The 72,089-nt window shown below is 40.9% G+C and overlaps 2 protein-coding genes across 3 annotated transcripts; one reads left to right on the top strand and one right to left on the bottom strand.

Annotated features, from left to right (window-relative positions):
• Positions 1-14,313: 14,313 nt before the first annotated feature.
• Positions 14,314-33,866, bottom strand: Fastkd2 (FAST kinase domains 2). Of its 2 annotated transcripts, XM_027397081.2 has the most exons (13): positions 33,737-33,849; positions 33,376-33,635; positions 32,169-32,981; positions 30,034-30,137; positions 29,287-29,395; positions 28,889-29,012; positions 28,512-28,651; positions 26,930-27,102; positions 24,894-25,057; positions 17,341-17,556; positions 17,009-17,093; positions 15,383-15,497; positions 14,314-14,514 (listed from the first exon to the last, which is right to left on the bottom strand). In XM_027397081.2, the coding sequence occupies exons 3-13, from the start codon at positions 32,895-32,897 to the stop codon at positions 14,407-14,409; spliced, it is 2,067 nt and encodes a 688-aa protein (XP_027252882.1). In that variant the 5' UTR covers positions 32,898-32,981; positions 33,376-33,635; positions 33,737-33,849; the 3' UTR covers positions 14,314-14,406. The 2 variants fall into 2 exon arrangements, with proteins under 2 accessions (XP_027252882.1, XP_027252881.1); XM_027397080.2 differs by lacking the exon at positions 33,376-33,635 and having other exon boundaries at positions 33,737-33,866.
• Positions 33,867-34,001: 135 nt separating this feature from the next.
• Positions 34,002-71,270, top strand: Mdh1b (malate dehydrogenase 1B). The gene is made up of 11 exons (XM_027397082.2): positions 34,002-34,139; positions 40,616-40,728; positions 44,918-45,052; positions 45,230-45,372; positions 46,604-47,100; positions 48,881-49,022; positions 51,237-51,400; positions 61,207-61,346; positions 61,637-61,688; positions 69,332-69,397; positions 71,085-71,270. The coding sequence occupies exons 1-11, from the start codon at positions 34,118-34,120 to the stop codon at positions 71,120-71,122; spliced, it is 1,512 nt and encodes a 503-aa protein (XP_027252883.1). The 5' UTR covers positions 34,002-34,117; the 3' UTR covers positions 71,123-71,270.
• Positions 71,271-72,089: the final 819 nt, after the last annotated feature.

The raw sequence follows: 72,089 nt of genomic DNA, 5'->3' as shown, positions 1-72,089 counted from the left end.
AGCAGAAAGGGTATGGCATGCTTTGCCTTCTAGACATTAAAAGGAAGAGCATATGGGATGTGAGCCTTGCTGCTAGGGTGACTAGCAAGGAGGGGAAATCTCATGTGGCACTGGGAAGGCTCACACTAGGAAACCAGTTCACTCAATGGGTTGTCTCAGTAGTGGGGCTGGAAATGGCTAGGATTTCTTTTGCCCTCTCTCTATCTTGGTCTGTCAGCTGTTTCCCCAGCCAGCAAAAACATCTCCAGTGTGTGACAAAGTACTCTATTCACATCCAGTGGCTAGAAGAACCTCATTCTCAGGGATCCTAAAAGCTCCATCTCTCACCCAGTTTTAAGTCCTTCTCCTTCCTGTACCGTGGGGAGAGGGGGACTATCAGTCTCCTTTAGTAGTCTGTCCATCTTTCCCTCTCTCTTTGCTTCCTGTTCCATTCACTGTGCTGCCTGTGGCTTCTGGACCAGGATAAAGACAGACAAGGACAAGGTCTTGTATCTTACGAGGTAGTCCTTTGTAGCTAAGATGTCCAGATGCTGACTCTGGCACATCCTTGTACTTTTGGGAGATTCTTAAAGAGATATTTCCTGACCCCCATTTGTTCTATACCTGTAGCTCTTATACTACCCATGGTGTGAAGGAAGCCTGGAGCCTCTCACAGTGTCTGTTGTTGCTCTGCCATCAAACAGACTTGTAGGTTTTGGTAGGCAACAGCCAACCCAACTACCTTCTCCCAATTCCACCAATATTGATCCATATTGAGTTCTGAAATGCAGTTCTGAATGCAGTCTTCTGTGTGACAATATGAATTATGACTTTAGTTCACTGACTTAATAAGTCTAAGGCACCAGACATGATCTCCATGAGTGGGTCATGCCTAATCCCTCCTCTCTCACTGGGTTCCTAGCATTAACAGATATCTCTCCAGAATACAGGTAATTTTCTCTTGAGAGTACTCCAACTTTCTACTTGGTGAAAAATCTTAAGATTAACATCCTTTATCTTATATCTTAGACAAATCAGAGACATAAATGTATGGCTCCATACCCATACATATATGGCTGTTTTAGATTTATTTGGATATATACTTCTCACATATAGAAGCTTATACACATATCGAAGCTTATACACATAAACAGCATTTCCAGAATACTCTAGCCAAAAATTATCTCTTTATCTAGATGCCATGACTCTTCTAATGAATCAAATGTGATCCTTCAAATCCTTCAAATCTGGCACATAGTATTTTTATATTCATAAATTCTTATGAAATGAAGGCATAGTTTCTTAGATGACAGATGGGCAAGCAGATAGACAGAGATGGATTCGTGGTCTAATTCTTCTAAATGCCACATGGTGACCTTGGGAAACGTCATTTAACTTCTCAGTCTCTTAATCGTCAGACACAATAAACAGACAAAACAGTCAAAAGACCTGCTGCAAGAAATGGATGAAATACTCTCGGGAGCAGGGAGGTGTTCAACAGATGGGGCAGGGGTCTGCAGCTCTACTATTGTCTTGAACATACGACACCTATACCATGTGCAGATCAGATACTGGACAATGTCTCCTAGTATCCTGCAAGCAGTAGTCCAAACAGGAACATCAAAATAGCTGTGCAACCTTCAAAATTTCTGTCCCACAGTTCCCTCAACCACTGAAGAAGATAATGATGACTACCCCATAGGGCTGTTGGGAGAATCCAACCTCTTAACGTAGTACTGTGCCTACTACAGAGACGGCAGTACTTGGCACATACAATGTAGTACAGAGACAGCAGCACTCGACATATATAACGATGAGATTCATTAGTGCCCTGTAAGTTCCTGATGTAAAATACCATGGGGTTACCTCCCACTTCGATGCCTAGGTTCAGTCATTTTTGAATAAGCTTAGTTGCTATGGTTACCTCCCAAAGACACACCGTTGGAAAACATGTTGGAAGATGGGGATTGATGGCACAAGGCTTTGGTGGACGACACAAAGCAACTTCAGCAGTGGAGACATTTTAATACATGTGAGCAGTTTCCCCTGGAAACCAAGCTCACATTTTGCCAAAATGGAAATGAACTCCAGAAGTGGAGTCTCAGGAACTCTGCATGCAGCCCCTGAATGAGACCCAAAACCAAGACCTCAAGGATAGTGTCTTTCTAGCCCTGATCCAGCTCCAGAGCATCTCAGCTTCCTTCCCCGGGTTCTGACACAAAGATGTTAGCTGCCAAACAAACAGACTAGTACTTCTAGTGTAGAAGGAAAAATAGGTGAGCCAGAAATTGAGTTTGGAAAGAATGGGTAGAGATAAGAAACAACAGCCATTGTTGTATGTTCTGGGGGTGGGGAGAGGTCCTCACTGCCTCTCTCTCAATCCTATTCACTGAAGGGAGTAACACTAACACCCCAGGCTAAACTCTCCTCTCAGTACTCTCATAAGTGGCTTTTCATCTATTAAAATCAGCAGCTTTCAGCAAGTGAATAAAAGCTAACCTGACCCTGCTTCTGTTTTCCAACACAAGCACACCCAAGGCCCTAAGAGGCCTGGAACAACAGGGTACTGCATTTTAGTCCTACTGAAAAACTCTTCCTGCTTAGTCATTTTCCCCCCAGATATCCCAAGGAGCTGTCCTGTTCTTATTTGAAATTCTAACATGAAGGAAGTCACCCCTGAAAATACCAACTGCCCCAATTCTCTATACATGGTGATTCAGCACCACCTAGGGGACATTGCCATTCATTTCTTCCTTTTTCTATTTCAAATTCCTGGCAAAATTTCTCAGTCCTCCCAACACATTCCCCATGAGAAAGCCATGATTTTAGCCTGGCTTCAGCGGGAAACCCTGGTCAATTAGCTTACTGCACAGTGATCACTGCTGAGGGCCCCGGTTCATATCCACAACTCACCAAAGGGAATTGGCTTTCCCATTATAAGAACCAGCAGTTGTTAAGCATCAACTGTAGGGCACAACATATAAATGTACTTATAATATGCACACTAGTCCTTCGGATTGGCTCTTAGCATCCCCATCCTGCAGATGAAGAAACTTAAGGCTCTAGAAAGTTAAGCGATTTTCCCAGGCCCCCGCACCATGGTAGACTTACTGTCTTCACTATAGAAGGTCTGTAGCCTATTATAGGCTGAGCATTATAGGCTGCTCAGTTAGGTGACTTACTATTCTCCAAAGAGGTCACCCTAAAGTCTGTTGTGCCATTCCAATAGCAAATACTTAAAACACATGTCCAGATTGAGGGCACTGCTGTAGGAGCTATGGCTGTGAGTTGCAAAGCATCAGCTCTCATTACTTCAGAATCAAGTTACAGGTTCATTGAAAATATGATGCAATTCCATGATGCCAAGCAAGAGCATCTTGCAGGACCTATGACTATAATCAGCAGGAATGCCTGGGAAGTACTGGTGTGGTGCTGCTCGGGGGAGGGGGTCAGGAGTTGGCTCTGCTTTTTCCCCTAAACATTCCCCCTTGAGAAAACTACTTAAAGCCCTTATCAATATTCCTAGTCTATAGAATGATTATGTAAATTTATCGTTAACCACCAAACAAGTGCAGTGAGAAAAAAAAATGAGATCATAGTGTAAAATGCAAGTACAGCACCTGGCATATCACAGGCACCTAATAAATGTTCATTGCTGTTATTTAACTTAATCATTCACTCAGCTTATCATTGACCTTTGCTCTACATTGCTTTCTGATATTTCCAAAAGGCAAATTGTTTTAGTTACTTAAAATATACTTCATTAAAAACTAAATAATAAAGTTCCCTGGGAAAGGAGATGGTAAAGGATTTTAAAAATTGGATTAGGAAAATATACTCGGGATGAGAAACCAAACATTGACCAATTTAACATTCAAGAGATCAAATTGCTGGGACAAAAAGAACACACACATGGATATAATATGTAAACATAGTCCAAATATTGATCAACAGATGAGGTTATAGCCCAACCATACTATGCACATACAATAAAATATCAATGTGCTTTAGAAAGGCAAGTCCAACATATCAGAAAGAAAAGGGGAAGGTACTCTGTGAGTCTGTTTTGGAGAGTAGTTAAATTGTGGAGGGGTGGAAGTATGGTTCAGGGGTAGAATACTAGTCTGCATGCATAAGGTTCTAGGCCAGTACCCAGTGCTGAAGAAAAAAAGAAGATAAAAGTAAATGAGCAAGGCAGGTCAAAACCATGATGGGGAAATCTACCGAGACAGCTGAAGCAAGCTTGTGAAAACTCATGAACTCTAGACCTACAATTGTGGAGACTCCAGGGGACCAAACTAGGCTCTCTGTATGTGGGAGACAGTTGTGAAGCTTGGACTAGTTAAGGTGCCCCTGGCAGTAGGACCATAATACAAACCTGATACATGAGCTAGCTTGTTGGAGCTCATTCCCCATGGTGGGATGCAATGCTCAGCCTTAATGCATGGTAGAAGGGCCTGGCCCTGCCTCCACCTATTGTGCCAGACTAAGTTGAGTCCTCATGGGAGCCCTTACTCGTGAGGAGGAGTGGACTAGGGATCGGCTGGGGGGGGGGGTGAGTCAAAGGAGTTGTGGGAAGGAGAACTGTGGCTGGAATGCAAAATGAAATTTTAAAAAATTGAAAAAACAAAAAAATTTTTAAAAAAGTAGATGTGGGCCTGGTCCTCCCTATGCCACCAGCTAGGTCCCATCCTTCGCAGCACATAGTCCCACTAGGCCCCTTTAGGACTTTCCTGCACTGTCAACTTGGCCCATCCTTCCCATCCCATGGGCCTTCCTGGCCCTTCTAGAACTTCTCCACACTGCCAGGGAATCCTGTTCCTTCCTACCCCAGGGGTCAACTGGGTGCCTTCTTTGTGTGGCCAGCTAGATCTGCTCCTGACCCCAAAGGTCCCCCAGCCCCTCTAGGTCATCCCTTCTTTGCAATGCTAGGTAAGCCCACTCCTCCCTCCTCCATAGCTCCCTTTCTTCTTTAGGACCTCCTTCCCTGCCCATCAGCTAGGCTCTGCTCCCCCTAGTACCTGTAGGCAGCCCATCTCCTCTCTGATTTCTGCTTTCTCTGAGCCCTTGGGTACCCTGACTCACCATACAGGCCTCCAAGCTCCTCCCAGATGTCACCTCTATGTGCTGCTGGACTGACCAGCTCTTCTCCAGGATCTACTATCCCCATCCCTCAGACTAGTCCTACTCCTTCCTGCCCTACAAACTGACCATTCCCTTGGAAATCTCACTCTCCAGTGCTCCCAAGTAATCCCTGCCTCACCTTACCCCACAGGCTTCCTTACACACCCAGCTTCCCAAGAAAGTCTGCCCCCAACTGCTAGTTGCTTACTCAAGGTAGAGCTGGTAGAGCCACACCAGAATGTAGCAGAAGACCAGGAGGTGATATGATGGCTTTGGATAGTGTCCATTCCTACAGACAGCAGCAAAATCGATAGATGAAATCTTCAGCCCTCAATACCAATTCCACAAAAGAAAACAACAACCTTCTTACAACTTATTCCTGTCCTGAACATTGTTCATGCCTACACTGAAAAAAAGGAAAGTGATTTGAGCAAATGAAAGAGAGTGGCAATGGACTATGTCGGACACACATGTCCCAGTGCAGAAATAAAAGTGAAAAAAAAAAAAAACAACCATAAGATAACACGTCCCCTCCAAAATTACTAATCTCATAGTAATGAGCCCCAGTGAGAATGATCTGGAAGATAGCCCAGACAAAATTCACATAGTCCCACTAGGCCCCTTTAGGACTTTCCTGCACAGAATTCAAAAGAATGATTATAACTACATTCAAACAATTCAAAGAGGATATGAATATTCTCCAAGAGAGGTACAAAGAACTGAATGAAATCCATTAAAGATATGAAAACAGAATTCAATAAATAGATAGAATTGATGAAGAAAGCCAAACTTAAATAATTCTGGGAATGAAAAAGTCAATCAACTGAACAGATACCTTGGTAGGACATGTCAACCACAGAATGGATCACATCAAAAAGAGTCAAGCAGGGCAGTGGCAGTGCATGCCTTTAATCCCAGCACTAGGGAGGCAGAGGCAGGAGGACCTCTGTCTACAGAGTGAGTTTCAGGATAGGCAGGACTATTTCATAGACAAACCCTGTCTCAAAAAACAAAACAACAACAAAGAATCTAGGGTGGAAAACAAGGTAGAGGAATTGGATCACTGAAGGTCAGTGAGACATTTTTAAAATCACAAACAGAACATGGGAGAACTTTGTGATATCAAACCTTTACATTATGGGCAGAGCAGAAGGAAGAATACCACAGTAAGGCATAGAAAGTATTTTCAATAAAATTGTAGGAGGAAATTTCTCAAACTTAGAGAAAGAGATGCCCATCCAGGTATAAGAAGCCTAAAGAAAAACAAACAGATAGGACCAGAAAAGTAACTGCCCACAAGATATTTAAATTGCCAAAGACACAGACTAGAGATAAGGAATTGAAGGCCAAGAGAAAAGCCAAGTCACTTATAAAGGCAGGTCAATCAGAATAGAAGGTCCTATAAAGGTGTATTCCAAGTTCTAAAAGACCACAACTCTCAGGTTAGACTGTACCCTACCAGAAAGAGTATCTATTAAAGTTAGAGGGAAAATAAACAATAAAGATAGATTAAATAATTTATGACCACTAAGCCAGCTCTACAGTGGATACTGGAAGAAAGACTCCAATTTGATGAGAAGGATACACACATCTAAGAGGTCACAGGTAGTAAGTAAACACTGCCAGGACAGTTAATCAGATGAGGCCTAAGTAAATGCAAAAAAACAAAACAACCCTAAAATGATAGAAACAACCCTAAAATGATAGGAATTAATATACATCTTTCAGTAATAACATTTGATATCAATAGACTCAATCTCTCAATGAAAAGAAACAGACCAGCAAACTGTATTAGAAAATAGCATTCATTTATGTGATGCCTCCAAGAAACTCACCTGTGATCAAAGATAGACACCACCTTTGGTCAAAGAATGAAAAAAAAAAAAAAAAGGTATTCCAAGCAGACAGACCTAAGAAACAAGTTGTTATCTTAATAGCTAACAGAAAAGATTTCAAACCAAAACTCAACTGAATAAATAGGAAAGTCACTTCATATTCATTAAAGGAAAAAGCTACCAAGAGAATATTACATTTCTTTTTAAATTGTTCCTTTTATTGAAAATAGATTCTTTACCCTTCTAAACATATATGCATCAAACACAAACCAACTTCATAAATGATATATTAGATCTAAAACTCGAGGTTAATTCCAACACAGTGGTACTAGATGACTTTAGTATTTTGCATTCTATCTGACCAAGGGAGCAAAGTTAGATATTAATACCAGTAAAAACAACAGCACACAAACTCATGGAGACCAAACAACATACTACTGAATGATAATTAGATCAAGAAGGTAATCAAGGAGGAAATTTAAAACTTCCTAGACTTGAATGAAAATGTAAAAACAATATACAAAAGACTACAGAACACAAAGAAGGCAACTCTAAAAGAAAAGTTTATGATGATGTGTGCATATGTCAAAGTAACTGAGATCTCACCAATTAATAATGTAATGAGGCACTGGACAGCCCGGGTAAACAAGAACAAACATTACCTTGATACAGTAGCTGAGAAGAGATCATCACACATAGGGTTGAAGGGAATGAAATGGAAATGAAAACAATACAAAGAAACAATGAAATGAAGAATTAGCTCTTAGAAAAGATTAAAGATTGGCACGCCTTTAGCCAAACCAACTAAAAGAAAGACAGAGAACAAACAAATTAATACAATTAGATATGAAAAGGGAGACATTGCAATAGACATTGAGGAAATTCAGACTCATAAGGACATAATTTAAAATGGTATGTTTCAGGGACTCAGCAGTTAAGAGTACTTGATGTTCTTACAGGGGCACCAGGTTTGGGTCCCTGCATCCACATGGTTTACAACAATCTACAACTCTAGTTCCAGGGGATTCAGTGCCCCCTACTGGCTTCTTTAGGTACCAGACATGCACATAGTGTATGTACATACATTCAGGCAAAACACTCATACACGTAAATACAAACAGAATCTTAAAAAATTATGTTCTACTTAGGTAGAAAATAGAAAACAATAGAACTTCTAGATTCATATGATCTACCAAAGTTAAACCGATGAAAATTAAATAATTTACACAAATGTGATAGAAGAAAACTAAAAATGTCCTAACTAAAAAAATGCCTAGGGCTATATGGATTCAGCACAGAATTAGACTACACCTTCAGAGGAGGACTAACCACGACACTACTCAAATAATTCTAAAACTACAAAAGGAGAGTGATAGGTGTCTATAGCCTTATAGTAAAGTTTCCCCACAATACAGTAAGCCAGATCAAGCCAAATGAAAAGGTAGAAGGCCAGCTTTATTTAGGCAAAGCACTCCCAGTGACCCTCCAGGTCCAAGAGATGGAGGCAGCAGAAGGGGCAGAAGAAAAAAATCACATTGCCCATTTAAAGGAGGGTACTTATGTACCCTGTAGGCCTGGGCCAATGACATGTCCTCCACAAGCTGGGTTTGTGCCCAATAATAATGCTTTGGTGGGGACTTGGGGGAAGGGGCTGGCAGTGTCAGGGGAGGAGCCACCATGACCACCAGGAATTAGGAACTGGGCTTTTGATGGTCTTCTGAGATGGCCGGGTTTGGAGAGGGAGGAATGGGGCCGAGCTGGAGATTCAGCTAAACAGAAAAAACACTCAAAAATTCCTTTTATGAAGTCAGTAATAACCCAATAACAAAATCAGCTAAAAACCCAACAAAAGTACAATTTTAGGACAATCTCCCCAATGAATGGAGATGCAACAATTCTCAATAAAATACTCACAAATTGTATTTAAGAACACATCAAAAAGATAACCTACCACAACCAAGTTAGCTTCATCCCAGAAATGCTAAGATGGTCCAACTTTAGTAAATCAATAAATGTAATCCACCACATAGACTTAAGGAAAGAAACCCATAATCCTCTCATTAGCAGATGAAAGGGACCTCAGACAAAACCCAACATTTCTTCGTGATAAAAGCCATGGAGAATTTAGAGACACAGGGCATCTGTCACATCATAAATACACACACAACAAAGCCAACAGCATGTTCAGTGGAGGAAAACGGAAACATTTGCACTAGAATTCATAACAAGGCAAGGATACCCACTCTTTGCACTTGAGTTCATAGTGCTTAACACTTTAGCTAGACCAGTAACAGGAGGTTAAACGGAGATGCCAAAAGAAAAGAAGGTCAAAGTTCCCTATTTGCAGATGACAGGATTCTGCACATAGAAGATGTTAATCCCACACTTTCTCCTTCCAGCAATTAACAAAAACAAGGAAAGGCTTTTCTAAGGCTATTGGGTCAAAGCTTGATGACACTGTTTCTTCCTTCTTCAGGATGCCAGGTGGGTTCCAGTGTGAGAACACTGCCTGAGAGGTCAGTGGGAGGGTTGCAATGTGAAAACTGAGTGTAAAAGGAACAGGACAAAAACAAAGGTGAGGTGGTTTCTCTCCTCCCTCCTTCTGGAGAAACCTGCTGAGGGTGAGATCACATGTCAAACCAGCCCCAAGAAGCCTTAAGTGAACCCCCAAGAATGACTCAGAGGCCAAGACAATGCAGTCAGAAAGAGATGCTATTGAAAGGTTCAGGCATTATGCTGGCCTGCCCCTGTTACCTGGTGGAATCCACTCAGGCAATACCCTGGTCAGCCCAAGGTTCCATGGGAAAGAAGTCTGTACGCAGGTGCAGAGGACCCCTTTAAAAGATAGGCCCCTGCCCTCTCTCTCTCTCTCTCCCCCTGTTCCTGCTCTCTGTCCCCTCTCTCTGTTTCCCCGCTCTGTCTCTCTATGGCGACCGGCCATGGCGGTCAGCCATTACCCTGTTCCTCCTCTTAGTCTCCCCATTCTGCCAGTCCTTATAATAAACTTATAGTCAATATGTCTGTCTCAGATATTTCTCTTTTCTTCTTTTTTAAACAAAAGAATAGCAGCTATACCCTGCTGAGAACACAGAAACTGGGAAATTCCATGATGACCTATCCAGTCTTAACACTCTCCAACAGCAAAGGGATGTCCTGTCCTGCTCTGCTGCACCATGGGAACTCCAGCTACTGCACATAAAGCAGATGCTCTTAGCTGTTGGCAGAGAAGCATGATCTCTTGTTCGACTCATTTGATATCTTTTTAAAAACAGATTTTATTTTTATGAGTATGTGTGAAGGGACCAGCTCCCCTTTCGGCAGTCATAACGGCCAGAACACTCATTAAGGCAGAACACGTGCTTATCTGACTTTGTTCTAGACACTAGAAAGTCAGGTGCCTGCCTCGTGACAAGGAACCAATCAGAAGTTAGCTGGTGGTGCTATGCTTTACGACTCTGGGTGTACTTTATGGACAAGCACACAGCAATGACGCAGAGCATAGCAACCACCCTGGGAGGGCCTATGGGCCATAACAACCAGTTGGCCAATCAACACAGGGCAAACCCTCCAAGGCTGGAGGCACACCAATAGTGAGCCTGTGCGTACCCCTAGACACGCCCCTTACGCTGCCCTACAAGATCTGTACCCAGCGGGTTCAAGCTGTCTTTGCTAGCCATCCACCATGGCGGGTGGGTGAAAGACCCGAGCTAACATGGGGTTAGCTCGTTAAATTACAATAAAGCCTCGTGCAGTTTGCAGCAAGCTCTCGAATCCGCCTGGTGATTGGGGTGACCGTAGTCGTGGCCTGGGACCCCAGATACCTGAGTTTTCCCTCGGTCTAACATGTGCATGTAAGCGCAGAGCCCACCAAGGCCAGAAGAAGGCATCAGAGCCCCCAAAAGCTGAAATTAAGGCAGTGGTGAACACTTTGTGCTGGGAACCACATTCAGGTCTTCTGCAAAAGCAGTCTGCACTTTTAGTCGCCAACCGATTTCTCCAGCTCCCAACTTACTTTCAAAGATGGGAGGGAATCTGTAAAATATAGACTGGACTATCTTTCAGGCGCACTAGTGAGAGAGGGCACACACATACACACAAGATGGGCCACAAGTATGCCAAGACCTCATTGAACTCCTCGCTTCCAGGTGGTCAAAAAGCTGAGTGAGCAAAAACTCTTGGTGAGTAACTCTTCACCTACAGCTACAAGAAAGGTGTCAAACTGGAGGTTGATGTTCACCCCTTGGCCCACAAGAATAACAGTATGAGGAGCATGGGGTCCTTGCTGTCACCTTGAGTGTGCCACCTCCTAGGCAGCTCCAGAAGTCACCTGCTGCTAAGTGAGCCATCATGGACACAGGCTTTCCAGCAGCTAGACAATTTCAGTATGATGTGGTGGTCAGTTTGAGAAATGGAGGCTTCTGACAAGTACAGTTCTACCAGATGCTCCCAGTTCCCCCTATGTCACTTGTGCTTGCTTAGGGATCGCAATGAATTTGATCCTCAACACTTGGAAGATTTGATATTAAGAGTCCAAGTGAATTTGAGATTCATCTGTATTACCAAACTCAGTAAATAACAACACTGTACTGATGGTAGGGGAAAGAGAAGAGCTGTTATGCTACATGATTTTCAGTTTTGAATGGTATTAAAAACAGTTATACTTTGTCTCAGGAGTTAATTTTTACAGTTTCTTGTCAATGGTTACTACCAGGAAGCTGAAGAATTTATCAAAGGGTCTAAGAATTACATGCAGGTATTTCAGCCACAGCATGACACGTAACAGCTATACGTAGAAAGTGAGACCAAGCCTCTCCCTAACAGCTCTGTATATAAAATTACTTGGAATTTCACAGAAGTAGTATTTAATAACTTCCCTCATACTTTGGGCTTGACTGATTCGTTATTCTATAGCAAAAAATATTTTTTCTACAAATCTGAGAACAGACACTTCAAATATCTGCAACTAGACCAGTGGAAACACTATCATCCCCTAAGGGATCACGTATCAGATATTTACATTATAATTCATAACAGTAGCAAAATTTCAGTTATGAAGTAGCAACGAAATAGTTTTATGGTTGGGGTCACCACAAAATGAGGAACTGTACTAAAGGATTGCAGCATTAAGAAGGCTGAGAACGATTGCTCTGTGTGGTTTCCAAGAGATGGGGAACAGACAGAGGGCAACCTTACAGGTGTGATGGTCATTTATAAGATCATGGTGATGGTTTCCTAAGTGTGTCTGCATGTGGCAAGTAGCAAACTACGCCTTACATAAACACAGACTTTTCTTTACATATAAAAGAAGTAAATTCCAGAAAGGTTACACTAGTTTGTATTCTGCCAGCAGTCTATGCAAATTTTGCTTCATTACATCTTCAGCAGCAGCACTGTAATTCTTAAAGAAAAATAAAACCCTGCTGATGGCAGAGGCGGAAACAGCTCAGTTATGTGAATGTGCGTGTCTTCACGAGCCACCTGAAATGATTCCATGATGCTCGGCCTGATTCTGCACTGACGATGAAGAACACTAGTGAACGAGGAACAAATGCCCTGCATGTGCACGTCAGTGAGCCGAACTCAGGAAAATTACTTCTCCAAACAGTGAGTTCAGTATCAATGAACTTGTCCAATCCTTGGAATATGCGTTATCATTAGCTACTAGAAAAACCTGATGGACACTTAACATTTAAGGAATGACCCTTGGTTTCCTTAATAACAGTATTTCCATCTCACTCTGAAGCTTATAAAGGTGACATCACTCAGCTAAATACCCAAAGCTAGACAATAGCCAATATGGAATAAGAAAAGCCAGACCTCCAGGGACACAAACTGCAGAGCAGTTGATGAGAGGGTGTGGAAATCAATGGCATGACCAAGACTCAGGAAAGTGAAATTCCTAGCACCTTAACTTCCATCCATAGTATGGGGGTGGGGCAGGGCAGTCCACTTACAGATCTCTAAACTTCCCTTCAGCTTTGACATTTCACCATGCATCTGGGCACACTGATAAAATCTGACAGCTGTTGTCATGCCACTGTGGTTTGTTAATTGGCCAGCTGGGGGAATCCTCAACAATTCTTGTAAGTGTGTGTCAGCTCACATTCAAAGCCTAGCCTATCCTGCTATCCACAGACCTGACAAATAACTTCTTCACATGCTAGAGGACAGAAAAGCCCACAGAGAATCCTATGAGCAGCTACACTTCAAAGGGTTTTTAAGATAATGAAGATAGAATACAAATACTTAGCCATGCTGAACAAATAGGAAGATGTCCAGCAATTGGTCATCTTGGGTGCTTAGGGGTAAATAATACCCCCGTGTGAATGGAACCCAAGCCATACTCACATGAGCAACCATATTCATTCACCCCGGTATCCCAGGGTAGTGGATAAACATATATAATGAACAAAATATTCAAACCCAAATGAAATAAGACAGAATTTAAAAAATAATAGTGATGCCTAATTCAATTTAGCTATATACTTAATTTTAAAAAATCTCATACAATGGTGGAAGAGGCAAGGACAAAGAAAATAATCTCAAAATGGCAAACATTATGTTAACTGACAGCCCATCTGTTTTAACAAACATGGACTGTTACGCATGTTTCTCCTGTTGCAGCCAAGGACATGCCTCCACTTGCAGTGCTCACTACATATATGCAAACCACCCTTATCTGCTTTGTACATGTGTGGATATGACCACGTGTGTAGGCGTGACTGCCTGTGCAGGTACGTGTGGAAAACATGGTGAAGGGCAGGATGTCTTGCACAGTACTTCACCATGCCATCAGATACGGTAGTTGGCCAGTAAGCCCCTAGAGTCTGCCTGTCTCCAACCCATCCCCCCACACAAAGGTTACTGGTCCTCATAACTTCATCTGGCTTTTTACAAGGGTAATAGGGAGCCAGACTCAGTTCTTCAAATTTTGCACATCAAAAACCATAATCATGGAACCATCCCCAAACCCCTCACCCACGTTTAACATGCTACCTCACTAATTCTTACTCGATCTACTACTTGAGAACCCAGTCTAAATGCTATCTAGCCACTGTTCGAAAGATCTGAAGTATAAATCCTGAGTCTTACAACATCTGACAGTAAAAGTATAAATACTCATATTTCAAACAAAGAGTTCGCCACACCAACTTAGATGTGACCTATCACATACAACTAAGGAACCAGCTTTTAACCCATCAGTGCTAATGAAAAAAGGTAAAGAGACAGCTCCCGGATCTACCCACATCTGTGCAGTCAGAGGAGCGAAGGACTCTTCAGAAATGTTTTCAGTGTATTCTAAAACACCAGTGTCAACACATCTTCACTCTTAAGGGCACCTCTAACCTGACTGGAAGTAACATTGATACTGAGCCACTGACAACCGAATTACATCCTTTATTAAAGTCATTTTCACAAATGTGTGTGCTCCAGTGCCAAGAGGTTCATGTTTGCTTTAACCCGTGCTTTACACAGTTGTGTCAGTGGTTGGAAAAGCGCCATCTGAGTAGATCTTCATCTTCACAAACGCCACGGCATCCTCCATCCTTAGTTTCCTCAGCTCCCAGTTATTGATCTTCCCCAAAAAGAAAAGTTTGTGAGAAAATGATAAACATAAAAAAGAAAAGCTACTTTAGAGATCTAAGCACATCAAAGTAGTAGCAAACGAGCTTTCAAAACTTAAATGCCCCCATGCAAATGTTCACATTCTAAACCTAGTAAGTCTGGACTGAGGAAAATTAACAAAACTGAAAAGTATAAAACCTCAAAGTCTCTCTAAACAGAGCAAAATTATTTCCAAACTTTTAAACAGTACATTAGCAAAAAGGTCCATCTCAAAGCTTAGTAAGTCAAACCCAGCCCCCATTTGGATATTAAAATACAATAATGGGGGATTTGAGCATATACACTTCACACTGAGTGTGGAACCACATGAGTAGCAGGTAGATAAGGCCAAGATCATCATAAGGCCCTGTATATTGATAGGGAAGCGTGAAAGGCTGTTCAAAAAAAGCCATGGTGCTGAGGGCCAAAGGGACGCCTACAAGAAGGATGTTCCTCCAGTTCTCCAGGAGACAAGTACACACTATGACAGTCTCACATTGGTCCAGAAAACAAACGCTTTAACATCATTTCCCATTCAAGATAATCTGAAAATTGTAGGTAATAGTAAAGGCATTATTTATCCTCTTCTTCATTAAAAAGAGATTAAGGCTGACAAGGAACCATCTATAACTCCCTACTAGATAACAATACCCAGCTGAGTAGAAGGCAAATCACATACTAGAATGTTCCCTCTGACAGAACCACAGCTAAATATGAATTCCCATCATGCTAACTGCTCCCCTGGAGCCTAGTGGCCACCTTAACCACAGCATCTGGCAGCTGGGAGAATGCACAGCATGAACACTGGAAACAGTCCATTCACATTTTTTTTTTCTTACCAAGATCACATGGAAACCCATTGTATTCAAATGTCGAATTTTCATAGCCAACAATCCTCTGGGGTGGTTTGAATCCAAACAATAAGCAGACTTAGGAACACACAGCACTGCTACTCTGAAAAGAAAAAAAAAAAAAAAAGCTAAGCACAAAGAGTGATGGATGAGCACCTGGAATTTTGCAACATCCTGCTCTTGGCAGCTCATGCTGAACTCTCCATGGACCTTATTCTTACCACTCTCTACTCTGTCCTTTTCTTCTGTTACTTAGTGTCTGCAGACAACACAGTGCACAACTTCTTTGTAAACCCAAACCTGACATAACATTTTACATAATTATGCACCGGCCTTCTTTATGAATGTCTTTACTTTCTAGGGAGGAAAACCCATTGTAAGGGTTTCTGGGGCAGTGCTAAGCTCTGACTCGAATACAATTATTCAGTAAAGCTACTGGTGAAGGTAACAGCAAATGCTACACTATCTTCCAAACTCCAGGAACCCTAAGACAGAGAGAGGATCCTCCAGTGGGGATTCTATAAGCAAAGTGGAAAGCTTTGCTTTGAATCTTATCACACCCTGCTTTCTGGAAGGTCACTGGGAGAACAAAGAAAAGAACAAAAGATACTTCTACGCCCTCTGTCTTCCCCTGGTCAACAGCTTCCAGAAGAGAAATTTTATACTTACAGAGACCACTCAGCTTTTGTACCTCCCAGGATATTAAAAGGAGGGAACAAGATTTAAAAGGGCTGAGAGAAGGCTTTCTGAGTAGCATAATACTTAAAAGATGACCAAGGAACAAGCCAGAAGAATACAGAAAGGGAAAAGACAGAGAACACCGTGTGAATGGATGAGAATAATACTGTGTGAATAGACGGAGACAGGATGGTGTGAATGGATGAAGATAGCAGGTAAGGGTGAGAATCCTTCAGGTTGTTCCTGTTCCTGTCCACTGTATGTATGTGCCTGTCCAGGAAAGTATCAGGCCATAAATTCCCTAGGGCAAGAGAACACATCTGGCTCATTTCTGTGTACCGTGCAAGCCTGGCAGAACCCTCCCACAAAGGCTGACGTAACAGAGAAGTGTGTGGAATCAATCTATGATCTTATGCCTTTACTGAACAGGCAGGATATTCTTTCATGATATGACATTATGTTTCTCCCAGAAGCATACTGTATATAATATGAATCAAGGACAACTTGGATTAGGTTCAATGTGTTCCAATCCACAAATAATATTAAGTATAAAGCTATAAAGAAAGAACGCAGGGGAAGGGTGAAAGCGTTGGGTAGTTCATTTCTGCAGATGCCTCAAGTGTATGGTCACTGTATTATCTTAAATTTATACTGTACTGATAGTTTAAGTTATGTTAACACTGTCTTAATGAACTATTATCTTTATATACTAAATTTTAAAGAATCTTTATATACTAGTATATAAAGTATTTTTATGTACTAATTTTTAAAGAATGTTCAGCAGGCACTCCAACTCCAGTCTGTTGTAGTTAGCTACACATTTGTGAAGGCCCTGGTATACTGCAAGCTACATACATTCATAAGGTCTTTTGATACTACTATTAAATATTAAACTTTTAAATCACAATGCCCAGCAACTGAGTATATATAAACTACCTCTGCATGTTTGTGCCAGAAGTTGCATCTACATCAGAAAATGAAAATACTTGGGTCCTGTTATTATCCATTCTGATTTCAAAATCTGAAAGAAATTTAAAAAATATTGATATTAATTTCTCAAACACTGCTCAAAGTGATTTCTATGTATCAGAAGTCTAATACCAACAGTACCAGAGAGGACAGTAACAATAGTTAAAAATATAAAACTAAGAACTTATAATGTGGCAGATACTAATCTAGGGATTTTAAATGTAGAACTTCCTAATCCTTTGTCAGAACAAACAGAAAGTCAATTTTGAAAATAAGACAAACTAAAGGGAAGCCCATACCAATGTGATAATTGTGTGGCAACTGCACATTTCTTGAGAAGCACCCTTCCCCTTTTAGGAGATGGCTGAGCACCTCTGCGACCCTGTCACTGGGGTATGGCAGGGGCAGAGGCAGCTGTGGCAATGGTATGTGTACAGCTTTGTAATAGGCGCTTTCATCAAGTTTCAGACAAGTATTCAAAACATGAAGCTTAGGAATATTCTTCTCTGTGTCACCTGAAAATACAAAAGCAAACACACTATTAAAACATTACTGCCATATTTTAAAATACTAATGTATCTATATTTCCAATTGCCTCTTAAAATCTTTTTTTTTTACTTAGTGCAAATTAATTCACTATACAAAATAATGGTTTATATTTATATGTACATACATAAAGAACTTTGACCATATTCACCCCCCATTGCCTTCACTTATCCTCCCTTCCTATCTCCACTTTGTTCTATTTTGTTTATTGAAAAACATTTTTTCTTACAATATAGTCTGCTCATGGTTTCCTCTCTTTCAACTCCTCCCAGGTCCACCCCATCCAACCAACACCATACCCTTTCTTTTTTTCTCTCTCTCTCTTTAGAAAATAAACAAGCAAGCAAACAACAACAACAACAAAAACCTACACAAACCAGAACTTTAAAAAAGAAAAAAAAACACATAAACATAAAATTGGAAACCATAATATATAAACACTAGTAAGATTAAAAAAAAAAAGAGTCCAGAAAAAGTAATAAAAGACAAAACATAAAAATGCCATTGAGTTCATTCTGTATGGCCATCTACTGTTGGGCATGAGGCCTGACCTTAAGTAAGGTAACCCACTGAGACTCCATTGGAGAAAACTAACTTTTACTTTGCAAGTGGTGTCAATTGTAGACAGTTTCTTGGTTAGAGATGGGGACTCATGTCCTCTTCTCCCTCTCAGTGCTGGGACCGGTCTGGCATGAACCAGTCTGTGTGTGCTATTGCAGTCTTTGAGAGCCCATGTGTGCAGCAGTCCCATTATGTCTGGAAGACACTGCTTTCACTGGAGTCTTCCTGGCCCCTCTTCTGTGCAGCTCTCTGAGCCTGAGGGAAGGGTTTGATGTCTTTTCTTTGTTCCAAGAACTCTCTCCCTGATTCCTTGGTTCTCAATGTCTAGATCAGTATTTGCCAATGTTCCAAACTTAGCTATCTTTAGAAATGACTTGGTCTAAACTCACTTTATAAGAGAGAAACTGTCTAAGAAGCTGGGACTAGAATCCAGGCCTCCACGTCTATTCTCCAACAATAAACTTTTTTTAAAAAAAAACAGTATATGTGGTTGACTTTTCACAATTCAATTTCAGGATTTTATAGCATTGTTTATAAAATTAATTATAGCTACTTTATTTTAAGACACATTATTAAATTTTGTACACCTACCCAAATATTGTTTTTCTTCATTTAAAGTCAGTAACTGTAGGGCATGGTACCACACACCTTTAATCCTAGCATTTAGGAATTCCACCCTAGAGAGGCAGAGGCAGGTCAATTTCTGTGATTTCCAGGCCACCCTGGGGCTACATAGACTGACCAAAAGAAAAAAAAAAAAAACCCAAAAAACAAAAAACTGATTTATTTATTTGGTTTCAAGAATAAATGAATTCAGTAATTTGGTTCCTATTGGTCACTAGATGTAATAGGCATCTCATTACAGACCAGGAATGACTTTTCTTGATGACTTAGATTGGTATATTTAATGGTATACTTAAGAAAAAGAATGCAAACACCCCCAATCAAGAACACTGCCTGTAAGCAGGTAAGAGACCTGCCTCCAGACTGCACCACCACCCTGCCACCCACTGGACTCTGTCCTTCCAAGACCCATTCCACCACCCGACCCCAAACACCTAAACATCCTTCCTGTGGCCAGCCCTCCCCAGCAGACTACATAGGCACAGGTGCAAACCACACCAGTTGGAACAACAGGCGTAGGCACAACCCCCACCAGATGGAAGAACAGACTACATAGACACAAGCATGACCCACACCAGTTAGAAGAACAGATGAGTAAATACCAATGTAAGAATACATTCAACAACCAAAAGTGCAACATGGCACCACCAGAACCCAGGGATCCTACGAGACCTGAATATTCCAATGCAGTTGAAACACAAGAAAACAACCTTAAAAGTAACTTTATGAAGATAATTAGAGGCCCTTAAAGAGGAAATAAAAATTCCTTTAAAAAGATCGAGGAAAGGGCAAACAAAAGCTTGGAAGAAATCAATAAATCCCTTAAAGAAAGAAAAGAACAAACAAGTGAAGGAAATGGTTCAAGACTTGAAAATTGAAATAGAAACAATAAAAAAAAACACAAACCAGGAGAATTATGGAAATGGAAAATCTAGGAAAGTGAACAAGAACTAAAGATGCAAACATCACCATCAGAATACAAGAGCTGGAAAAGAGAATCTCAGGTGTTGAAGATACGATAGAGGAAATAGATTCATTAGTCAAAGAAAATGTTCAATTGAATAAATTCCTAACACAAAACATTCAGGAAGTCTGGGACACCATGAAAAGACCAAACCTAAGAATAATAGGGACAGAAGGGGGAGAATCCCAGCTCAAAGGACAGGAAACATATTCAGCAAAACCACAGAAGAAAACTTTCCCAACCTAAAAAAGGACATACCTATAAAGGTACAAGAGGCTTACAGAACACCAAATAAGCTGAACCAATAATAATAATAATAATAATAATAATAATAATAATAATAATCCCACATAATAATCAAAGCACTAACCATACAGAATAAAGAAAAAACATACTAAGAGATGCAAAGGAAAAAGGCCAAGTAACATACAAGGCAGACTTATAATAATTATTTTATCTGACTTCTCAAAGGAGACTCTAATGAGAATCTAAAAGCCAGAAACGTCCTGGACAAACATTTTGCAGACACTGAGGGACCACGGATGCCAGCCCAAACTATGATACCCAGCAAAACCTTCAATCACCATAGACAGAGAAAACAAGATATTTCATGACAAAGCCAGACTTAAACAACACCTATCCACAAATCCGGCCATACAGAAAGTAATAGAAGGAAAACTCCAATCCAAGGAAGCTAGCTACATTCACAAAAACATAGGCAACAGATAATCTCACACCAGTAAAACCCAAAGAAGGGAAACACACACACCACCACCACTACCGAAACCAAAACCAGAAAATAACAGGAATTAATAATCATTGGTCATGTACAAACTCAATTTGCCAATAAAAAGACACCAGCTAACAGAATTGATAAAAAAACAGGATCCATCTTTCTGCTGCATGCAAAAAACACATCTTAACTTCAGAGACAGACATTACCTAAGAGTAAAAAAGCGTTGGGAAAAAATTTTCCAATCAAATGGACCTTAGCAGCAAGCCGGTATAGCTATGTTAATGTCTATCAAAACAGACTTCAAACTAAATAAATCAAAAGAGATGAAGAAGGACATTTCATATTCATGTAAGAAAAAAATCTATCATGAAGAACTCTCAATTCTGAACATCTATGTCCCAAATACAACGGTACCCACATTTGTAAAAGAAATACTACTAAAGCTTAAAGCACACATCAAACCCCACATACTAATATTGGGAGACTTCAACACCTCACTCTCACGAATGGACAGGTCTGCCAGACAGAAACTTAAAAGAGAAACAAGGAAACTAGCAGATGTTATGATTCAGATGGACTTAACAGACATCTATAGAACATTTCACTGAAACACAAAAGAATGTATCTTCTCAGCACCTCATGAAACCATCTCTAAAATTGACCACATACTCAGTCATAAAGCAAATTCTAACAGATACAAAAAAAAAAATTTGGAATACCTCTTGTATCAACAATACAAACTACAGAAAGTCTAAAACTCATGGAAACTGAACAACTTTCAACTGAATCATCATTGGGTCAAGGAAGAAATAAAGAAAGAAATTAAAAACTTCTGGAATTCAATGAAAATGAATCTACAACATACCCAAACTTATGGGCCACTTTAAAAGTAGTGCTAAGAGGAAAATTCATGGCACTAAGTGCCTACATAAAGAATTTGGAGAGATCTCACACTAGTGACTTAACAGCACACCTAGGAGCTCTAGAACAAAAAGAAGCAAACTCAACAAGAAGGAGTAGAAGGCAGGAAATAATCAGACTCTGGCCTGAAATCAATAAATTAGTAACAAAGAGAATAATACAAAGAATCAATGAAACAAAGAGTTGGTTCTTTGGAAAAAAAAAAAAAAAACAGGACAGGTAAAGCCTTATCCAAACTAACCAAATCGCAGAGAGAGAATATCCAAATTAACAAAAAGGGGTATTAGAAATGAAAAGGGGGATGTAACAATAGACACTGAGGAAATCCAGAGAATCATTAGGTCATATTTCAAAAACTCATACTCCACCAAGTTGGAAAATCTAAAAGAAAGGACAATTTCCTTGATAGGTGCCACATACCAAAATTAATCAAGACCAGATAAGCAATGTAAACAGATCTATAACCCCTTAAGTCATTAAGTCTTCCAACCAAAAAAAGCCCAGGGCCAGATGGTTTCAGTGCAGAATTATACCAGAAGTTCAAAGAAGAGCTAATACTAATACTCCTCAAATTGTTCCAAACAATAGAAACAGAAGGAACATTGCCAAACTCTTTTTATGAGGCCACAGTTACCCTGATACCCAAACTACACAAACATGAAACAAAGAAACAAAGAATTACAGACCAATCTCCCTTATGAACATTGATGAAAAAATACTCAATAAAATACTGGCAAACCAAATCCAAGAATACATCAGAAAAATCATCCTCCATGATCAAGTAGGCCTCATACCAGAGATGGTTCAACATAACAAAAATTTGTCAAAGTCAAGCCAACATCAAATTAAATAGGGAGAAACTCAAAGCAATACCACTAAAATTAGGAATAAAACAAGGCTGTCCACTCTCTCCATTTCTATTCAATATAGTACTTGAAGCTCTAGCTACAGCAACAAGGCAACAAAAGATATCAAGGGGATACAATTTGGAAAGGAAGAAGTGAAACTTTTGCTATTTACAGATGATATAATAGTATATATAAATGGCACCAAAAATTCTACCAGGGAATTCCTACAGCTGATAAACACCTTCAGTAATGTGGCAGGATACAAGATTATCTCAAAAAGAAATCAGTAGCCCTCCTATACACAAATGATAAATGGACTGAGAAAGAGATCAGAGAAACAATACCTTTTACAATAGCCACAAATAATATAAAATATCTTGGGGTAACTCTTGCCAAACAAGTGAAAGACCTTATGACAAGAACTTTAAGTCTTTGAAAAAAGAAACTGAAGAATTTATCAGAAAATGTAGAGATCTCCCATACCCATGGATTGGTAGGATTAACATAATAAAAATTGGCAATCTTACCAAAAGCAATTTACAGATTCAGTGCAACACTCACCAAAATTCCAACACAATTCTTCACAGACCTGGAAAGGACAATACTCAGCTTCATATGGAAAAACAAAAAACCCAGGACAGCCAAAAACAACCATGTACAATAAAGGAACTTCTGGAGGCATCACCATCCCTGACTTAAAGCTCTATTATAGAGCTATAATGATAAAAACAGCATGGTATTGGCACAAAAATAGACAGGTGGATCAATGGAATCAAATCGAAGACCTTGGCATAAATCCACATATTTATGAACAGCTGATTTTTGACAAAGAAGCCAAAATTATACAATGGAATATAGACAGCATCTTCAACAAATGGTGCCAGCATAAATGGATGGTGGCATATAGAAGAATGCAAAGAGATCCTTATCTGTCACCCTGCACAAAACTCAAGTCCAAGGGGATCAAAGACCTCAATATAAATCCAGTTATACTGAACCTGATAGAAGAGAAAGTAGGAAGTAGCCTTGAATGTATTGGCACAGAAGACAACTTCCTAAATATAACACCAGTAGCAGAGACACCGAGATCAACAGTTAATAATTGGGACCTCCTGAAACTGAAAAGCTTCTGTAAGGCAAAGGACACAGTCAAGAAGACAAAATGTCAGTGTACAGAATGGGAAAAGATATTCACCAACCCTCCATGTAACAGATATATAAAGAACTCAAGAAACTAGACATCAAAATACCAAATAATCCAATTTTAAAAATGGGGTACAGATTTAAACAGATCTGTTAATAGCCAGAACCTGGAAACAACCTACATACTCCTCAACCAAAAAATAGATAAAGAAAATGTGGTACATTTACACAATGGAGTATTATTCAATGGTAAACAAACAACAATACCACCATGAAATTTGTAGGCAAAGGTAACCCAGACCCAGAAAGACAAACACGGAATTAACTCACTCATAAGTGGATATTAAATGTAAAGCAAACAATAACCAGACTGCAATCCACAGCTCCAGAGAAGCTAGGTAACAAAGAAAACCCTAAGAGGGACTCATGGATTTCCCTGGGAAGGAGAAACAGATGAGAACTCATGGGTAAACTGGAGGCAGGTGAGGGGACGGTAACATGAAGGATCAGGGTGTTCAAGTTGGGGGCTAGAAGGAGGGGGAGATAATGAAAGAGATATCCTGATAGAGGGGGCCATTTTGGTGTTGGGGAGAAACCTGGTGCCAGGCAAAACTCCTGGGAATCCATATGGATGACCCCAGCTAAGACTCCTAGAAACAGCGGAGAGGGTACCAGACCTAGCCTTCTCCTGTAATCAGATTGGTGACAACCTAATTGTCATCACAGAGCCTCCATCCAGTACACGATGGAAGCAGATAAAGAGATCCACAGCCAAGCACTGGGCTGAGCTCTGGGAGTTCAGTTGATGAGATGAAGGAGGGATTCATGACGGCAAAACCCACAGACACAGCTGACCTGAGCTTGTGTGAGTTCAGACTCTGGACAGACAGTTAGGGAGCTGGCATGGGACCGACTTAGGCCCTCTGAATGTGGATGACAGTTGTGTAGCTCGGAATGATTGTGGGGCCCCTAGCAGTGAGATCAGTAGTCCCTGGTGCATGAGCTGGCTTTTTGGAACCTATTCCCCATGTAGATGCCTCGCCGAACCTTAATGCAGGGGAGGAGCTTGGTCCTGCCTTAATGTGATATGACATGCTTTGTTGACTCCTCTGAGAGGCCTGCCCCTTTCTGAAAGGAGGAGAAGTAGATGGGGGGATAGACAGGAGGTGGGGAGAGGGAACAGGAAGACAGGAAGGAGGTTAAACTGTGGTTGGTATAGAAAAGAAATGAAAAACTTTAAGAATAAAAAGAGAACACTGGGATTTGAGTACGTGCAGACAGTGAACAAACACTGTGCATGCAGTGCAGGCTAAAGAATAACAACTGTGCAGACATTAGCTCTTCCTCCCACAGTGGGTATGGCACTAACAGTGGCTGGTGGTTTTGCAGTTTGAAACTGCAAAAGATATTTGACTGCCTTTATCAATTGTACTCAGCAACATTTGCTCTGCATATCTGAACTAATGATGCTCTAAAAATCCCACTCTGAATGACAAGGTGACATACTACCTGAAGTCAGCAGTTCGTTGATGATGTTCTTTTTGATAAGCTGGTTAATGAGATTCTGGGGAAAATAATTCATCAGGCAAAATGAATACACAGCACTCAATAGGTTTTCGGAAGAGATGTGGTGAAGATAAACAGTCAGAGCACTTGCCATTGCTTCTAGGAACCTTTTGGGGAACAAAGGAAAGTCAGATTTCAAATTAACTTACAAGACAAGGGCACAGAAGAGCTGACTCCATGCTATAAGACCAAGGTCTTTAAGGAATGCAAAGAAATGAGATGAAACAATCAGACTTGTAAATAAGCATCCATATATAGTGTAGGACATCCCACGGTAAGTGTACATATCCAATAAATGACTACTGTGGCAGTACTGCATACAATTGTTTTTATAGGCTTTCAATCATTTCACTCCTATTAAAACTCCATGGTGTAGCAATATTATTCTCATAAATAAAGATGAACAAGCAGGCTCAGAAGTTGAGTAATTCATCCATGAACTAATTACAGTGGATGGGCAGCCTATGCAGAGACTGTATTAGAACCAAAATGGTCTGGCACCAAAGTCTTTTACTCTACAGTTTCCACAAGGCTTGACTATCACTGTAGTTTCATAAACAATTAAAAATTCTTAGCTATCAAATTTGTGGTAATGAATTACAAGCCTATGCCTACCAAAAACAGGCTGGAAGATGGCTCAGCACTCCAAGCACTGGCTGTTCTTGCAGAGGACCTGAATTCCATTCTTAGCACCCACATGGTGGCTCACAGCTGTAACTCCAGTTCCAGGATCCAAGTTCTTTTCCTGGCCTCCAGAGGCACCAGTCACACATGTATTATACACATATGCACAGACAAAATACCCATACACATAAAATGAAAGTAAATAATCTTTAAAAGAACTAGAAAAAGAACAAACCAAACCCAGAGTTAGTAGAGGAAGAAAGCAATGACGATTTAAACAGAAACAAACAGGAATAAGAGGGGACGGTCAAGCAAAGTAGCAAACACATAACCAAACGAGTGTGGAAAAGATATTAATCTGAAAAGCAGAAATGAGAGAGGAGATAACACCACAGAGGTAACAAAGGGGGCTGGAGATGTCACTTGGGACAATGCTAAACATGCCTGAAAACACAGGTTCAATCCCCAGTACCACAGACTAGGCATGGTGGGGCACACCTATCAACCCTGACATTTGGGAGGCTGAGGCAGGAGGATCAAAACTTCAAGGCCAGCAAGGGCTACATAGTGAGCTCAAGTTAAAAAAAAAAAAAAAAAAAAAAATGTAACCTTTGCATATCATCCTGTATTTACTAAATCATCTTTCAATTATTTATAATATCTAATGCAATGCAAATTCTACATAATTAGCTGTGATACTCTTTCACAGAAAAATGACAATAAAGTTTGCACATGCTCAGCCTCTCTACCTTGACACACTCGTTTAGTTATGTGTAATAAAAGAAGCCTAATAAAGAAGCCAGATGAACTTGGTGGACACTGTTTAAGTGAATAAGCTTGTCTAGAAGGACACATGGCACATACTCCAAATTCAGAAACAGTAGAATGAAGGTGAGAAGGAAGGAGCGAGGGGACAGAAGGGTCTGTTCAGCAGAGATGGTTCAAACATGGAGGAGGATGCAGTTCCAGACAGCTGTGCTATGCCTGGAGTCAGCAGCACTGCACTGTCCACTTGAGAGTGGCCAGGAGAGCACCTCTCTTGTTAAAACCCTTTACCACAACAATGAATTCTGATGAGACACTTCTCAACTTTTTAACAAAGTTAAAAAGGACAATTAATTTAGCAGTTAATAGGAAAAAGTGGACTAGCTCAAAATGAAAACTCCTATAATGAATGAAAACCAAGACAAAGAACCAAGAAGATAAGACTCTATTCAACTCTACAAATGCATGCTGCTGTACTTCTAGACATGGTGGCTGTGAACACAGTCAAGTTTACTAATGTGGTAAGCCTGAGGTCTGTAATCATTTCTGTAAGCACACCACGTGACGATGCAAAGGAAAACAGTACGTACTCTCTGTTCTGGTCCTTGTGGGCATGATTGAGAGAAGAATACACGTGAAGGATAGAAACAATGTTCTTTTTGTTTAGAGAGTCAGGATCCTCCATTACTTTCTCCATCAGCTTGTCCATCAAAGCAGAAGGTCGAAAACCAAGGTTTTCAAATCCCAAGAGGAAAAAGATAACCTTAAAAATAGAAGGGAGAGGAAGTTACTCATCAGCCTCAACATGCTACTATGTAAGTTTTTAAACCTCAAAGAACTCAAATAACAAAATACTACCCCCAAAGGAATAATTATATTATCTTTTTGTTATTTAATCATGTTATATAACACTCAATCTCTTTCTAAGCTGAGAACCCAGACATAGAATGATCTCCACACCTCACTTATAATCCTTCTTAGCTGGGTGGTGATGCCGCACGCCTTTAACCCCAGCAATTGGGTCTCTGACTTTGAGGCCAGCCTAGTCTACAGAGTGAGTTCCAGAACAAGGAGAAACCCTTTCTCAAAAACCCAACAACAAAAGCATCCTTTCTTACCCACCTTTCATAGGACAGATCTGAAAGTCACTTTAAATTGTGCCTTTTCTGAAGTCTTTGAGATGACCAACTCTACCTTGAACTGTTCTGCTTCTAAACACTGCCTAGATTTTCACATATATAGGATAACTTAAACATTTTTTCTTTTTTTTACCCATAGGCTGGCTTAAGTTTGCAATCTTCCAGCCTCAGCCTCTTGAGAAGCTGGGTGGGATCACAGGTTTGTGCCACCATGCCCAGCTGGATTATTTGAACCTTAACCTTAATATGGTGCAAATATTTTTCCTATCTTTCCTTGTCTTTTTCAATTTTGTTTTAAAAATTAGTACACACATTATTTCATTTCATTATAAATAAAATAATAAAATAAATAAAATCTATTTTTGTAATACAAATATGCCTGTATTTTATATTAAATTATGGAAGTGAAATATCATGATTAAAATAAATTTCACTTCCAATTTCCTGATCAGTGATATTTACCACAAGAATTACTGTCTTTGAACTTAATTTCATAATAAATTCAAAATGCATCTTACTCTCTTAACCAAGTGAACCCGCTGATCTACCTCAGCCTCCACCTACTTCACCAAAAGCAAGATTCACACACATACTGCTTCATTTACACATCGGGATTGTTAAACACAGTTCCTAAGGCTGTGACTCCAAAGAAAACAACAGACAAGATCATAAAGTAGCAACATTTCACTGTTCAAAATCCATAAGCCTATCATATATTATTAGTTAGACCCATGCAAAGCTAACAAGAAAATAGGACCCACAAGGCTAAACTGTTAGCCCACCTACCATATATATAACCCTTTGATAACCAAACAGAAGAACTTTGGACAATGTAGCTTTTCTTTCAGATAGAAAACTGGCCACTGATGGACTATTCTGTCAATCTGTAGCCTATATAAGGAGAGGAGCTGAGCTAATTTAGTACTGGAATAGTCTGACATCATGACCTCTCTAAGCAGAGAGAAACATTTAAAACAAATGAATGAACAAGCTTCTTCAAAATTTCTTTGGAACATCCCCAACTGAGACTCACTTGATTCAACTTCCAAATTTCAAAAGTTGTAGCCACATAGTCTGCTATCCTCTTGAAGAGATCTTTATTTTGGTATCGGAGGGCTTTACAGGACTGCAGTATGCTGATCAGTACTTTAGAAGGACAACCATGGATATTATCTTTAAGAATGAGTTAAATACACAAGCATTAGCAGATGGTTTTGAACATAAGATTCAAGACACTCAATACCTTTTTTGAGAGAAAAATAATACTGTATTTTGAAGGAAAACAAAAATAAATACAGCCAAAAATAAAATGTATATTTAACCAGTCATCAGTTCTGCATCATACGAACCAAGATTTCAAAACAAGTAATAGGTCAGATGTGGCAGATCATATAGGAAAAGCCCCCTTACCTATGACCTTCTTACTGCATTCATTCAGAAGGACAACAGAGCGGTAATCCATGGCAGCTAGTACTTCAAACATGTGCTGGCTATTCAAGGCAGAAAATCTGTCTAACTCCTTCAAGGTTTTCATCTACAGAAAATCAAACTTGCATTTAATTATCATCTATAGGAAAGTTAATGCTGCAGAAACAGGCATGAGGCTGAAGAAAGGTGACAGACCAATACAGAAGAAAATATATATTCACAGATAGTTTGCACACACAGATAGATGTCTTAATTCATTTCAGCAAAGCTAAGCCCCAAAGCACAGCCATGTCCTCCTTCAAAACTAACTTTAGGAAGTGACTAGTCAAAGAACAATTTTTCTTCAAATTTCACCCACTGGAGAAAAGCCAGGTGTTTACCTCCAATTTCTTCTTAAGAGCAAGTGGTGTGTCTTTCCCGATAAATTTCATCACTGTTTGTAATGTGAAGATATGTTCTATCTTCCAAACTTGCTGATCAACTAGGATTCTGTCATTAGACACAAGAAATAGGATAATCCTAGAGTCCAAATCAGAAATCTGAAAATCTCATTTGGTTCAATCCCTACTTGGAATAAGCCAGGAAAATGAAATCCACAGATGTGGTCTACCTGCCCAAGAGGGTGTAAGCACTTAGAGAAGGATCTAAATCATTCTATAATATTTTCTCTTTCAACACTGCACTGTCTTTAATAATGAACAAATTGCATCAGATTAAAGGTATCCCCACAACCTTCTCTAATCTGTGATAGCAGGTCTGTTGTATCAATTTTATATCTTTTTAAGATAAATCAGTATAATGTAATCGCTACAGTGCCCAAGTAACTATTCTGAATTGAGTAGACATGTCAGTCCCCCCCCACACACACACATACGTTACATCAGTACCAGAGTCTAAGAAAAACTAATATCAATATTACCCACATCTTTTTATAAAGGGATCCTTTAAAAATATTATCTTCAGCTTTATATCACTCAAAATTAGAATTTAAAGTTTAATAAAGTATTAACTACCACCAATGCTTACCTTACCAGTGCCTTCCAAAAATTCAATTTTCATCAGACTTTTTAATTCCCCATATAAGGGCCACAGAGAAAACCTTTTGGAGAAACCTAGGAGGCTCTTACCGAAACCCTGCTCGAAGCGCATTCACATTCATGCTTGGTTCCAATGTATCTAAAACAGTTGACAGAATTGAAAGACATCTCTCATCACACTCATTGATGCGTTCCTATTAAAATATAATTGCAAATACACCAAAGGTGAGGAGATGTATACTAGCTTTGCTAAGCAAAATCTCTGAACCCATACTTTCAAAGGACTAAGTACCAGACCAGGTATTCACAAAATCCACCACATACACATATTCAGGAAATAGGATATGACAATGCAGTGTCTTTTCCAAATAACTGTGATACGTAAGCTTTTAAACACCAACACATTTTTATGCATCATTGGAAATCCATTTGATACTGAGTATATTCCTTTGCTTGTGAAATAACTTGCATTAAACATCATTTTTGCCCCTTCATGGGTTTCGGGCCCATGGTGGAATAACAGAAGAGCTACTAAAGTATATAGGTCAATTGTTCCCCTAAATGAACCCTAGAAGACTGTGTTCTTACAATTTCCACATAGCCTTTCTTGAGCACCATGCTGCAACTACCCTGTGGATCTTTTTACTGGCATGGTCCACAGCATTTTTTCACCACTATCTGGGTCTCAATTAGGGTGTGGCAGGGTGATCTGGAAAGAGAACAGTGATGATGCAGCTTCTCTAGCGCTCTACAATTCAACCTCAACACATCTAAGAGTGGGACCTTATTTGAGGAAGCCTTTTGCTCCTTGCTAAAGTGGTACAACTAATCATTACTTCTAAGGCTCTGACTCAGAACTGGTGGACAGTTTAAAGTGGATAAACTTGGAAGTGGGGAGAGGATGGTTTTATTCCCATGAGAGTTTCCTTAATAAAGTATATACCCCATAATATCTGCTGTGAAAGGTCAGATTACTTGACTCAAATGCACTGTCCTTTCACCTTTGGCTAAATGTCTTTATGACACCCACACACATTACAGAGGCATAATCACATGCAGATTTTTTTGTCTCCAACTATGTTATCAGTGAGGATGCCACACAGCTGTGAATGCCTGTCCAAGGTCTAGGACATAACTGCATCACTGTCAGTGAAAAGTGAATCGTAGCAATCATTTTAAAAGACTATGTAAGAAATGAATACAGTGCCCACAAAACAGAACCACAAAATAATTCTTGAAGAAATATGAATCCAGTTTACATAAAAAATTAAAAATTTGTCGGGCGTTGGTGGTGCACACCTTTAATCCCAGCTGCACTCGGGAGGCAGAGGCAGGCGGATCTCTGTGAGTTCAAGGCCAGCCTGGTCTACAGAGCGAGTGCCAGGATAGGCTCCAAAGCTACACAGAGAAACCCTGTCTCAAAAAAAAAAAAAAATTAAAACTCACATACCTATAAACTCAATTCATGTATTCCAGTGAAGCAGAGCAGGTGATACATTATCTCTAAGGAATTAACGTATTTTAAGATACTTAATTATTGAGTTTAGGAGTCTGACAAAGACAAAGCCATTCTTAAAAAAGTAAATAATTACTTCTTCACATCTGGTACCATATAAGTGACATCAAGCAAGACACTGACACCCTTGTTTGAAATTTGAAAGTCCAAACTTGAGGATGTCAATCCCTTGCTTATAATGCCCCCAATGGACTACTGTGCCTACTGGGCAAATACAAACTCCACTGGGCATAAAACTGTGGTACCTTGTACATGGCTGACACCCAATATATGTTCACTGTGTGAATCAAGAAATCCACTAGCTGCTAACCAAGCAGCTTGATATCACTGAGTCTGTTTCCTAGCCTTCAGAGCTGGCGAGAGGGTTAAGATTATGTACGGAAAATGCTGGTTCGCCTCCTTTCCTATCCCTTTTCCTTCAATTACCCAACCTTTCTTTTCCCTCTTGTATCTCTCTTCATTTTAGCTTCTTCATTCCCACTTAACCCTAGAGAAGGTAAGTGGGGCAGGCTTTCACAAATTTCCAAAGCAAAAGAAACGATCTAACTTAAGGTCTCCTAGACATATACTATATAACACAGAAATGCACCTAAAAACATGTATTGCACTGATAGTCTCTTTTAAGGAAGCTGTACACATCTCCTTCCCCTGACTCCTTCAAAATATGTAAAACACAGTAAAGTCACGTTTAAGTCTCCTTTTGACTTACCTGAATCACCCTCAGCAGAGTCTGTACCATCAGAGTATTCTGAGGGACTCCAAGCTTTATTACAGCATTCAGACTGAACAGAAGGTGGTTATAATGCATAATCATGGATTCTCTCATCATTTGCTCACACAGCTGGCTAAAGGCGGAGTGATTGAACATCAGTTGTATTTCAAAGCGCCTCTTGTCTTCAGATATCCTTTTGGCAATTGTCCACATTGCTGAAAAATAGCTACTACTAGGAAACTTAGGTGCTTTTGAAAATGTATCAAGCACATCACTCAGAGAGTTACACTCCTGGACCAGCTTATCATGATTCACAGGGGTTGGTCTCATTTTCTTGCTGAGCACATCTTCACTGGAAGCATGATGGGAGTTTATTTTCATTAAATCGTGATCAGATGCCCCATCAGAGACAAGAAAATGTTCTGAGTCAGAGGACAGTCTTCTGGGACACAGCACTCTGTCAAGTTTAAAGACAGCTGCACAGCCTGTGCCTTTAGTTTGAGTACAACAATCTACTGATTTCAAAACACCCTGAAAGAGGTATCTAACAGATGGCTGGAGTCCCTCACCAAAACCATTTAACAGACAGTTTCTTGGGTTCCATTTTGAAGGAATAACTTCTGGTCTGCAAAAACCTGGAGGATATATCCTCAAAAATCTGCTTCTTGGAACTAAAGTACTCAATTGTCTGGTGTTCCATAACAAGGAATACGCCTTGTTACTCATTTTGCTATCCAATGGCAAACTTTCAAAGACTCAAGATGCAACAAAACTTAACTTCTTCCCTGAGAGCACATGCTGTGGGCTATCCTGCAGGAAACAGGTGAATAAAAGAAATAACAGTTAAAACTTGTTGCTTAAATAAGGGAAATGCATCCAGCAGGAGCTTGCATAGTACCTATGAGCCACTAGAACTTCATATTAAAATGGTAAAACTATATCCCCAGTATGTTTCTTCCACTTTTATTCCAATGTGTACATCAGTGTACAGCACCTAGGTCAGTCACTTGAGTAGCTGTGGTATAAAGTAGCTTCTTGATAAATAATAACAATAATAACGATTTTCTGTGTTCGATAATTCGTCTCTGCTAAGGGCAATTTTGTTAACACTCTTTGCAAGCCTCCATTGAAAATAGTATCACTGATGGACACTTTCAATCAAATGATCTAGCAATGCCAAAACTAAACCGTTAAGAAAACGTACTTGGACAGGACAGTTTTGCTTAGGGAAGGAAGAAAAAAATGAAAACGGTTGGGCGGTGGTGGCTTGTGAGGCAGCGAGTTCCAGGACAGCCTGGATTCTACACAGAGAAACCCTGTCTCGAAAAAAGCCCAAAGCAAAATAACAAAATATAAACGATGTTGTCTGTGCTTAAGAAGCCACAATCAGCCAGCCTCATTAAGATCCGGAAACTGGAGCCAGCGTCCTTCCTCAACTAGGCGACCCAACAGCAACACACCACCCTAAAGTTAAGACAGAAGACATTTCTCAAACTTTTCTCCACCCGATAAAAAGACTACTACGATACCGCCCACGATTCCGCTTATGCTCGCCATCCACTCACCTAAGGACAGAACCCCGTGGTTACACACAGGCGCGGCCATGACAGTTCTGCCCAAACGGCGCGTCTGGTGACGTTCTATGGATTGCTGTATAGGTCAAAAAGCATAAGCTCGCGGCGGCCTCAGAAGGCTAAATGAGAAGAGAGAAAAACATAGAAAGAATGGTTTCCTTTCTCTGATGAAGAGATAAAGTCGAGGACCATAGGAAACCACGGAGCTTATAAAGATCATGGTTGTTTCCGTGAACTCAACACATTCAAGAAGTAACTTGGAACGCGCCTCTAGTAGTGCGGCAGCTTCTGAGAGCGCCTGCGCCGCTCTTAGTGCTCCGCACGGTTGCCAGGAAACCGCGACGCCTTGGTCTCTAGGTCTTGCTAGAGATCATGGCCAAATTCGTGATCGCGGGTGAGTTCTTCTCCAGCGAGTCCCCAGATCGTTTCCCGTGGCCGTTAGTCAGGCTTGTTAACTGGCTTCTAGTCTGCAGCCCCCTTCTCTGACGGATCCCCTCTGGCTTTCTAGGCATTCATTCCAAGATGCCTGTTAGACAGTGGTGGTGTGCCAAACTGATGAGCACTGGGGACATGGTGGGAAAAGTTTTCATCCCTGCCCTTGGCGAGTTTTAATTCCCACGGGGGTACATAACATAAAAAGAATTACTTTGATCTGCCGTGATTAATGCAATGAGGGAGAGGTGCACAGGCCTCTGGGTGAATATACTCCTAGCATGGCGGTGTGGGGTAGAGAAGGGATGGACACAAGGAACAAAGTAGAGAAAATGGTTAGAGTAAGGCAAAGGGTAAAAGAGATGTAGTCTAATGGAGGAACTGGATTGGGAGTATGGCAAGACCTGGGGCTAGACTTACAAAATGAAACTAGACTCTTTTATCTGACAAACACCTATTAAAAATTGTTTGAACTAAATCTTTTACACAACGAAGAATCATTGAAAGGATTTAGGTAAAATAATGTCAATGGGTTTTCATTTTTAAAAGATCATCTTGGCAGCTACTAGCAACACCACTTATTGTGACAGACGGCTTACTGTCTGTCTGCTTCCTCGATTCTCACCAAGTTTCTTAAAAGAGCTCACTGCTGTTCTATCTCTAGCCCTTCTTTCTACCCGATCTGGATTCTACTGTTGCCTTCATATGGAAACCGTTTTTTTACTACAATCACCTATGAAGATAAGATCTTCAGTCTTTGTCTTAGTTTGCTGTGGGGCATTCACCAGGGAAGACTGCCCATACATGGGTTTAAGCCAATAGGAAGTCCTTATTAGTCAGCTGGCAACTACACTGAGAGTTCTGGATCCCAGTGAAGCTCTGAACCCTTCTTAGGGTGAGTTTTAAGTAAAAAACAAACAAACAAAAACCATGCTCTGGGTTGACATACTTCAGTACACAAGAACAGTTAGCCGGAAGCAGACCTATAGAAGTTAAAAAGCAAGGTTATTGCATTTTGAGACTTTCCTAGAACTATATGAACTTTGATGGATTAGGCCTTTGTTTTGGTTTTGGCAGATGGTGCTGTCTACCTGCTGAGCTTTACAGCCTGCATGGTAATTCCATCATGGAGACCTTTGTGCTAAGGTCTGGGGCCCTGTTCAAATTTTATTTCTTTGTTACACCGAATACAATTAACATTTACCATCTCTTTGAAAGTACTTCTCTAGCTTCACTGTGCATTCAAATAAATATTTTTAACACTAGAAAACTGGATGGTGGGAATACAGTAGGAAAGTTTCAGGGCATTTTGTATATAATAGTAATAGGACAGTATTCTAGAGGGAAAGGCGTTGGAGGATCTTACTAGGCAAGGGCTTCCAGAGGGAAAGGTGGTTAAGCAGATGCCTGGACAATAGAGTTACCAAGCAGAGATGCAGAAGATGCAGGAAGAAACAGAACAATTCGGGTGTGGATAACAGGAAATAGAGCTGGAGTGTGCGGAACTTACAAAGATGATGTACAGTTGTGCATGAAAACCCGATGTATTCAGGTAGTAACTTTGAACCCATGGCTCTTCTGAATATAACAAGTCTTTTTCTGTCCTACCAGTTCCCCCCAAACAACACAGAGACTTATTATCAATTATGAAAGCTCAGCCTTAGGTTAGGCTTGTTTCTAACTAGTTCTTATAACTTAAATTAACTCATATTTTTTAGTCTATGTTCTTCCACACTCTCATTACCTCATCTCCATTTAGCCCATCCTGCTTCTACTGCATCTGGCTCGAAACTCTGCCTTTCTTCTTCCCAGAGCTCTCCTCTGTGCAAAAGTGCCTGCTATACCTCCTTCCTAGTTATTGGCTATTTAGCCTTTTATTAAACCAATCACAATGACATAATATTCACACAACGTAAAGGGATATTCCACAACATCTGAGAGCACTTGGTGATGCAGGTGCCAGGGACCCATGAAGCCATGGTCCCAGTCTCTAGGTCTTGCTGGAAATCACAGTCAAATTTGGTGATAATTGAGAGTATTTGGTAAGCATACAATTGAAATAAATGAGTTTGGTAGGACTGGAAGAAAGGGTACAAGGAATAGTGTCCTAAGCTGAAGACAGAGGGAGACAATGAAGATTCTTCTGAGCCATGTTCAATAGTTTAGACTTTGGCCAAGGCACCGGGAAAGTATTTTATAAGGAGATGAGTGTTGTGGCTGCAATAAGAGACCGGTTAGGAGACTGGAGCTAGTGAAGGAAGCAACTGTTTTAACACTGTGGTCAATATGAATGAAGAAAAGCAATGGACTGGGAAATTATCTGAGAGATGAAAAATGTGGAACAAGATGTCTAATTCACTAAATGAGTAAGGAAAATGAATGGAAAGTTATACCCTTACGCAGTGGATAACCAGATAGATTGGGGTGGTCATTTGAAAAACTTTCATTAAAAGAATAAGTTTAATAATCTGGATATACATAGTATTTTCTCTCTTTTTTGAGACAAAGTCTCATTGTGTAGCCCTGGATGATTACCTGACTATGTAGACCAGGCTGGGCTCAAATTCACAGAGATCTGCCTGTATCTTCCTCCATAGTGCTAGAATTATAGCTCTGCACCACCACACCTGACTACCCTTATATTCTTAAATAAGGAGATGGACATAACTTCTATAGGAGATGTAGGAGTCTCGTACTTTTTTGGAATTGAAGTAATCCACATGAGATAATATTGACAACTGCATTGATTAATCCAGTTAAAGTTTTTAGTTCTTTTAATAATGGCTAGAACAAGAGTGGTCTGGTGCATCTGAAAAGTCTCTTGGTACCCAAGCTCAGGGGTACGTCATTTTTAAAGGCAAACCCCATAAAGACCATGATTTACATCAAAGTTAGGTAAAGGTCAGAGTATTCTTAAAAAGTTCATTCCTGGAAAAGCTTAGTAATTATTTCATACATAGCATGACAATTATTTCTAAAGTGTGTCTTCTTTGGTTATTTTAGCTAACTTTAATTATTTTCCAGAATAACTACTACATCCAAAAGATGGCCAAGGCCATGCAAATCTCAAATGTGTTGCCAAGGCAGACACAACTATTGAAGGTGGCATGGAGTGGTGGAGGACTAAGAACTGTTTAAGCAAACCCAAAATGAAGTTGGAACGAGATGGTGTTATCTTGGTCATTTCAGAACAGAGGCCAAGCTTTATACTGCCGAGTGCCTGTGATACATCCAGAAAGAAATGGTAGAACATGGGAGAGTGTAGGCATCTGGATAAGACACTATGCTTGAGCTAGGAATACAGATTGCTACTTAAAAACAAGGAGCTTGGCCAGAAAGATATACACAAATTATATGCCTTGCTGAATGGTACCTTTTACGGATTAACAAGGAAACAGGAGCTTACAAAGTATGGGTAGATTGACCAAAAATTTAGAAGGAAAACCTGTAGAGTATCCCACCATAGTGATGCACTCCAGAATTTACCTACTCCACAGGAAGCAGAAACAGGCAAGAGTGACAAAAGCTATCAGGGTCAAGGACAAGGAATCAAAAATTACTAATTGCATTAAGGACCTCAAGGTCTTTAATTTTTTATATTTAATATGGAAGTTTCTGTCCCATCCAATCCTGCTGATATTTAGTCCCAAATAAACATACAGAAGCTTATATAAATTATAAACTGTTAGGCCTATGGCTCAGGCTTCTTATTGGATAGCTCTCTTTTATTATTAACCCATTTCTATTAATCTGTGTATCTCCACATAGTCTTGGCTTACTGGCGATGCCTGAGCCTCTTACTTTCTCAGCAGCTACATGGCATCTCTCTGGCAACTCATTCTTGAGTTCCTCTTCCCTGTCTTCTTCTAGTCTGGTAGTCCTGCCTATAATTCCTGTCTAGCTACATCCTGCCTTTCCATTGGCTGAAATAGCTTTATTCAACAACTAGTAAGCGAAACATATATTCACAACTTACAGACGGACATCAGTTCCTCTTTTCTGTCTAAATAAAGGGAAGGTTTTAACTTTAACGTGTAAAATTATATATAACAAAATAGTTATCAGGCAAGAAATATAGTTAACAATATTTAGTCCTTTAACATTTGGCAAAATTTAAGGAAAATATTCTATCATCTATCCTATCTTTGTGAGTCCAAAATTTTATATGTAACTTATCTTTTATCATAACTAAAAAAGCCATAACTATCTGTCTTCAACTCCATCAAAGACCTCAGAACAATAATATATAAACTCTAGAATTGACAGAAACATCTCGCTGCCTGGAAGTCACCCAAAGTTCCTCTGTAACGTTGGGGCATCTCTCTTCAGCCTATTGGCCTAGAATGTCTGGCAGACTTTTTGATGAAACGGGACCCTTGAAGGACCACCCTGTCCCTAGGCAACCTCAGCAGTCACTTTTCTTTATAACCTGCTTGTCCAGTTTGGACAGTGTCCTGTCAAGCAGTCCAGGCAAGAGAAGTTACTTGTCCAAATGGCTATCCTTGCCACATTGAAGGCAAATTCCATAATGAATTTCTTCAATGTCCATTATCTTCTCCGATGTAATTGGTGTTGCCAGGAGCAGTTTCATCTCATTGTCTTGAAAAACTCCAATAAATCATTTTAAGTGCCATTTTCTGTAGGTCTTTGAAAGGTTTTGAAGAATGCCTATTCATTTGAAATATATCTCTGTATATCTAGAAAACCTAGCTAATGTAACTATAAGTTTTGACTCTACAATCTGTATTTGATTTTACATTTTTAAAAGAGCTGTATAAACACAATACCTAAACAAGAGTAGAAATACACATAGAGCAAAATTGACCTTAAATTTGTATCAATAAACTAAAATCCATATCAATGCAAGTATTCATTTCTACCTCATTAGTATAATTAATATAAAGTGTGTATTTTATATTACATGTGATATTGCATATACTACCAAATATAATTAATACAAAAATACATAATTTGTATTTAATACAATTTCCTTCTGGGGAATTGTGAGAGATGCTAGATTATAGTGGATTAACAAATGAATAAAAATATAAGTTCCAAGGAAGGCAAGGACAGATTTTTAAAAGAAGCTTTAATAGGAAGGGCACATAGAAAGAAATGCCTGGAGAGAGGAGACATGGGCTTTTGTTGTATACGAAGAAGAAACTGAAGTTTAAGTTGAATGCATTTAAATATACTTGAAAGAAGATACTAGAAATATAAATAAAAGTCTAATAGGGTGGGAATAATTTGTTGAGCAATGCTTCCAAGAAGACAAAGGGGGGTTGGTCAGAGTGTAAGTGGACTCCTTTCCTTTGGAAACTTCTCCATTCTTTATGTCCATCTCTCCATTATCTTCTCAGTGATGTCTGGGCAGAAGGAATCTGGATTCAGAAAAGGCAGGTAATTGAGGTCATCTTGGGTGCAGGGCTTTTACAGGCTAATTTCCCAGGAAATGGACAGGATAATTAAACGTGGGCCATAAAGTGGGTTTGAAGTAATTAACAATGGTTGAACTAGACAGAGAGGCTTACGCATACAGAGGTGATAAGGGGGTTGTGGGTTGGGGAAGAATGTTCCACAGGAGGTACTGCACTTAGCCTGTCCTCCTTTGCTGAAACCCATCCCACTGGGGGGGGGGGGTGGCGTTAACTTCCTGTGTGCTCCTCACTGCAAAATGTGCATCTGAAGCTTTCCCTTGGCACCTGTGCCACAGACTGGACATCAGACGCCGTGCCAGTCATATATGCCCATGTGCACTGCATGTTCCCCCTACTGCCCTTGTCTGAATGTCTCACCCATGATTTCTTTCCAATAAGGCCAGCGGGAAAATAACAAGTTAGCTCCTGATTCTTCCTTCTCCCTCAGCTTCCCCACCATTCTGGATCATACATCAAATCTAAAAGGAACTATATTTCCACTCCTTTCCTCACACTTTGAGTGTTGCTATTGTTTTCTTAAGCATTAATTTATTTGTTTTACATGTGTGGGGCCATGAGGGGTACATGCAGAGGTTAAAGGAGAACTTATAGGAGTTGGTTCTCTCTTCCTTCAATGTGTGTCCTGGAGATCAAACGCATATCTTCAGGCTTAATGGCAAGTGCCTTAATCAGTTGAGGCATCTCACTGGACACTTGGGTGGATTCTAACAGGTAGTTCACTGCTACTATGTCATACTTAAATAGTATGTGGAGAGTAAATATTTAAAACATTCTCTTTTCCACAAATTTTATTATGTAAGACTCTGATCTACGAAATGTTCCTTATTTTTAATAATACAACAAAAGCTAGATGTTTGTGTTCTAGAAGGTTACTTTGTAACTCTGTTATAAAATTATATTATAGCCATGGTACATTCTCTTAAGTGTCTAGCAAATCCTCATAGCAGCATGACACTTGGTGTGTGTTAAAAGAAAGATTTGCTAATTTGAACTCTTCCAGGTAAAGCAAATTGCCCATATTATGCTAAGGCAGAACTCCTGGCAGACTATTTACAGAAGAATCTTCCAGACTTTCAGATTTTTAAAATCACACAGCATCCGGATGTGTGGGAGGTAAGAACCGTTTCGGTTATTAAATGCGCCTAAGCAAGAAAGTGTTCCACTTTGGTGAAAACACTGGCTAGTGTATTGTTTTGGCTTCTAATGATGACTGTTCATGTATTAATCACATTTGGATACTAGTAAAAATGAGTTCCCATTTACCAGTCTCAAGACATATGTTTTTTGTTTCTTTGTTTTTTGCTGATACCTAATAGCACAAAGGAGACTCCACTAAGTGGAATAACTGTGTTGATTCTACCCCCAACGCCACCAAGAAAACAGGTGGTTTGTACTCCACTACTTAAAGTTTTCTTTCTCCTTCACATGGAGTCCTAATGGTATGAGGACTTACTTATTTGAGATATCCATATCTGTGGCTGTGTAGCCCCATAAACAGACTTCAAGATGGAGATTTTGAAGATGAAGTCTTACAAGAAGGTGCTCTTAGAACATCCTGAGAGGAGATGAGGATGAAGGCAGCAGCATTAGGCAAAGGGGCATGCTACAACACGGCTGCAATAGAGGAGTCAGGAGAACCTATGGGGAAAGTGTGATGGCGATCCCTTGAAAGGCACCCTGTGTTCAAGAAATGTAGCTGGGCTTCTGGATTCCTGCATCAGCCAGTCACCGGATGTGGGCTGCCCCAAGGAAGCAGGTTTAATGTTACTCAAGGGAAATCCCTTCAGGAGGTCAGTCCTGAGGGACACTCAGCAGCTAAGCCATTGGCCTCTAAAAACTCTAGTGACTGAGGCACAAGTGTCTCTGCTGTAAGAGGTAAGGAACATGGACTATTGATGACTCTCTGCTACAGTCCACCCACTGTGCCTCTGGATCCATGTGCTCCATGAAGTAAATTCACACCATCTGGTAACAGCTCTACTGGGGCTCAGATGAAGATCTTTCCCTGGGAAGACTTTAGTAAAGGAAGTCTTGTTAATGAACTGTGTTCCCCATTGCATATAGTTTCAGAGCCAAACTGGCACTCATCTCTCTTCCCTGCCATCCATTAGAGGTCCCCCTCTACTGATTTAAGCCACTTGTTAGGTGTGATGACCTAGTTCTGTGTACTTATGGGATGTGAGCTCTGGTCCCTTTGAAAAACACGACTATTACACTCTCCCTTGTATGGTCAAAATTGAGCAAAGCATCACCAAAGATGCCCAAACGATAACCTAGAGGTTACATATGTTTTACTCTGGGTAGTAGCTGCTGTACATTCTCCTGATTAGCGGGCCCAGTTACCCATTCCACAGCAATAATGTACTCCTTTGCCTGCTGGTCTCTCTTCTCACTGTGACCGATGTCAGCTGTAGCTTCAAGGTGGGGTTCTTCTTATGTCCTCTGCTAGAAATGCTCCTCTTTGGAAATTAAAAAAAACCTCTCAACTCACGCAGGCTAGAGGAAAAAAGTGTGTGGAAGCATAAGAGAGCCCCCCCCCCACCAGGAATGATGGTGAACAATTCTGCCCTTGATTCCTGAATTTGAAGTAGTCTATCTAATAGAGGAAAACACTCCACTGATAAATAATACATTTTACGACTTGAAGGGGAGGGACCATTCTTTCCATATGCCAGTCTTCTAGCTTGTGTCTACAGCTTTGCTCGCCTGGCCTACCCCTCTATCAAGCTTAGTGATGTATGATAGAGACACTCTACTCCCTAGTGATTCTCAGTAATGTACATCTTTTCTTATACAGTGACCCCTTTGGTTTAAAGATGTCTGTAAGACCTGGAGTTGTCAGGTTAAACATTTTTTTAAGTGCTTAGGCAGGGTTTCTGGTGAAAGCACTACAAGCAGGAAAGGTCATTCCCAATCCAGAACATATGTTTATTTCAATCTAGACAAATCATTTTCCTTTAAATTGTAGAGAGAACCCAGTGTCATCTGTTTTCCACAGAGAAAGGATGGTACTATTGTCAAATGCTAGCACTGGTCTTTGTTGCTGGAACACTGACCATTTAAGCCATGGTAAGAACTATCTAGGCTTTTAAGACTCCAGGCCCCTCTCTTGAACTTCTGCCTAACTTCTTGTGAGGCTATTTGTCTATGACTGTCCAAGGTGTCACATCTGTGGGGCTGGCTAGTATTTCTCTAAAAAAGATGCTCTCTGGTGGGCATTTCCCTCACCCTTTGTACTTCCATACTTTGTCATTCCAGTTGGTTGCTACACAAGGTTCCTTCTCATTTCAGTGCAATTTCTTGTGACTCTGGTGAATGAAGTCTTCTTGTCTGCTCGGACCCCACACCCCCCACCCCTGCCCAGAAATGTGGTGGAGTAGCAGTTCATCCAGATTCCCACGTGCTGCGCCCACTAGCCATTTTAAATCAATTACTTTAGGTATTTATCTATTTTGTGGTGAGGCCTGCATGTGCTAAGAGAAGGTAAGGGACTATTTTGCTGAGTCAGTTCTATCCTTCAACTATTCGGGTCCCAGAAATGGAACTTAGGCTTGCTGGCGATCACTTTAACCCACAGAGTCACCTGGTGATCACTTCAATCCACAGAGTCATCTCACCAGCCTTCCATTACCCTTTTAACCCCTTCTTCCACTATCTTCCTTGGCAGAATTAGCATTTTTACATTACTTGAGTTACCGTTTTCTCCAAACTCCTGCCTGCCAGTCGAGTAATCCATTACCTCTGGATTCTGGGGACCTTCCACAACTGCAGAAGAGTGATTCACACAGAAGTCTCCCTGCCCCCTTTATGTGCCACTCCCGATTCAGGGCTCTGAGAATTCAGTACTGCACATTCTTCCAGCTGCTGAAAGAGCATTAGCATATTCTCCTTAGCATAGTCCTTTAAGGTAGATCACCTTCTTCCTCTGGTCCCGTGTGTCACCAGCCAAGCTATGAAGCGGTTAGAGGGACTGTGATGGAAATCTCTGTCTTCTTGGTTTTGGGTGGAATGAGAGCATGGATCTCAGCAGTAGCAAGAAATAGAGTTTGTTTGTTTGTTAGGTGGCCTCGGTATATGTACCTCCAATGGTGGGACCTTGGGACTACTCAGCTGTGCCTTACTGATAAGAATGTTGTCCCTCATGGCTTCTCAGATTTTATTATTGGAATTCTTGGTCTACCCATACCAGATAATGGAAACTTAAACTTCTTTCTGAGAAGTATGAAGAGAAGTCCCCCAGATAACTTTCAGCTCATTAATTCAGTCTAAACCATAGAAACCATGATATAGATTTTAAAAGCAGTATCAAAATTTATTAGTTGGCATTGTACAAAAATTAACAGCCATATTGATCTAAAAAATTTATGTGGTCATAAAACTAGAAATAACTCACATATAATAAATAACCAGTGTTTTTTTAAAAAAAAAAAAACAACCAACTTAGAATACCTGGCCTCTCTTTAAAATCGAATGTTTCTCTCCAGCCTGCCAACCTGCCTGCCAATTCCCAAATACCTGGCTGCCACTTCCCAAATAGTTGACTCAGAGGCTTAATATTATGCTTGGTCAATAGCTCAGGCTTGTTACTAGCTAACTCTTACACTTAAAATAACCCATATTCCTATTTATGCTTTGCCACATGGCTTGGTACCTTTTTTTCAGTATAGAGTGCCCATTGTGTTCTCTCTGCCTCTTCTGGTGACTCTCTGACTTGGTCCCCCTGATTTTGCCCTTCTTCCCCCCAGAATTCTCTCTGTGTCAGGCTGTCTCACCCAATCTCTTCCTGCCCAGATATAGGCCAATCAGCTTTTCATTAACTATTAGAGCAGTGCACATTTACAGTGTACAAAAATTTTTTCCACAGCATCTCTTTAAGTTAAACACATTGGCTTCAGCAAAGGAGCAAGCTTCTACACTTTATTTGGCCACTGCATTTGGAAGATATTCCTATTATTTATCTCATCACTATTTTCTTTAGTTCATCCATTCATTCTTTGGTTGGTTGGTTGTTCATTTATTTCTTTTCTTGAGATGGAGTCTCACTGTGTAGCCCTTGCTAGCTTGGAAGAACTCACAGGGATCCACCTGCCTCTGCCTCCTAGTGTTACAATTAAAGGCATGAGCAACCAGGCTCACCACTATTTCCCATGTTTATATTTTACTATTTGAAGATATATAAATGTATTATGCACACATTGTAGCATTAAAAACAAACTGATACTTTGTGGTTTAAATCCAGCAGTAAGAACTGAGTTCTTAGGCAGGTTTAATATATGACTTTTATTGGAGTCTTTTCCCACAGGAGTGGCTGGAGGATGTTTGTGAAAAGAACAAGTGGGATCACAGCACCTCCCCCATTATCTGGAGAGAGCTGCTAGATCGTGGAGGCAAGGGCTTGCTTTTGGGAGGATACAATGAGTTCCTGGAGCATGCCCAGGTATGGGAATTGTATCACTTATCTGTTCAAGCATCCTTCTCTTGACATTATTTTGTATTTCAAATGCCTTGTTTCCTAAGCTATTGTATCCTCTTTCTCCTAGTCCGTTTTCCATTCTAGTCTTTGTCTGATAATGTTCTATTCTCTGAGGTTGAGTTTTTCTTTTCTGATATTTAGCTTTACTATGATGTCACTTCCAGCATGACAACAGACATGATGATGGTCATCGCTCAAGAGAACCTGCAGACACATATAGAAAAAGAGCTGGAGAAAGAATCCCTGAAAGATATCATCAGCCCTCTGCAGGTCTGGATTTCGAGGTGAGGTAGTCAAGCCCCAGGTTTTATGAGCCTGAGCTTTTATTTTTAGAAAGGAAATGGGATGAGATTGACTCAATGATGGAAGAATACTGGAACAGGTTCGAGATGCATGTGTGTGTGTATGTATACACGGGCATGGGTTGGTACATGTATATAGTGCTTCCATGTCTCTACCCTTCAGCAGCCATGCCCATGTGATCTAGGGTTTACATGCATACATGTCCTCACACACTCTAAAGCAACTTTCCTGGCACGCCTCCTCTCTGATCTTTGCTCTCTCTCTTCCTCATCTGCTGGTTTTCCTTGGTTCTTCTTCATGCACTGTCTGCAACCCTGATCCCCAAAGTCTCTTCCTTTTCTCCTTCTCAAGTGTGCTCCTCGTTGTCCCCACTTGTCACTTTCTCTTTTTTCATCTCTGCCCTCTCTCTTTGTTGTCCTTTCTCTCTGTGCTCCCATCATCTCCATCCAACTCACACTGTCCTTCTCACTACATGTGGTACCCTAGTATATACCTGCTTTAAGGAAGTATGTATAATTATGGAATACTACAAACACTGAAAAGATTCAGAAGTTGTACAATACATATCTGTGACCCTCTCCTCAATAAAGAACTGAAATGGGTATCACCACTGTACCCGCCCTAAGCCCACCAAGAGCAATATACATTCTCAAATGTAATTTCCAACTCCCCCCAGGTGGTCATCACTGAAATAGAAGATTCAGGTACAGTTGGTTTCAGAGAGAGAGTCCACAGCCTGTGCTTATCCTAGCCATCCCTGTAAGGGCTTTTCTTTGTGAGACCGTGGGAAAGATAGTCTGTTCAAAAATAAAGGTATTCATTTGTAGATAAAGGTATAAAAGGCAATGGCTAACTGAAGCATACATCTTTCTCTTTTCACAAAGAAGAATACGTACATATACACAACAATCTGGAAGGACTTTTTGTATTCATTTTTGCTTTTTTCTGCATGTGGGAGAGCTTTTATTCTCGAAACATCCAATACATCAGTGAATTCTTGTTTTGCAGTATCACCAGATGCAAAGATGTTGTGAGTAGTCAGACTTTCCCATTACACTCTGGATCCCTAGGCCCAGCTGTGCAGGTGTGACCGTTTTCATGTAAAATAGTGAGTCGTACTGTGGAGCACATACACAAATATCTGTTAACAGTAAAATGCATAGGTGAGCAAAGGACCTGACCGTTTTCCATCCGACTTTTGCATTTAATCAGTGCAAGCACCACTGCGTGCTACCACCTCATCCCCCTCTTGATAAACGGAGAAGTGTTTGGGATGCACACGGAGATCAGCCTGAACCTATTTGACCGGCAGCAGAGGGAAAACTGCCTGAGAAGCTTAGTGCTAGAAATTGAGGACTTGGCATCACCCAACCTCCGCAGTGTATCTGTCTGCACTAATGCAGAGAACGCCTTCCTTCAGGCCCAAGTCATCATCATCCTAGATGACAGCACAGACGAGGAGGTGTACACCCTGGAGAGCTGCCTGAGAAGCAGGGTGCCACTGTGCCGCCTCTATGGTTACCTAATGGAGAAAAATGCCGATAAGTCTGTCAAGGTCATTGTGGGAGGGAAAACCTTTGTGAATCTTAAAACAGCCTTGCTAATGCAATACGCCCCTAACATCGCACCCAACATCATTGCAGTGGCACTGGGGGTGGAAGGCCAAGCAAAAGCAACACTGGCCCGAAAGATGAAAACAACCTCCTCCAGTGAGTAAACAACTATTGTTGTCTTGTTTGTGTTTCGATACATGGTTTCAAATATCAGGGAATGAAGGCTGCCTTCTACAGGACCATCCGAGGGGTGTGACACAGAAGTAGAAATGGATGTAAGGAGTATCTTTGGAGTGATGTATGGAACCAATGTGGCCCACCATTATTCAGGGGATGTCACTGTGGTCCTTCCTCATTCGGAGGATGCCACCCAGACTACTCCATCCTTTTTCTTGTACACATGTACTGTGGTCCAGTTTAATTCGTAAACTCAGAGCCACAAGAGATTAACACTAATAAATAGCAATAACCCAATAAACCAATAATAGCAACATACAGCAATTAAAGTGATCTAAAAGTTGCCCACTGCTTATTTTTGGAATTTTCCATATAATTTTTCTATAACTGAGGTTGCATGAGAGCCCAGACAATCTCTAATCCTGCTACATCCTCCGTAAAAAGAAAAAAAGGTGTGGCTAACTGAGGCAACCCTGGAATGTGATGGACTACAATGTGGGAATGTAAGTCTAATAAACCCTTTTCTACCCCAATTGCTTTGGTCATGATTTCATCACAGCAATGATAACCATAACGAAAACAAAATAGGTGAGCGAGTAAATAAATAAAATTCTTTTTCAAATTGCACAAAGCCTTTCTAGAAAATCAACAATTGCAGAATCATATATACTAAATTCCAGTCCTTGTTTTCTCCAACTCATATTCTTTTATTGTTTCCATAGATCTCTAAGTACCACGTGACTCTGTGGTGCTGCTTTCTCATTCATCCCCTGCATCCTCAAATGTCATCAGACTTAGGACTGGTTTGTTTGCTCCTAAACCTTGTTTGCTTGTTTGTTTTTTGAGACACGGTTTCTCTGGGTAGCTTTAGCTGTCCTTAAACTTGCTCTGTAGACCAGGTTGGCCTAGAACTCACTGAGATCTGCTTGTCTGCGCCTCCCCAGTACTGGGTTTAAAGGTGTACACCATCGCTGCCCAGCCCAAAAACTGCCCATGAAGAATATAATCGCCATTATTTTACAAGTGATAAAACCTGCCCAGAGGGTTGTCATTTGCACACACGTCTGCCTGAATCTAGAATGAAAAGTGCCTTGTAAAACTTTAAACTGTTGAAAAGTTTCCCTTGGGTCATGAGAAACATTTCAGTCAGTAAAATGCCGGGTGTGACCACCTGCATCTGTAACCCTAGCACACTGGAGGTGGAGGTGGGGATCCCCAGGGCTCACTGGCCAGCCAGACTCATCCTGTCTTAAAGACAGTGGAGAGTGGCTGAGGAAGATTTCCAATGCAACTTCTAGCTTACATGTGCTCATTCATCCATACATGGTCACCCATTATACATCCCTGTGTGTGTGTGTGTGTGTGTGTGTGTGTGTGTGTGTATGTGTGTGAGAGAGAGAGAGAGTGAGAGAGAGAGAGAGAGAGAGAGGGAGAGAGAGAGAGAGAGAATGTGTGAAATTGAACAGCACAAATGGTAAAATTTTCATTAGCAATTTCTTTCATGGCAGGTTCTCAGTATTCCTTGAATTACCCATCTAGCATACCATTCACTACTACCAAGCCCTGATTATTAGGGAGGTGAACCCCAGTCTCTGCACAGGTTAGAGTGTTTGGACTTCATTGGACCAACCCTAAAACCAATATAATATACACAAAGCATTGCATTTGAGTAAATTTTACATTGATGAAATTTATTAATTAGTATTTCTTTTTTATTTTTATTTTTTATTATGAGTATTTCTGATTCTGTTTTTCATAGACATCAAAGATGTGATAATTTGGGGTAACATCAGTGGAAATAACTACGTTGATCTCAGGAAAACAAAAATTTACAACTATGAGAGTGCTATTTGGGGACCTCCTGGATATTATCACTCTGTGTTAAAATTAATTTTTGACAGGTACAGTATATTTGTAAGTGAAGTTATGTTAACATTAGATTAATCAAATGATGTGCAACGGTTGAAAGCACTATTAAAACATCCCATAAATTTTGCACAAAGTAACTTGTATTGTTTATACTTACTTTTCTGTGTTTTCTATTGAAGAATCAGAAAAATCCACAGAATAGTAACTTATTGGTTCCCATCCCTATTTGACTTATTTTAAAATAACGAATTTTGCTATTTCAGCTTATCCTGAATGTAGTTCATATATTCTGTCAAAGCTGTTGCTAAAGCAGGTATACACAAAGCAAATGTCAATGTAAAGACAAGCGTATATCCAAGTACAAAGTAGTTGAAGCATTTGTAAGAAGAGGAGTTAAGATGATGAGCAGGTAGGCAACAAGGAGAGCTCTAAAAGAGAGTCCCCTGAGAAGGGGAAGGGACAAGATCTCCTGAGCAAATTGGGAACATGGGGTGAAGAGAGAGGGAGCTAGGAGGATGAGAAGGGGAGAAGAGGAGGGTCAAGGAGGACATAAGGGAGCAGAAAGGTTGTGTAGGGGAAGAATAGAGGAGAACAAAATAAGAGATACCATCCAAGAGGGAGCTAGTATAGGTTTAAAGCGATATCAGGCACTAGGGAAATGTCCAGAGATCTACAAGGATGATACCAACTAACCATCTAAGCAACAGAGGAGAGACTGCCTTAAATGCTCTCCCCTGATAACAAGATTGACGACTAACTTATATACCATCCCAGAGCCTTCATCCAGCAGCTGACGGAAGTAGAAGCAGACACCCACAGCTAAAAACTGAACTGAACTGGAATCTAGTTGCAGAGAAGGAGAAGTGATGAGCAAAGGGGTCAAGACCACGCTAGTAAAACCCACAGAAACAGCTGACTTGAGCAAGAGGGAGCTCTTGGCCCCCAGACTGATCACAGGGAAACCAGCATGGAACTGATCCAGACCCCATAAATGTGGGTGACAATGAGGAGGCCTCAGAAATATATGGGGCCTCTTTTAGTAGATCAGTACTTATACCTAGCGTAGGAATGGACTTTGGGATCCCATTTCACATAGAGGGATACTCCCTCAGCCTAGACACATGGGGAAGGGCCTCGGCCCTATCCCAAAGGATACGACAGACTCTGAAGACACCCCCCTCCCCCATGGAAGGCCTTACTCTCCCTGGGAAGCAGAAATCGTATGGGATAGGTAGGATGTTAGTGGAGGGGCAGGGGAGCAGGGGAGGGAGAGGGAACTGGGATTGGCATGTAAAACAATCTTGTTTCTAATTTAAATAAAAAAATATGATGAGCAGGCTATGTCACGTTGACCAAGAGAGGCAGAGCTGAAAAGTGGTGTGTTCCAGGAGCAGGAAACCGCCTGGATTGGATTTCTGTCCCCATCATTTATTAGTTGTGTGTCTTTAGAGAAGTTACATCAAATTTGTGCCTCAGCTTCTCCACTGGTAGAATGGAAATGGCAGCATGGCTTGTCCCGTATAGAATAAATGGGAAAACTAATGAATTCATCCGGGGAGACACTCGAGTCATGATGACAAAGGAGAAGCAGCCAGAGCCTATTGAAGCACTTTTCTCATCTCTGCCCCAGTTCCCCATGGCAGCATTTCCTTTTGCTTTGTCCTTTATTTCCTCCCCCTCTTCAGACCAGGGAATGTTATCCATGCTCAGAACTGTGTGCTCTGGGCTCCCTCTCCTGGAGCATGGCTCCCTTGCAGGTGCTGCTTGCACAGGGACAATGTTCCAGGAGTCTGGGGGCATTCACTAACTCATTAATAGAGCAAACTTTGCTGTCATCCAGCTAGGCTCTTTCCTGAGTTTATACTTCAAGACAATAAAACATATCACCCCAAATCTCAATGTGAATAATTTACTGTTTAATGAACATATTTGATTTTAAATGAAGGATATGGCTGGTCCCAAGAAAGCTGCTACGTATGATTAATTACTTGTAATGAAAGAAATCGTCCCTATAGCCTTTGACCTCTTTTCAGTGTTCCATATTTTATTACTACACTTCACACTGGAATTTGACAGTTCCTTTCTGCCTGATTGTGTTGCTGATGAGGACACCTGAAGAAAGGGCATGTGTGTCACATTACTGTCTAGATGGTACAAATAGCTCCCTGTGCTGAGTTCCAGGGCTCAGAGAACATCCTTTGCATCCCTCTTTCTGCTGTGAAATTAAATTGCTTTTTTTTTTGCAGTGAATGGGTAAACAAAGAATTTGTGATGAGGCTTCAAAACTTGAGCACCACTGGAAAGGAGTTTGGAGGCATTTTGTCTGCACACAGCATAGCCACCACACTGAAGTACTGGTATTATGGCTCACCACCTGGAGAGATTGTTTCCTTGGGGATAATGAGTGAAGGTACTAATTCCTGTCTTAATGCCCCTAAAGCATGGTAGTTGTGTAGATTTTAACAGTACCATAATGCATTCATTCATTCATTCATTCAACTGTTCATTCAAAAATTCAACAATATTGATTATGAATGTACTAAAGAGGCAGACAAGGAATTAAACCTGGCTTTTGCCTTCAGTAAGTGTGTAACGGCTCAAGGAGAGAGCATGGTCTCTAGAAGCAGTCTCATGATGTTTTCCTCTCTGTATCCAGCTGGGAAATAGAAAGCCAAATCTATTCTAGGCAGGGAGCAGAGAGTCAGATCAGGTTTCATTAAGAGAAGCCTGACGTCTTTGATGCTGAGCTGGAAGGCCAGTGTGAGAGAGCATTGAACACCAACAGCAAAGACGAATAGCCAGAATACAATCGTGCAAGGAGGCCCAGCATTCAGGCAATTAGGTAGCACTAGCAATAGAGTAAGGCTGCTGTAGTCCAACCTTTCCAACGGGACCAGTGGCTCCCCAGTAATGACATGGGGACTTATTACTAATTATGAACACTCAGCTGACAGCTTAGACTTGTTTCTAACTACCTTATATAACTTAAATTGACCCATACCTATTAATTTACTTTCTGCCTCATGGCTTTATTACCTCTTCTCCATCGTGCCCAATCCTGCTTGCTTTGCATCCCTGGTGTCTCCACACTCCCTCTGCCCAGTGTCCTCTGTGCCTGGAAATCATGCCTGGCTATTGGCTATTACATTTACAATGCCCAGTTCATTTGCATTTTAAAAAATTTAGAGGAAATATTCCATTACCTATCCCATCTTAGACAAAGTTTTATACCTAAACCATTTTTGTCATAACTGTATTTACATCCTAAAAATATCTTTTTTAGACCTTAAAACATCTTTTAGAAAAACAACTTAAGCTTTTTATGTTTCTCAACTTTATAAACTTTATATCTATTGGGTAAATTTGTTTTCTGAATTTGGTAAGAAAGAAAAATGTATAACTATCTAGTCTTCAGTCCCCATCAGAGACCCAAGGAGTATATGATATTATCTGAGTCAATAGGAAGTGCACAGCAAGCAACTTCCAAAACTATAGAAATGACAGAAACATCTGGTTGCCTGGACAACAGTCACCCGACGTTCTTCTACAACATTGGGGCATCCATCTTTGACCTACAGACTTAGACTATCTGACAGACTTTTCTGTAAAGCAGGAATTTTTGGAGGACTGTCCTACACTAGGCAAAGTTCAGAAGTCACTTTCTTTTGTGTCCTGCTTGTCCAATTTGGACAGCATACTGTCAGAAGTTGAGGCAGTTTCTTGCCCAAATGACTAGCTTTTGTCACAAAGAAACTCCGTATGGAGGTTCTTCAGTGCCCATCATCCTTTTATGAAGTAGGTTGGTGCTGTCAGGAGCAGACTTGTCTCACTGCCCTAAAAATCCATGTATTATTAAAACATTAAAATGCCATATTCTGTAAGTCTCTGACGTGTTTGAAGACCATCTGTCTATTTTAAAATATGTCTCAGATTGACCTTGAAAATATGCCTAACATGTCTATAAAATTTGATTGTTATAGATGACTAACTACTAGCCTGTATTTCTTTATTATCCTAAATAGCTTTCAAGGGCTAAAACTTTACATTTTAAAATGAGCTGCATAAGTACAATATCTTAAACAAGAATAAAAACATAAATACATTATAACAATCTTAGGGCTGGAGAAATGGCTCAGAGGATAAGACTGCTCTTCCAGAGGTCCTGAGTTCAGTTCCCAGCAACCACATAGTGGCTCACAGCCATCTGTGATGACATCTAGTGCCCTCTTCTGGTGCACAGGCATACAGGGAAACAGAATGTTGTATACATAATAAATTAAAAAATCTTTTAAAAAAGGAGAAAAGAATAAGACATTATCTTATATTTGTATCAATATACAAAAGTCCATACCAATGTAAAATATGTGAGACTAGTGGTTTCAAAAGTAGACTGAACAGTCCACCCTTTTATCTTATTTTTCTATACTATATCATCCATTTTCGCCTTTAGAAAAATATCCTTGAATCTGATCCCCTTTGTTTAGCTTTCTTCCTGATCATGACCAATAACAACTTGTAACCAGCCCTCCTAAACAATGACCAACATCCATAACCCACCAAATGACCAAAGATCACCCATCTCACCTCTTGGGAATGTGGGTGTTGTGTTCTCTAGAGTGCTTCCTGTTTTCTTGGGGAGCTGGCATCTATAGGGACCCTGAGAAAATTAAGATATTGGTCAAGTCCTGGCTAGAATACTCTGTAAGTCTGGACCATCTCAGCTAGCAACCTTGAACCTGTTCTGGATGCAGAACTCTGAGAAAACTGCAACAGAGGCACTCTGAGAGACTGAGTCACCTGGGCCATCCATTTCGTTGGTGTCTCATACCCTTGCTCTAAAAACACATCAACTTTCAAAGATAACATACTTATCTGCATTAGCACAAATATACACATTGTACACAAGTTAGACAAATATGATTTTTTTGCTTTATATTTGAGCAAGTAAAATATACTTTACCGGCCTTGTAGTTTTTCTAGGTTTTTTTTTTTTTTTTTTTTTTTTTTTTTTTTTTTTTTTTTTTTTTTTTATGTCTGTAGCCAGGATTTTCAGGGGGTATCCCCTGATTAAATCTGATCTCTATTAACATGGAATGAATCCTCAGCTTTTCATTTTCTGTGGAAACAAAAGCATAACCTCTTCCCTAAAATGACATATATTTGACTTCCATTTCAAAGGTAAGACATTTTAAAAACATATAGATTGGTTTAATTTAGTAGCTTTTAAAAATAATCCAGTGTCTCTTGGTGGTTATAGTTTGCTGATCATCAATCAAAAAATTTAAAGTCAGTACAATACCACACAGGATCCAGACTCCCTGTGTATTTCCCATCTCTATGTGGCTTATTATTTTGTATTTATAAATGATTTGCTTTTTGCTATGACTTCTATACCCATTTTTTTCTTTTTTTCCTTAAGCCTATGCACAATTTTGAACAAACTGTAAGCCGTTTAGAGATTTTTTTCCTTCTGGATCTGTCTTTACTAAGCATTTGCAACATTCTCTGATCTCATGCGACAAATCTTAAACTACTATGTCAGCCACTGGCATGGTTCAGTTTAGGGTGCATGGTACTGACAGATGGCTCCACCCACAGGCAGTATCCAGTAGCTGCCCCTCTGTGTGATGCCAAGCGCCATCCCAGCTGAGAGACTGCAGGACTAGGAAGCTCCATCTGGCTTCTTGTCCAGAACCCCGCTCCCCCCACTTTCTCAGGCCCTATGTTTGGATATTTGAGCTACTACACGTTGGATTCCATTTGCAGTCGGACTTTATGTTGGACTGTTGGCTCCCCGGTAATGACACAGAGACTTATTATTAATTAGGAAGGCTCAGCCATAGTTTAGGCTTTTTTCTTTTTTACTGTTTTCATTTTCTTTTTTTCTTTGTGTGTGTGTGTGTGTGTGTGTGTGTGTGTGTGTGTGTGTGTGTGCGTGTGCGTGTGCGTGTGTGTGTGTGTGTGTGTGTGTGTGTGTGTGTGTGTGTTTTGAAACAGAGTTTTTCTATATAGCTTTGGAGCCTGTCCGATAGAGAACTTACTCTATAGACCAGGCTGGAACTCACAGACATCCGCCTGCCTCTGCCTCCTGAGTGCTGGGGTTATAGCCACTACCCAACTAGTTTAGGCTTATTTCTAACTAGCTCATATAACTTGAATTGGTCCATTTCTATCAAGTTACTTTCTTCCTCATGGCTTTATTACCTTATCTTTATAGTGTCCATCGTGCCTCTACACCACTGGTGTCTCTACGCTCCTCTTCCCGGCATCCTCTGTGCCTAGAAATCTTGCCTATCTATTGGCCATTCAGCTTTTTATTAAACCAACCAGAGTGACACATCTGCGTACAAAAAGATTATTCCACAACAGGCTGCTGCTCATCAGTAAACATTGCAGAGTCATGCTGTAAACTAATGAGAATGCATGCCTGCCATCATCCTAACAAACTAGAAAAGACAGTAGCTGCTGGTGTGTCCTCTATAGGGTCAATCTGAATCATTTCTTCCCTTTTGCTTTTGTCAATCTTGTTTACTCCCTGATCTTCAGGCCTGGGCCTCTCTGCTAAGTTCTCGCCTCTGTTGGTTGGAAAAATGGCCATATGGATTCCATGTTATCAACCCAATGTACAACAACCTGAACCTGCTGGCTTCCTTCCCAATCAGATCCGCCTCTGGCATCCCTTGAGTTACTAATAAAGCCACCATCTCTTCCTCATTCCAATTTCATTGCAGCTCAGAGACATTTGAGACATCAATGCCTGTCTCTCCCCATGCTCACACAGCATGCTGTTCCTCTCTCAGACAGAATATTCTAGTGTGCCTTTATAGATGCATATCTTCTTCATTAGACTATCCGCACTGAAGGTAGAGCTTCATCTGTGCCACCTTCTACATCTCCATGGGAGAAGTATCTCTTGTGATACTCAGTCAGTAGTACACAGTTGAAGTAGCAATGCCTGAACATGGCCACATCAGGGCTTCAAGTCATTTGGTATGTTACCTTTGTAGAGAAACAAGCATTGAAATGTCCCCTGTAATGGGGACATGGCACTAACTCAACAGATACTTGCTTGGCCTGAGTTCTGTTTGCCTTCTGGGATTCATATGGAAGAAGCAGTGGACCTTCAAACATGTGCATGGCACACACACACACACACACACACACACACACACACACACACACACACACACGAGGGGGGATAAGAGAGAGAAAAATCCCTTTATTTGCAAAGTTTTATTAATCTCTGTAGGAATTCCACTCAAAATGAAAAATTATTTGTTTCTTATTCTAGTCTCATGAGAGCTTATTTTATAAGATCTCATATACTCCATCCCCATAAGGCACAGTCTCTGCAGATGGGTTGCAGGCAGCATGAACTGATCTGGGAAGCCAGCTGACGGGCAGTCCATCAGCTGTTTCTCAACCATGCTTGGGTTTTCTTGTCGATGAGACAGTCTAGATAGACACAGGGCCAAATGACCAGCTTTATGGTGGTTAGACAATGAGATTACAGAGCTATTATAGTAAAGCCACCCTAGACTGCTGGGATCAAGACCACTAACTTTCTTCTCCTTCATTATAAGGGTGTTTCCATATCATTAGTCTTGCAAAATTGTCTGTTCACACTATGCATGCGATACCAGGGCTTACCTGTAAAACTACATTAAAAGCTAGAAAGGGAGAGTAAACACAATTCCAAGACCCATTCCTATGATTTTTCACATTTCCCTCTACCTTAGCCCATGAATACCATCCCCCCCTTCAAAATTTGTCCATAAAATGACTATCCAAGAGAACCAGCATGATTCTCTTATGAAGCCTACACTCACCCCTCAGTGTGTAAGAAGCCGTTTACTTTGCTTTAGAAATCCCCAAACTAGCTTTATACAGACTTGTCCTGAAATTGTTTTCAGCAAGGTAATTCAATATCTTCATCTCTTCTCTGGTGGGGGGATGGGAATGTCTTTTGTACAAATGTTTTTCTTATTGGTTGATGAATAAAGCTCTGTGCCCAATGAGGCAGGATGATAGGTGGGACTAGCAGACAAGGAGGATTCTGGGAAGTGTAGGCAGAGGGGAGTTGGCATGTGATCCCGGGAGGAGAGGATTCGAGTCAGGTAAGACAAGACCATGTAGAAATACATAGATTAGTAGTTATGGGTTAATTATTAAGACAGAGCTAGCCAATAAGAACCCCAAGGCAATGGCCAACAGTATTATAACTAATATAGTGTTCCTCTCCTCTCTTTTCCTTTTGTTCCTTTCCTTTTTCAGTCCAGCATACCTTGCCAACACGGCTGCTATAATGTGTTCACTATTTTTATGTCAACTTGACACTTGCTAGAGTAACTGGAGAGGAGGGAGCCTCAATTGAGAAAATACCTCCATAAGATCAGGTTATAGACAAGCCTATAAGGCATTTTCTTAGTTAGTTCTTGATGCAGGAGGCCCTGCCTATTGTTGGTGGGGCCGTCCCTGGGCTGGTGGTCCTGGGTTCTATAAGAAAGCAGGGTAAGGTCTATGGAGCAAGCCAGTAAGCATCATTCCCCCATGGCTTCTGCATCAGATCTTGACTCCAGGCTCCTGCCCTATTTGAATTCCTGTCCTGAACCCCTTCAATGATCAACAATGGTGATTGTTAGATCCAAAGGAAACTCCAGTTCCCAATATTCCAAAGGGCTCTTCAAATACCCAGAAATGGACTCAATCTGGACTACAGGAGAAGTTCTGGTGGTTAGATAAAAGCTAGAATCCTCAGGAATTTGTAAAGCTGGTTCCCTTCAAAAGAATTCATTTCCTTACCTCTGGCAGAACAGGCAAATGGCTACTATTAGCATGTCAAAGTGCATGCTGGCATACTGGTGTTGGGCCCCAAAGCGGGACCAACTTTGGGAGATGCACCTGACAGAGTCACTCACAGGATGCAAGTTCGATGCAAAAGCAAAAGGATTTTATTCCAACGCGTTGGGGTCTCTCTCTGAGAAGAGAATGACCCTGAGTTTCCAAAGCAGTTTTTATATCTTTTTGGTCACTAGGCAGGAGTGTGACAACATATTGATTAGCTGTAACATACATGAGTCATTTACTGATTGGTTGGGAACTGAACTTACAATTTTGCCCACGAGGGGTTTGGAATGTTATTTTGGTTTTTACACCTGCAAGGCCATGGGATAGCTAGTGGTTTTTCTGGGGACAGAGTGACTTATACTTATTTTCAAAACTCGGGTGCTCTGGAGCAGGGTAACCCATAACAATTTTTAGAAACTATACAGTTGTTGAAGGTAATAACATTCCTTGGAAACTAGTAAGAATAACAATTTCCAGAGACTGATCATCATGACCGACCATTTCATGTGTTGTTTTTCCCAGAGCTGTGTGTGTGTGGCCAGAGTGGTTTTCAAATACATGCTGGTGGGTATCAGGCTGGGTTTGAGTTGGGGCCTTTCACTGGCATGCTGGCAAGCTGGCTGGCCTCCAGGCTTCTTCAGTATCAGAAGTACCTGATACACGTTTCAAATTCCATGCTAACCTCCTAGCCCTTCTCAGCCTCCTCCCCTACTCCTTTCAGCTAACAGGCTTCCTTCCCCCCAGATACTCTCCTTACTGTAAGGGTTACAGCTCTGGTGGGAAAGGTATCCTGATCATCAGAAGTCAGGTAACACCTACAACTCTCTTCCGGTGGGGGACAGTTTCCCCTCAGAAATGTAGCAGTTATGCTCCTCTCCCAGAGAGCTGTTACTGCTCTGCTCTGCTCTCTGCTCTCTGCTCTCTGCCCTCTGCCCTCTGCCCTCTGCCCTCTGCCCTCTGCCCTCTGCCCTCTGCCCTCTGCCCTCTGTCCTCTGCCCTCTGTCCTCTGCCCTGCTCTTTTCCCTGCAGAAATGTTGCAATTCTGCTCCTGCACTGTTCCACTCAGGGGAAAGAAGGTCATCACCCAAACGTCATTCAAGAGATTTACTGGGTGGGAGGAATCCAGGAGAGTGGCTGCCTCTGCCAGAGTGGGAAAAGGCCGCCCCAAATTGAACAGATACAGTGCTTAGGGGCAGAGTTTTTCCAGGGTCAAGATTTTCAGGATAGGAATTGGCTGGATTTCAATCCCTGAACTTGAACAAGCTCAGAGATTGGCTGGATTTTGTGCCCAGGGATTGGTTGGTTTTCGTGATGAATTAGTCAGGGGCAGAGTGTTTCTTGGGCTCTGGTTTCAGGGCCAGTGTGTATTTCTTTCACTCTCCCTTTTTCACCTTTTGGCTTTCATTTCAGGGCCAGTGAACTATCTCAGAGTCAGGATGTGTCCTTTGGCTGACCCTTTTGCTCTATACATATAACCCTGCTATTTTTTGCTATCTATCTATCTATCTATCTATCTATCTATCTATCTATCTACTCTATGTCCCCCTCTCTCTTTGTTTCTCCCCTTTGCTCTCTCTCTGTCTTTCTGCTCTCCTCCGGCTTTTCTCATGGCCAGGTTCAGTCTGCTGGCCATGTTCAGACTGCTTCTCTCTCTCTCTCTCTCTCTCTCTCTCTCTCTCTCTCTCTCTGCTCTAGATGCTTCCATATGTCTCTGGGTATTCTTTCTCTCCCATATCTATAATAAAAATCTTCCCCTTAATCATACCATGGAGTGGTCATGTCATCAGTTTATACAATGATGAAATATAAGCCAAATAAACCCTTTCGTCCCAAAGTTTTTTTGGTCATGGTGTCTCATCACACTAACTAGGACATGCAGTAAGCTAGAGTGGAAGGCAGATTAGACAAATAGTTCAGGCTCATGGGTTACCTGTAGAGTCATGGAACAACTATGGGAAACAGGCACAAATTATATACAAGGCTTGAAAAAGAAAGACCTCATTAATCCCTGGATATGAGCGAGAAGGCAGAGTGGTCAGAACTAGGACAGGTGTCCATTAAAGACTGAATGGGCAATCCGGTGCTAGTCAGATATGAATCCCAGAAACTTAGCACCACCATTGTCCTTTAAAATCACATACTGAGGAGGAGTCTAAGAGAGACACACATGGTCCCCGGAGAAGGGAAAGGGACAAGATCTCCTGAGCAAATTGGGAGCATTGGGGGAGGGGAGAGGGAGCTAGGAGAATGAGAAGGGGAGAAGAGGAGGGGTGGGGAGGACAGGAGGGGGCAGGAAGGTTTAGTTTAGGGAAGAATAGAGGAGAGCAAGATAAGAGATACCATAATAGAGGGAGACATTTTAGGTTTAAAGAGAAATCAGGCACTGGGAAATGTCTGGTGATCTACAAGGAAGACCCCTACTAACAATCTAAACAACAGAGGAGAGGCTGTTTTAAATGCCCTCCCTGATAATGAGATTGATGACTGAGTTATATGCCATCCTAGAGCCTTCATCCAGCAGCTGGTGGAAGTAGAAGCAGACACCCACAGCTAAACACTGTTGCAGAGAAGGAGGAATGATGAGCAAAGGGGCCCAGACCAGGCTTGAGAAACCCACAGAAACAGCTGGCCTGAACAAGGAAGAGCTCATGGACCCCAGACTGATAGCTGGGAAACCAGCATGGGACTGATCCAGACCCCACCAACGTGGGTGTCAGTGAGGAGACCTCAGAAATCTATTGGCCCCCTTATAGTAGATCAGTTCTTATCCCTAGCATAGGAATGGACTTTGGGAGCCCATCCCACATAGAGGGATACTCCGTGAGCCTAGACACAAGGAGGTTGGCCTAGGCACTATCCCAAAGAACAAGATAGACTTTGAAGCCCCCCCCCCCATAGAAGGCCTCACCCTCCCTTGGGAGCAGAAAGGGTATGGGATAGGTAGGGTGTTATGGGGGGGGGTGAGCAGGGGAGGAGGGGAGGGAGAGGGAACTGGAATTGACATGTAAAACAATCTTGTTTCTAATTCAAATAAATTTTTTTTAAAAAATCACAAACTGGTTCAAGGGTTAAGAGTACTTCCTGCTTTTGTAGAGGACCAGAATTTGAGTCCCAGTATCCATATCACACAGTTCACACCACCTGTAACCCCTGATCCAGGGCATTTAACACTCTGTGCCGGCCTTCTTGTGTGTGTGTGTGTGTGTGTGTGTGTGTGTGTGTGTGTGTGTGTGTGTGTGTGTGTGTGTTTGCGTGCACTCACTCGTGCACATGTGCGCGCACTCTCTTAAAATCATGTACTATGAGTGTCATTTTCAGTCCTTTTTTCAGTTAATTTACTATGATTCACCTTGTTTGTGCTCCCTACAGGTCAGTTTGATATTCCCGAAGGGGTCGTCTTTTCTATGCCTGTGAAATTTGAGAATGGAACTTGGGAGGTTCTTACAGACCTCGAAGGCATTTCGCTGAGTGAACAGATAATAAAGAGGCTCACAGATGATCTGATTCAGGTAACAGCAGAGGGCCTGCCAAGGAGCTGGCTTTGATAATGATCCTAAAATGGTTTTGTAAGCTACGGAGTGCATGGTTTTCGGGGCTCAATTTACATCATATTCCTGAGAACCATAAAGCAACAAAGGTTTGGAGAATATAACAAATGCATGTTATGCACCTAGTTTTATAGTTTTCAGTATGCTAAAAATACTTATTTGTTTTAAACCGATAATCAAAGAATTTGTCCGATAAAGAATGATTTAGCCGTTGCTGTCATTTAATTCTCTGATTATAAATTTTTCAACAGGAGAAACTTGTTGCACTTGGAGACTTATTAACTTTCCAGCCAGTTAAAGAAGGTAATCTCAGAAATTGGTTGTCTCATTGAGCTGATGCCAAAAAAAGGTACTACAGGGTTCTGTAGAGATGGCGCTTTGGTTAAGAGTACTGGCTGCTCTTACAGAGGCCCTAGACTTGATTTTCAACAACCACTTGCTGACACACAAGCATCCACAACTCCAGTTTCAGGGTATCCAGTGCCCTTTTCTGGCCTCCTTTGTCACCAGACATGCATAAGCTATGCATATATATGCACAGGTAAATGCTCATACACATAAAATAAAAATAAATCTGTTTTTTAAAATGTACTACCTGGCTGGAGAGGTGGCCTGTAGATAAGAGCACTTGCTGTGCAAACATAAGTTTGAACTGCTGGCGCTAACACAGAAAAGGGAGTGTGGCCACACACATGTGCCTAAAACCCCAACGTTTGGGCAGGGAAGAGAGGGAAGGTCTCTGAGGCTTGCTAGCTTTCAGCCAAGCTTCATTTCAGTGAGATACCCTGTTTTTTAAAAAAAAAAAAACAAAACAAAAACAAAAAACAAAGTGGAGAATGATAAGGTGTGGCCTCCTCCTCTCACCTCGGTGCACACATGGCCAGGCCCATGCATCTGCATTCACACGCACATATGCATGTAATGCTTACACACACACACACACACACACACACAGAGAGAGAAAGAGAGGGGGGGTATGAAATGCTTGTTATAATTGAATTACTACTAATATACTATTAGATAATTAGAATCCATATTTTATTTTTAAACTTAATTGTTAGCAAAGTAAACTGCTAAGTTCAGCACGTCATTAGAAACAATGCATAAAATGCTAAAGAAATCACATTTTTGGAATACTGTGGCATTTCAAATTTTTATAACTTCCACATTTACCAGTTTTCTAGAACTAATATAACAAATTACAATAAACTAGTCACAAAGACATTAGTCATTGCATTTAGGACCTGTCTTAATCCAACATGACTCCATTTAAATTTGCAATATGGCTCAATTTAAATTTGTATTTTTATTATAGGTATATGTGTATACATGCATGAATTCATGTGTACCATGTATGTGCAAGAGCCTGCAGAGAACACAAGAGAGTGTTGGGTTCCCTGGAACTGGGAGTTGTGAGCTTCCATGTGGGTGCTGGGAATCCAACTCTGGTCCTCTGCAAGAGCAGCAGGTGCTCTTAACTGCTGAGCTATCTCTTTAGTCCCCATAAGACTGAATTTTAAATTGATTATCTTGCTAAGTCTGTGTTTACAAACAGGGTTACAAGTACAGACAGATAGAACTGCAATGTGTCTTTGGGAAGCACAATTTAACATGTTATAATATATTTACTTCGATTAACTTTGTTTAAAATCCAGTAAATATCAACATTTCTCATCTACATTTTCTCTAACCACAAATTTATGAGGAAGTGCTGCCATCTATCCTTTTTTCTTCTCTTCACCATTAAAAAAAAAAAAATTCTCAGCCAGGCCAGGCATGATAGTACATGCCTTTAATCCCAGTACTCAGGAGGCAGAGGCAGGCAGACCTCTGTGAGTTTGAGGCCTGCCTGGTCTACATAGTAAGTTCCAGGACATCCTGGGCTCTAAAAAGAGACTCTGCCTTGAAAAGCAAAACAAAGCAGACAAAAAAAAAAAAAAAACAGCAACAACAAATAAAGCAGTGGCCATAGCAGTAGAGAGGTACAGCTAAATTTGAAAGACTTGCATTTGACAGGGTAGTCTGAGACAGAGGACAAGAAAAGACCAAGGGAGACTAGAATATGCTAAGGGTTGGGGCTGAGAAAATGGTTCAATAGCTAAAGTGCTTGCCAGCTAAGTGTGAGGATGGAGAGGGTAGTGGGGGCACAGACAGGAGGATCTTTGGTGTTTTCTAGACAAGCGAGAGAAATAGTGAATTCTAGATTCAGTGAAACCATTCCTCAAATAATAAGGTAAAGAGAAATTGAGGAAGACATCTGATATCAGCCTCTGGCCTTCACACATACACATGTATGGGCACTCTCTCTCTCTCTCTCTCTCTCTCTCTCTCTCTCTCTCTCTCTCTCACTCACACACACACACACACACACACACACACACACACACAGTGCCTACAGGTTTTGGCATTAGGACATATCATTTAGGACTATAATTCCCTGGAAGAGAAGCCCCAAGTGTGTTAGAAATTTGGAGTCATTGATCTCAGTCCTAAGAACAGCTTGGGTAAGTTGGAGTCCCTAAACTGGTTGCCTCTGCTGCCTTGGCATTTGCTATGTGTGCTGTCATAAAAATGACTGGCCAATCATATTAAGGTAAAGCATAGAGATGAAGGAGCAGGTTTTCAGGAATCCTGTAAGTGAACATGTCTACTGAAAAATGGACACATGTCTCTAAGCATAAGAGAGGTATAGGTGGGATAGGTTGATATGGAGGGATCAACAACCATTACTGGTTAATATGGGGACCTCTAGGAAGAGGTCACAAGTGACTAGAGAAGGAAGCTTCTTCACCCATGGTCTCTTATTCTTTTGGACTAGGTTTTGTGGACATCACATATCAAAAAAAAAATGGAAAAGCATTTCCAAAGATAGAAAGAAGTGGGTGGCTCTGTAGATAGGTGGGTGCTAATATTTAACCACCATTAGGAAGAGGATGAAGCTAGAGGACAGTGAGGAGATGAGTCCTCAAGACAGAACACAGGGTCAGTTCTAAACCAGGAGCACGTCCAGCGTTAAGTCTGGAGGAGGGCATGGTTGTTGCAGATGGAGGTATCTGTGTGGGCAAGGATAGCACAGAACAAGGCAGGAGGCAGGTCCAGATCCCTAGAGTCATAGACCATCATGAAGAAGGGCAGCATTGGATTAACTAATTTTAAAATTGAGATAAATCATACAGAAATGGTACAGGGAGTTCAACGGAAGTCAGAGACCAAAACATAAATGTCCAACGTGTGGTTGTAGGATTCCCTAAAAAGATGCCCAGCTGCCTGGTTGCAGAAGTGAAGCATACCCCCAAATACTAATGTGTATTTCCATCCCATTTTTTGAGAAATGTGAAACTTGATGCCATGTCCCGAAATTATTCTGAGGTTTTTCATACTGACTTTATTTGGAAGAATTAATTATCAACCAAAAGTTTTTTTTCCGTTTTCTCGTATTCTTCCCCTTTTATTACTTGGACTTTAAATAGTTGCTGAGGTGATTCGGGCCATCAGCCCTGAAAATGGGAATGGAAGAGCCCAATCTTGTTGCTTTGCTTAGCCTTTGAAGAGGAAGAAAGTAAGGCAATGAGGCTGAAATAACTGTACTAATGATAGACAATATTTGGTGGGTCTATATTACACACAGAAGGAAAAGCTACTAGCACTCAAGTTCTCCAAATTCAACCAGAGGTGATATTCAACATATCTAAGAATCAATTAGTACACATTTGAACCATCTCAGATGGTTACTTTCTTTCAGAACGAAGTAGTAAAAAGAAACTTGCAGAAGGCCATTGGTTTGGACCAAGGAAGATTTAGTGGACTGTGGTCAGAGAGTGAGGCTGGGGAATTCAGAGCTTAGCTGATGATCAAGTCCCCAGAACAGAGCCAAAACAAACATTGCTCAGAGGCAGAGTAAAGGTGGGGGCTTCCAGTTGTAGATGTCCAAGGGGCAGCTGGTTTTTAACTTGAATTCTTTTATTCTTAAAATTTACAGGTCCTTTGGGTTGCTGCCCTGGGTTTGGCAGGCTAGGACTGTAATTTTCATTCTCTAGAAAGGGCTACAAAACTGTCATCCTATATTTAATTCGTTGACTGGTAACTGGTCCTAAATTTCCTGACTATACATGATTATAGAGAGTCTTGTGAAAGAATATGACATATATACACTGAATATTTATTTATTAACAAAGGTCTATATTGCTTTTTACTTTGTTACCTTTGGATCTTGTATCCACTCCAAAAATTGAAACCCACTGTCCCAGATATTTCAAAAAGCACAAGAGCATTGCACCTCTCGGTTTGGAGATCTCTGTTTATAAATTCACCAATGAGAAGATCATGTAGGAGGCATATGTGATCTCTTCAATTACTTTAATCCTTAATTTTCTGGCCTTTAGACTATAAACTAAATTTTTAAAAAGTCAAAGGGCCTCTGATTTCTCTACAAATGATAACAAGGATGAGTGCAAGACCACGAATGGTAAGTAGACTCGGGAGGAAAAAGAAAAAGTTCCTTTCAATGTAAGAATTTGCACTGACTTTCAAAGAAAGGAATCTAATCATCTGTTAGCCATAAAACAGTTAAGAACTTCAAAATCCTCATCGGATATTAAAAAATAAGATCATATTTTATACTTGATCCTAGCCCAAAGGCCAAGAGGCTGTATGAGATTCTATTTTAAAGGTACTAATAAATCTTTGTAGCAAACTACAGGGTACTCCTTGACCTCCATGGATTCACTGGTTTCTGTGAAAGACAATGGAAATACAATAAGGAGGTTGTCATAGTTAAGAGTTCCTATTGTTGTAATAAAACTCTGCCTGGGAAAGAATGGTTTATTGCAGCTTGCACTTATACTTGTGAGTCTATCATCAAAGGAAGTCAGGGCAGGAACTTGGAGCAGGAACTGATACAGGGGCCAGGGAGAAATGCTGCTTACTGACTTGCTCGGCCTGCTTTCTTATAGCACCCAGAGCCACCAGCCCAGAGCAGTACTATCCACTGTGAGTTGGGACCTCCCACATCACTTATCAATTTAAAAAAAATGCCCTACAGGCCAATTCTATGGAGGCATTTCCTCACCTGAAGTTCCCTCTTCCAAATGACTGAGATTGCATCAAGTTGACATAAAACTAGCCAGCACAAAGGTTCTCACCACACAAACTTCATAGGGAAAGGACTTAAGAACCTGTGACATGCCACAATTCACAATTAGTTAAACAGCTTAACAAAACAGGGTTTTGTAGATCAAAATGTAGGAAACATGATTGGCAATCCAAAGACTCGGAAGGAGAGGAAAGATACATTAACATGAAGGAGAAAGCCTAAACATGTGTTGAAAATTACTTGGGAACTAAGATGACTGGAGAGAGATAAATGGGTGTTTGTTCAGGAACAGCACTGTATTGGTCATGCACTGTAAGGGTTCTAGAGATCTGCCATACAGCAGTGTACATGTTAACAATGTCGGGTTGTGCTTCTATATCTTTCATGTTATATGTGTGTTACATCACAGATGGATGAAGGGGGAAGGAGGGAGGAGCTATTCTAGGTGGTAAGTGGTTTAAAAACGCATCAAATGGATGCATGCTTTCAAAAGTAGATTACTTTTTAGCATGTGAAATAACAGAGCAAAGAGGAAAAAGTCACTTATGAGAGATGTCTTTGCTTATTCTGGCCATTATTCTACAAAACAACTGGAAATTACTTTGTGGGAATATATTGTTTATGGTTTATTAAGACCACTGGAGATCAAAATAGCAAAGCAGCCATACTAGTTAGCCATAGAAGCCAGGCAGTGGTAGCACACCCCTTTAATACCAAGACTCAGAGGACAAAGGCAGATGGATCTTCTCTGAGTTCAAGGCCACCCAGGGTTACATGAGTGTGGATCAGTCTAAAAGAGGAACAGAGCTCACACCTTTAATCCCAGTGCTAGAGAGGTATTAAAGACAGAAGCAGGGTCTTCAGTGGTTACTATCAGACCTTCATTCATCAGCCACAATGAGGTGAGGCAGCAGTCAGAGGCTTGGTGAGAGCTCGTGGAGACAGGATCAGTCCTTTCAGCCTGAGGTAGAGGTAAGAACTAGTGACCAGCTGCTTTCTGATCTTCAGCTTGAAGCCTGAACCCCAATATCTGTCTCTGGTTACATTTCGTGTTACATTACTTCTCATAGTTCAAGAGGCATGTTGAGATGAAAGCACTAGCAGATTCAGTGTGTGGTCGTGGCCAGTTTTATTAATTTCTCTGTCTCTACATGAAGGACAAGCACAAATGAATTCCCATGGGCCTGTTTTGGAAGACTGTAATTCTGAATTCACAAGGGCTCTATCCTCCTCTAGTCACCTCCCAGAGCCCAACCTCTCAATATAATCATGGGAATGTTCAGATGTCAACATATGAGCTGCTAAGGGTGCAGAACACAGGCATTCCCATCCTAAGGTGAGGCTATGACAGAGGCCCAGGGTAGAATGGATGCAATTGAGGGTACCCTGTGGTCTGAGAGTGTCAGGAAAGACTTCCCAGAACAGATGACATAGGAGGTGGGCTGTAGGGTGATGGATCCTTCCTTCTTGTGATTTAGAACAAAAGTGTGTAACTGAAGGGGATCGGAGAGAGGGGATTGCCAAAAGCATCTACCAGAAGGAAAAGAACATGGCAAATAGGCTGTTTAGGCAATGGAGACAAGGTCAGAAGCACATAGCTCCCCAAAACAGTAAGGTATCTGGGTTAGGTCAGGGGATGCAAGATGGACTAACAGACCTGGGGAAGTGTGTAGGAGTCATGTGATGTTTGGCTATAAGGTTATCACTTTGGCTGGTGGATGGCTGGACAAAGCATGGAATAGTTGGAGGTCAGGCCTTCTGAACTAACCTGGTTATTTCAGCAGCCCTATGGAGGTCTTTAACAGCCCACATCACTTTCCAGAGAACTGAGTCCCAGCCTCAGCAGAGCTTAAGAAGCCTGGATTGAATCTGTAGAGCATTACTCTTCTAGGAAGGCCAACCAGCATCAAGCAATAATTAAGGAGAAATTGGAGTGTACTGAGGCCCTGAGAGAACTGAGAAAACCAGCAAAATCTGTCATGAAGAAGGCAACTGTCTGCTTTCTGGGATGAGAAGAGAAGAACATATTCTCTAGAGTAATTCCAATTTAAGTCGCTAGTTAAAACTTGAGGGACTCAGCCGTTCTGCCAAGTGAGATTCTTACAAAAACTAGAGAACTCCAATCACCAGAACTTCCCCATTGAAATATTACAAAATTGATAGCAGAGAGGTTAAGAAGAGATTTTTTTTTCAGTGAACTTGGAAAGGATAGAGCAGGACAGTACAGGATAGAACAGGACAGCCCAGGACAAGATAGAACAGGATAGAACTGGACAGCACAGGATAGGACAGGATAAAAGAGGATGGAAGGAAGGAAGAGTGGAAGAAAGGAAAGAAAAAACAAAAGATAAGTAAATCTTACACACATTAAAAACAGCATATACAACATATTAACCTAATCTGTGTATCAATAGCATATATTAGCCATATATGCTAATTAATATAACACACACACATATGAAACCAGGCCTGATACTGCCTGTGATCCTAGAATTTAAGTAGTTAACTAGCCCTACTCAGATTCAGAAACCAGCGTGAGCTACAAAATGAAATCCCGTCTCAAAAAATATTTTTTGAAACAAATGGTCAATAAAAGGAGATTTAGAAAAGAGTATTGTGGAAAGTAATATTGGTTAATCTGGAGTATTGTGGTAATTTTTCATTAATCTGTATGTGCACAAACATACTGAGCTGTGATATCACACACACACACACACACACACACACACACACACACACACATACACACCGTTTTTACTGTCAATCATGGCACAAAGTTCGAAAAACACTAACTCAGAATATCTCACAGCTGCTTACTATATTTGAACCCTGACTTTTTAAATTTTCATTTCAGAACATAGAGATAGCGTACATTCCAATGTAGGCCTGAATGAAGAAAAAGAGCAAGTCGAGTTGTACGGTGAGTCAGTGGAACTGTGACTATTTCTGCGACGCTCATCGTCAGGGCTCCCATGTAGCTGTAGAGCCTGAGGTGGTGCTACGAAGGGTTCAGTAACAACTCAGTTTCCCCCTTAGGCCCTGGAAACACTTGGAGAGAGGGGATGAAAGCAGCAATAATTGCTTTCTCACTGAAACTGCTTTCACGTCAGACCTCAAACACCCAAGACATCTTAGCTTGGTCCTGGCCCATGTACTACCCTTTACACTTTTCTCTACTTAAGTCTCCTTTACAAAGCCCAAAATAGACAACAGGGAATTCTCTTCAGAAAGTCCTGAGATGGGGAGCCTGAGAGACCCAAATAAGAAATCTCTTTGACACTGAGAACTTTGAGAAGTAGGTGGAGAAAACTCTAAAATAGCGCTACAGAAGCGAGTATGTTTTCTAAATCTGCATACACAGAAAACGTATAAAATAACCATCTAGTGTGCTTCCATTTTTGCCATTTTCTTACCTGCATCCCTTTGTGTAGAAGGAAGCTGGGCATCCCTGGGCAGTCTCCCAGTGACCTACATTGTGAGGCCAGCATTCATGGAAGGTTAGCAGAGAGTTACAACACAGTTACCTGTCTGGACAGCTGCTTGCCCTATTGTACATGAGGCCAGGAAAAGGCTGTTGTCTTAAACTGAGACTCCATATGGAAGTGACACACCTTGCAGCTTGCTTTAGAGCAAGACCACCGGGAAGTGCCAAAGAGGAAGGAATGAGATAGGAGACGAGGAGAATGGCCATGGCAGCCAACATGCTACAAACACTGATCCTTTTGGTTCTCTAATTACTGCCAAGGATTTATCAGATCTGAGTTATCAGCTCACCTCCGAAAAGTTATACAAAGTTTTATAAACCACAAACGGCAAGTGGTAGACAAAGCATTAATAAGTTTGCCTTTTTTAGCAAATTGAATTGTTAATAGATGGTCAGGGTTCCATGCAGTGTAATTCTCTCCCAACAATTGCCCCCAACAGCACAGTACAGAGATTCAGGGTGGTCTGTTTGCTTCCCTGGAATCTCTCCACTTTAACAACCAAAACTACGGTGTGGAGGGCTATTCTTTCCCTAGGATGAATGATAGAATAAGCTAGGAGATGTGTTCAGGCATGTGAATTCCCTTTGCTGAAGCATTGAGCTGAGTTTTCCCTATTTCTTATGAAAACCAGTTGATATGTGGCTGGCCAATCAAGATGTTCACTCAAACCTCCCCTTGTAACGCATTCATCCAGTAAACGGAACCCAGTGCACTTTGTATTCTGACATGCAAACATGATGGGCTTTAGAATGAGCTGGCAGTGGAGAAATAGAATTGGTGCACTGAGGAGAGGCAAGGCCTGGAGTTGAAAATGAGGAGACTATTGCTGCACACACAGTTCAGAATGGGGACCTAAGTGGGGGAGACCCACACACAGAAATAACCAGGTCAGGAAGGAAGGCAGAATTCACACTACCATGGAGAAATGGTTAGTGATGGTCTGGTGGCTTTCTCTCACCACGGAATCTGTCCCACACATGCCTCCTCTCAGTCACTGAGCCAAACTGAATGGGAATCCGGTGGATGCCAGAAGAGGGGAACAAAGGTAAGAGGTAACATAAACAGAAGTTACTGGTGCATTTTAGAGATCGTTACATCTTCCATGTTTTCTTCCCTTTACAGACTCTGAGGGAAAAACTGAGGATGAAACAGCAATTTAACCAGATCAAATACACAGGAGTTGAATAAATTAAGAACCCTGAGTGTCCCTGAAGATCCCCAAACTCCTAGTGCAGTCTAGTCCCATTTTTATTGATTATTGCATGCCCTCAAAAATAAATGTGCTAATTGCTGTTTCAAATACCTCAACAGAGTGCTATCAATCATTGCATCTTTGCCTGGACATCACCTGTTTCCTTGCACCTAGCCATCCTGGTACTCACTATACAGACCAAGGGGCCTTAAAGTCACAGAAATATACCTGCTGCATATGCCTCCCAAGTACTGGGATTAATGGTGTATACCACTATGGTCAACTTCTACCTGGCATTCTTAACATAGACACAAAGGCCAAATTGGTTCACGTGTCCTTAGCACTGCACCTCAACTGATTGGGCCAGAACTAAAAAGAACAGATTCGTTCACTTATTAGTTTCTTCTCTCCTCTCCTCTCCTCTCCTCTCTCTTTCTCCCTCCCGCTCCCCCTCCATAAATATGGATGTCTCTATCCCTCTCCACATACAAACAAATTTGGCTGAGACAAAAGGATGAGTAGTTGGCATCTGAACTGAGATGGTGGTGAACTACAAGAAGTTGTACTACAAAACTCCATGAGACCCTCTGGGCTAGACAGGTCACCCACCTTCCAAATACCCAGATGTTGGCTGTTTTCCTTTGAAAATATTTGGTATAAGTGTCTTTGCAACAAATTATATAGTTTGGTTAATATTGACTATGGTCTGAATAAATGGATTTTGAAGGAAAAGCATATCCCCACCCCCAGAGTCACACCATGTAAGTAAAATTACAGTCTTCCCTTAAAGCAATACTACTCAAATCAGTGTTCTCATCCATTTTCAACATTCAGAGGACCTTGTACAAAAGCTGCTTAGGAACCCATGAAAGCCCAGGAACCTGGTGAAACATAGCAGCCTTCTGTGCTCTTTGCAAAAGTAGCTTTTAAGGTAC

The sequence above is a fragment of the Cricetulus griseus genome, chromosome 2 (assembly GCF_003668045.3).
Source record: "Cricetulus griseus strain 17A/GY chromosome 2, alternate assembly CriGri-PICRH-1.0, whole genome shotgun sequence".
NCBI classification, from domain to species: domain Eukaryota; kingdom Metazoa; phylum Chordata; class Mammalia; order Rodentia; family Cricetidae; genus Cricetulus; species Cricetulus griseus.
Note: the sequence above shows the minus strand (reverse complement) of the source record. Positions and strands in the feature narration are given on the sequence as shown.

Coding starts and splice junctions, on each gene's coding strand:
- Fastkd2 (XM_027397080.2), bottom strand. CDS start 32,897: ATGAGTAACAAGGCGTATTCCTTGTTATGGAACACCAGACAATTGAGT. Junction 30,138..32,168: donor CTCTGCTGAGGGTGATTCAG/GTAAGTCAAAAG, acceptor ATATTTTAATAG/GAACGCATCAATGAGTGTGA. Junction 17,557..24,893: donor CAACGAACTGCTGACTTCAG/GTAGTATGTCAC, acceptor TTGTATTTTCAG/GTGACACAGAGAAGAATATT.
- Mdh1b (XM_027397082.2), top strand. CDS start 34,118: ATGGCCAAATTCGTGATCGCGG. Junction 34,140..40,615: donor GGCCAAATTCGTGATCGCGG/GTGAGTTCTTCT, acceptor GAACTCTTCCAG/GTAAAGCAAATTGCCCATAT. Junction 61,689..69,331: donor TTTCCAGCCAGTTAAAGAAG/GTAATCTCAGAA, acceptor TTTTCATTTCAG/AACATAGAGATAGCGTACAT.